Source organism: Brachyhypopomus gauderio, chromosome 7, assembly GCF_052324685.1.
Source record: "Brachyhypopomus gauderio isolate BG-103 chromosome 7, BGAUD_0.2, whole genome shotgun sequence".
NCBI classification, from domain to species: domain Eukaryota; kingdom Metazoa; phylum Chordata; class Actinopteri; order Gymnotiformes; family Hypopomidae; genus Brachyhypopomus; species Brachyhypopomus gauderio.
In genome coordinates this window covers 23,373,552-23,434,990 of record NC_135217.1, presented here as the reverse complement: position 1 = coordinate 23,434,990, position 61,439 = coordinate 23,373,552, and the positions used below count along the sequence as shown (strand labels likewise).

Genomic DNA, 61,439 nt, shown 5'->3' with positions numbered 1-61,439 from the left:
GCTTGTCCACCTTGAAGGGACCCAAGTAGCGAGGTGCAAATTTCTTGGTTCCGCCACGGACCGACAGGTTCTTGGGGGACAACCAAACGCGCTGACCTGGCCGAAATGACAGGGCAGGAAGGCGGTGTTTATCAGCGTTCCGACAGTAGCCGGTAGAGGCCGACATCAAGGCTTTACGGGCCTTACGCCAGGCCACCCAATATCACCGCACCATGGCCCGGGCACCTGGAGCAGCCACCTCCTCCTCCTAATCAGCGAACATAGGAGGGGCATACCCGTAGAGGCATTCGAAGGGAGACATCCCGAGGGCAGAGTGCCACAAGGTGTTATGGGCATATTCTGCCCATAGAAGCTGGTCAGACCAGGAGGAGGGGTTGGAGGAAGCCAGACACCGAAGCGTCTGCTTGAGGTCCTGGTTGGTGCGCTCAGTTTGCCCATTTGTCTGGGGATGAAACCCAGAGGACAAACTAGCCCTGGCCCCCAAGAGCAACTGGTGAATTGGGGTCCCCTGTCGGACACCACGTCGGTTGGGAAGCCATGGTGCTGGAATATGTGATGCAGGAAGAGAGATGCAGTCTCACAGGCCGAGGGGAGCTGAGGTAAGGCCAGAAAACTTGCAGTTTTGGAAAACCAATCGATGATGACCAGAATAGTGGTGTTACCCCGAGAGGGAGGTAACCCGGTTACAAAGGCCACGAAGGCCACGAAGGAATAGAAAGTTGACATAACAAACCAGTAGGTTTGGTATGAGTCACCTTGTTTCCGGTACACGTCTCACAAGCGGTGACGAAACGAGTCACCTCTTGGTCCATCCCGGGCCACCAGAATCTACCCTGAAGGAGTTTCAACGTACGACGTGACCCGGGATGAGCAGCAAAAGGTGAAGTGTGACCCCACTCCATCACCTTCTTACGTAGCCTAGGGTGAACGTAGAGACAATCGGAGGGACCACCACCAGGCCCTGGGTCACTGGTAAGTGCTTGCTTGACCTCAGTTTCTATGGCCCACTGCAGGGGTACCACGATTTTGGAAGCTGGCAGTACGGTGCTGGGCTCAGAGGTGTCAGGTGGTGACTCCCACTGGCGGGACAAAGCATCAGGTTTCGCGTTTTTTGTTCCCGGACAGTAGGAGAGAGTGAAATCAAAATGCCCAAAAAACAAGGACTACCTGGCTTGTTTGGGGTTAAGACGCTTGGCCTGCTGGAGGTAAGCCAGGTTTTTATGGTCAGTCCAGACCAGGAAGGGGTGCTTGGCCCCCTCCAGCCAGTGTCTCCACTCTTGGAGGGCCAATTTGACGGCCAAGAGTTCATTGTCCCCCACATCATAATTGCGTTCAGCGGGAGACTTGCAATGGGAGTAATACACACACGGATGCAGCTTAGGAGGGGACCCAGTTCTCTGGGAGAGAACGGCACCTACCCCGTAGTCAGAGGCATCGACTTCTACTACAAATGGTAGGTCGGGATCCGGCATGCACAACACCGGTTCGGAAGTGAACTGCCTTTTCAAGTTGTCGAACGCTCGCTGGGCTTCAGGAGTCCAGACTGAGGGACCGGAACTGTTTTTGTTGAGCATGATAAGGGGAGCTGCAAGGGTGCTGAAACCCTTAATGAAGCGATGGTAGAAATTAGCGAAACTTAAAAAACGCTGTACCAGGTAGAGCGAGGTAGGTGTAGGCCAATGAGCAACGGCTCGGACCTTAAAGGGGTTCATGGCCAGAGTGTTCTGGGCAATACGATAGCCAAGAAAACCTATGTTCTGGACATGAAATAATTACTTTTCTAGTTTGATGAACAGATGGTTTTCGAGGAGTAGCTGAAGCATCCGCCGGACGTGTTTTTTATGTTCAGTCTCGGATTTACTGTAGATAAGGATATCGTCCAGATAAACAAAGACGTACCTGTCCAGAGCCTCCCTTAGAACTTCGTTAATAAAGCGCTTGAACACGGCCGGGGCGTTCATTAAACCGAAGGGCATGACTAGATACTCATAATGGCCAGAAGGTGTGATAAACGCGGTTTTCCACTTGCCACCCTCTCTTACACTGACTAGATTATAGGCACTCCTCAGATCAAGCTTAGTGAAAATCGTGGCCTGCTGGAGGGCCTTAAAGGCGGTAGCCATTAGGCGGTAGCACCTTGTATTGACTACCGGGGGCTTAATAAGATCACGGTCAGAGATCGTCACCCTCTACCCCTGACCGTGATCTTATTAAGCCCCCGGTAGTCAATACAAGGTCTGTCTCCCATCTTTCTTCCCCACAAAAAAAAAAACCCCGCTCCAGCAGGAGAGGTGGATGGCCGGATGAACCCGGCTGCCAGGGCCTCCCGTATGTATGTTTCCATAGCTCTACGTTCAGGTACGGCCAGAGAGAAAAGACGGCCCCTAGGAGGACTAGTGACTGGAAGTAGCTTAATGGCTATGTCATGAGCCCTACGAGGAGGGAGGAAACCTGCCTTTTTCTTACGGAATACCTCTCTGAGGTCATGGTAAACAGCAGGAACCTGATCAGATCGACAGGGACCAGTGTGTGACCGGTAGTGGTTTCGGGGTCGCCCTTTAAGCATGTGTCTTTGCAGATGGCTCCCCAACTACGGACTGAGCGGGAAAGCCAATCCACCTCTGGGTTGTGGCGTTGGAGCCACGGACGTAATTTTTTGACGACTGCTCCGAGTTCTCACGCTGAAAAAAAATCTAGTTTATTAGTAGTTCACTCTGGTTATCGATCGCTTTAGGCGCAGCATAGAGGAAACACCCCCCCCCGGGATGGCTGTGTATAGTGTGAGTCTGTGTATGTGTGTGGTATTATGTCATGTACGCACGAACGATGCACTATACACAGTTAAATTCCCCTCGATGATCATCGCATGACGATGTGCATGTGCTCCCCACCAATATCGATGCTGAAATTAATGCATCTACTGCCAGAGTGGCGTAGGTGATGATGCCATGTCCGGCCAGCTAGAACCCTGCAGGGCCTTTTGTACACATTCATTGTGTGTATCTGTGTTTGTGTGTGCCAGTGTTCCATTTGATAATATTTCTTGTGCTATTTTTTATTTGTGCCTTTGTCTGCTTGTCAGTGATGTCAGTAATGTGTTACCCTGCGCACGCCAGGGTTGCGTTATCAATAAAGTTTCCCTCCTCTGAATTTTTGGATTAAGCAGTTTCTGCCAATAAAGTGAGTACTGGAAAAATAAATTTTGCTGCTGAATGCAACTACTAAAGTAACTTGTAATCTAATTACTTTTAAAATCACTTAATCAGTAAAGTAACTAAGTTACTTTTAAAAGGAGTAATCAGTAATCGGATTACTTTTTCAAGGTAACTAAGCCATCACTGGTGCTTGTGTCTGTGTATATGTGTATGTTTGTCTGGGTGTGTGTGTGTGTGTGTGTGTGTGTAGGATGCCAATGGAGAAGTGATAGGTGTATGTGCTGATGGGCTAAATTTGTATGAGGGTGTGAGTTTTCTGTGGCCCAGAGTTCTGCATTTTAAAACATTTTAAAACGCTAACATTTCGTGCAGCACATGTTCACACTATCGATAGAATTACACGTTATGTGACAGGTTCCTCCACTGAACAGGTTGGCCCACCAAAGAGCCTGTCGTGAGGTGAATTACTCGGTGATTCTAGTTTTGACAGCCCTACAAGGTTTCAGGAAGCAGTCTGATACGCAGAAGCCAAAAGTCGCTTACTGTAAATTACAATCGTAAAAACCTCGGGTGCGACTGTCAACTACCCTGGAGCTGATGTTAGAGAAACAAAACGAAAACCTCTTTGCAAGTAGTTACAACTAACAACCCGGAAAGTGAAAGCAAAACGCGTGCCTCTGGAAACTATGGCTGTGAACATGTCAGACGAAGACACCGACAAACCGTCTCTTCTGGAGTTAGATTTAACCTGTCCCGTGTGTAAGGAGCTTTTTCGAGACCCCGTGTTGCTTTCGTGTGGTCACAGTTTTTGTCGTGAATGTCTGGAGGCCAGCTGGAAGCATAAATCAAAGAAGGATTGTCCCATATGTCGCAAGTGTTGCGATGGGGAACAACCGATCTCAAATCGGGCTCTGAAGAATGCTTGTGAAGCCTTCCAGAAGGAGAAAGGTTTGCGAATTCCCGGAGGTGCTAACATTCTTTGCGGTCTACATAATCGAGAATTGTCATTGTTCTGCATTAAAGACGAGACACCTATATGTGTTGACTGCGTGTCACTACATAGTGACCATGATCCTTTACCTCTGGACCAGGGAGTCCCGTTCTGTAAGGTAATTGCAAGAGGACGTCCTGTAGCCCACACACAATGTGCTTAGCTACATAGTCTTGTTGCTTAGCCAGCCTGACTTTATTGCTGAGCAGGATTTTGTTGCTAATGGAATTCAGCGCTTAAATTGCCCAAGATTTGTTACTTTTTGTAACATAAAAGTATGTTATTTTTAAAGTATGTTTAAAGTATGTGTAAAGTATGTTTATTTGTTACAAGATTTGTTTCTTACATGACTTTTCTGTGGGAAATACTGTAGTATTTAAGAAGATATTGTATTGTTTTAGAGTGAACTCAATATGAAAATCAAGATTCTATGTGAAAAATTGGAGTCTTTTAGGAGAATGAAGAGACGATATGGTGACACAATCACTTTTATTCAGGTAATTTATGTTCAACCTTTACCCACTCAGGTTTCACAGTCCAGTCATATTATTATGAGTCATGTTGCTTCTAAATTGGGGTTCTAGGCCTGTGTTCTGTACATAAGTAAATGCACAGTCTGTTGTCTCACTACTTCGGTACCTCAGACCCAGTCTGAGGAGGCAGAGAGGCAAATCAAACAGGAGTTTGAGAGACTTCGTCAGATCCTGAACAATGAGGAGGCTGCCAGAATTGTAGCCCTGAAGAAAGAAGAAGAGCAGAAGAAGCAGTTGATGAAAGAGAAAATTGACAACGTAGCTCGCGAAATCATCACTCTCTCTGAGCTGATTCAGTCAGTGAAGAATGAGCTGTGGGCAGAAGACCAGGTTTTCTTGCAGGTTTGGATCTCCCTTCTGTTCATTTACGGCATTTGGCAGACGCCCTTATCCAGAGCGACTTACATTTGTATCTCATTTTTTATACAAGTGAGCAGTTGAGGGTTAAGGGCCTTGCTCAGTCATAGCCTCAGGTCTGGGGATCGAACCCACGACCCTCTGGTCACAAGACCAGCTCCCTAACCACCAGGCCATGACTGCCCTGTTCAAGAAACACTTTAACACATAGGGCCTAGACCTGTGCCGAACGGTGGAGTGAATATCTTTCTGAACACCCTTCTCTCTAAAGCTATCTTAATACTGCGATGCTTTTGGGAAATGGGTTGTGTGTAAATATGCAGTGTATTTTGTTTTGAGTAACTTTTGCTATACAGAAGGATTTGTGGCTCCCTGCTTGATAAATCTGTTTTTTTTTTCTTTTTACAGAAATTCCAGACTCTTAAACGCAGGTAAGCTATGGATATATTCATCCTGATGAAGAAATAACAAATCCTTATTTCCATGGGTATAGAGATCTTTATTCATGCCATCTCAATGTGACCTAGGGCACAGTGGACAGCTGAGGATCCCCAGAAAGTTCCAGGTGCCCTGATTGACATGGCAACTCGTGTTGGAAGTCTGGGGTACAAAGTCTGGGAGAATATGCAATCTCATATCAACTGTTGTAAGTTTCTGTTTTCTGCATCTTGAAGTAGCTTTTAACATACAAGCAAAACTCATGACAGTCATGTGACCCAAACAGAGGATTCCTAATCCATGTTTATGTACTATATGGAAGTTTTCACATTTGTTATTTTTGTTGACATAATTGAGCATTGCAATACGGTTGTGTTTAAAGCTCTTGCATTCTGTAACTTGCATAGTGTCATGGAGGGAATTGGTGTATAATTACAGCCTGGTTAGATGTTCCATTGGACAGTGTTTGAATGCAGCAGGTCCATATTTGATAGTTTGGCGATAGTGTAAGTCAGCGTTTGGCCTACGTTTTACTTCCTAATGCATGCAGAGAACCAATTCATGCTAAAGAGAAGTGAGCCATGAAATGTTAGCTTTGGGTATTAAAATGTTGCATTAATGTAAAAAATATGGCCAGGTTAGGTTAGGACACCAATGCTTAAAACACACATGTAGAAAGTGAAACTTGGCTTGTGATTCATGTGTAAACCTATCAGTCTACGATCCATCTTCTCCACAGTTCCAGTGCTAATGGACCCGAACACTGCTTCTCCCTGGCTGTTAATGTCCCCCGACTACACCAGCGTCAAAGAGAGTCCAGAGAGGCAGTCCTTCCCAGACAACCCCGAACGATTCGACCCCTGCGTCTTCATCCTGGGCTCGCAGGGTTACACGTCTGGCCACCACCGCTGGGATGTGCACGTGGGCGACAATCCCGACTGGATTGTTGGAGTGTGCAGGGAATCGGTCGCCCGCAAGCGCAAGTTCACGGTGACCACGACGGGAGGGGTGTGGAGCATCGGGCTGAGCAAAGGCGTGTATAATGCCCTGTCCATGCCTCGCAAGGAGCTGACCATAGAGAGGAGGCCGGACACCATCAGGGTGAAACTAAACATGGAGAAAGGAGAGGTGTCCTTCTGGGATATGGGTACTGGAAGGCACCTGTACACCTACGCCGACAAGTTCACAGGGAAGATCTTCCCTCTGTTCGGCCCGGGACTGCATAGCACGCCCATGAAAATTCTGCCAGCTGAAATCACCATCCATAAGAAGTGATGTGGTTCCACTGCAGCTGACCCACTACGTTTTGTTTTGTTTTAGATTTAATAATCATCATTCTCACAATCCTGAAAAGTAAAAACTGTAGAATCTTTTAATGATATTTACTATACCACCTTTTCAGCTTTGTTACTCTGCCTCCCCTGTCAGATGAGTTACAGGACATTTTTTATAGAGTTTGGCAGTTGTCTTCTGCATGGTTTGTAATAATTCCCATTTAATGATCTTAGTCATGAATTATTAAGCAGATGAAATGTCAAATTGGTAAGAAGTGGGGTGGAGCAGCTAGAGCATGGCACTAATAACACCAAGGTCAGGGGTCGAATCCCACAGAGCACATGCACCTGTATACTGATAAATAAATACAAGTCATTCTGGATAAGAGTGTGTGCTGAATGTAAAATGTAACTGCAGACTCCAAGACCACAAAGACTCCAGGATGACAGTATGCAGCATTTAGATGGGAAACACCTGCGGACTCATTGTCAGCTTCAAGACTTGACAATAAGACTGCAGGTAAAGAAGAAGTGACAAAGTTAGAGCGATGAAAGGGCTTTCATATAATCAGTCATGATAAAACTGATGTGTGACCGGAGGATCGCAGGTTCGATTCCCAGACCTGAGGCCATGACTGAGGTGCTCCTGAGCAAGGCCCTAACCTTCAATTGCTCACTTGTATAAAAATTAGATAAATGTAAGTTGCTCTGGATAAGGGCATCTGCCAAATGCAGAAAATGTGTAATCTTGTTTTCGTTAGCAAACTGCTAACAACATTTAATGCCTTGTGAGATTATGCATTGATACCTTCATTGTTTATTACAACTTGTTTCGTTATTCCCACCTTTTCAGCTTTGTTCAGTTGTGAACTGGCTCAGATTATCCATGGGGAAGATGGTTTCACTTTGATGTTACTTAAGTAGTAAACTGGTTCAAATTAACTGTGGAAGATTTTTAATCCTTTGAAGTGATCTGGGAAATCGGCATAAAGAGCAAAATGTATAACAGTACAAAAAAAAGAAAGTTTCATATTTTATTTTACATGTTTTACATGTCATCATATTTTCATGTTTTCTTATACATATGAGTCTATGTAATGTGTTAGTGTACAGCTTTATACAGTATGTCCATAATAAATTAAAATTCTGCACATTCATGTTCTTGTTCTTGATGATCTTTTTCACAATTTGTTCAGTTGATATAAAAGCACCAGTTTAAGATTGCAGAGATTACTTTGGAAACTTCAGTTATGTAGGTGTAATTTTGTAATGCAATGCGACTTCTGTATTCTGTAGAGACAATACTGAGGGCAGCCCTCTGTTTTCAGATGATGTGCGTCATTTTTGCACAGCAACAGTATTAACCTGGATTCATAGTGGCATGCACTGTTCAATCTAATTTTTATGTTTGCTCAGACACTACTGGCAGCACGCATGATGGACGAATGCTATAACAATTAAATGATGAATATTTACAATATGTGAACTCATGCTTGTTAAGCATAAATGTAGAAGCATGAATCTACTGAGACGTCTTCTACTCTCTGTGGTAGTTACGTGCGCGTGGTAGTTATATGGCATGTGTTGTAGATGTGTATGTAGTCTGAATTATAGTCGTTATTTCTCCTGAAGATCTCGTGGCCCTTATCTCAAACGTCACGGCAGCGCGAGCGGCCTCTCTGTGGCCTGCGTCACGCGAGTAAAAACAGAACGGCTCACGCGGTCAGGTAAGCGAACTGCTTTTACTGGCACTGATTAGGTGCAAGCAGAGGTGTCAATTCCAGGTTCAGAAAGTGAAAGTCCTCACCAGGATTTTGCTCAAGCTTGCTAGATTTTCTAATTAGTGCAATCCAGGTAAAATTAGTGGAATCAACTAATTTTGATCAATTAGTGGAATCAATTAGTGGAAGCCTGAGCAAAATCCTGGTGAGGACTTTTACTTTATGAACCTGGAATTGACACCTCTTTGTTTTTTAAATCACATGCTTTTGTATTCGTCGATAGAAACCTTGACAATAAAAGACTTGTCTGATTGTTTGGTATTTGTAATGACTGTGTAGTTAAAGACTAAGATTCTGAATATATTTTCTAGTCTGGAATGCTACAGAGTTTGGATTAGGGTTGGACCTGAAGGTTATGCAGGTATGGTTAGGGAAGGACAACGATGCTTGTTAATAATGAATGATTTTTGAATGATTGTTTTTGAATGAATGTTTTCAGTGTTTACTGAGCAGTACTTGTGTATCCACAAACAGTAGAGTTAAAAAAAATACTTCCAAATCCCCAAATGCTTTATTGTACACTTGACACATTTTAAGAGGGGTTTCTGGGGGGATCAGTTAGCATGTATTTCAGCCACGCCTGTTCTTATCTGTCAGCTCATGCTAAACCCTCGACACCTTGCAGAAAAGAGGGTGGAAATTTAATCTGACTTTTTTCTTTAAAACTTATTGTGTGTGTCTTAGTCCCTGGAATGGCAGAATGAATGATAGATTTATTAATTCGCCTTTAGATTTGCAATGATTCGTCATCTATAAGAGTGTGAGCGAATGAAAGTGTGTTGATGTCTTAAGTCTGTGTGTATGTGCGCATTTACCCACGTATGTGTCTGCTGCACCGTTATCTCCTTCAAACAGCCAAAGGCCTATCTTGCAACAGAACACTGGGGACGGGGGCGGGACAATCGATCCCCACTCATATGCATAGAAATAAACACACAGGCTCACATTTATGTCTAAAACCGTCAATTAACAGGAGACGCAAAAAATTGCGGAACGTTTTGCCGAGCTGCACTGTTCGGCTGAGTAAGTGGAGCAGCTGTGGTGGTGGAGGTCAATCTACACACACGGGTCACCAAAAGTGAAGGAGAGAGCAGAGGAAACATGTTCCGCTGTCGGGTCACCCTCCTGGACGATACTTACATCGAGCGCTACCTGGAGGTCAGTCTCGGGTCTTTTCCTTCACTATTACCAACAGCTTCTGTCTTGCAAAAAACAAACAGATTTTTCTTGTTTGCGTTTTCAGAAAGGTGCAGTGGGTCAAGTGCTCTTTGATAAAGTGTGTGAGCATCTCAGCCTGCTGGAGAGGGACTACTTTGGTCTGGCTTTGTGGTGTTCCCCCGACACCAAGGTACATATTTTAATACCGCTACACAGTATGGAATTCAATTACACAACCTGCAAGGGGGCAGCCTCCATTGTATTGGTCTCATATTGGTCTATTCCTACCCATATTTCTGAATGTAACTGCGTGTAAGGCCAAAGCAGGTAGTGGGTGTCCCTGGTTGCAAATGTGGCGAAGTTCTTCACTGTTATTTTGTTTTTCTTTTTCAGGAGTGGTTGGATCTTTCCAAAGAGGTTTACAAGCAAATAACAGGTGTGTAAAAGTATTCCTGTTCTGTTGGGTATGATGTGCATTCTGTTGTTTGTGGGTTCTTGTGCTGTTTAGGGTGTATTATGATGTTTTGGGTGTATTTTGTCACTTTGGGTACATTTGGAGAGCACTGCTGGTTTTAGAGTATATTATGAACTTTGTAGTGCATTGTAGCATTTGAAGAGTATGTTGTGTTTGGGGTGTATATTTTATATTTGTTCTCTTCCGCTTGGACTATTTGTAGGTCATGATGCTACATTCACTTTCAATGTGAAGTTTTACCCACCTGATCCATCCATACTGGCAGAAGATATCACCAGGTAATTGATTTAAATCACACACACACAAATACGCAACCCCTCAGCCTAGCGTGTATGTTTGAACATTGTATCATTTTTCTTTCCTCCAGATATTTATTATGTCTACAGCTCAGGATGGACATCATGACCAGTCGTCTGCCCTGTCCGTCAGACGTGTTGGCTGAGCTGGGCTCGTACACTGTCCAGTCAGAGTTGGGGGAGTACGACGCTGACCTGCATGGGCAGGGCTACCTCAGTAACATCCCCCTCTCACCACATCAGTCCCCGGAGCTGCAGGACGCAGTCATGGAACTGCATCGCTCACACAAGTACAGGATCCTCATATTCTTGCTCACAGGCACACAAGACCATTGTGTGCATATATAATTATTGTGTGTGTGTGTGTGTGTGTGTGTGTACAGCTCAATGACTCCAGCTGAGGCAGATAAGCTTTTCCTGCAGAAGGCCAGTAGCCTGCCCATGTATGGAGTGGACCGGCACCCTGCCAAGGTAACACTCTCCACCACACTTGTGGGTGGAGGGACTTGTGTCCCTGACATTTCAAATCGTCAACATAATGAAATCATTCATTGTGTGTATCTGTGTTTGCGTGTACCAGTGTTCCATTTGATAATATTTCTTATGCTATTTTTTGTGCCTTTGTGTGCTTGTGTCTGTGTATATGTGTGTGTGTGTGTGTGTGTGTGTGTGTGTGTGTGTGTGTGTGTGTGTGTGTGTGTGTGTGTGTGTGTGTGTGTGTAGGATGCCAGTGGAGAAGAAGTGATACTGGGTGTATGTGCTGATGGGCTAAACATGTATGAGGGTGAGACCCAGACTGATAGTTTTCTGTGGCCCAGAGTTCTGCAGATGTCCTACAAACGAAGCAGGTTTCTCCTGAGGATCCTACAGGAGGAGGTAGTCCACCATGTCCTGGTGGCAACAGACACTATAGATACGTCAGCGTAACCTGGTGAACTATAGTGTGTAAAGAGCAGCACTGTAGTGTTACACATTCCTACTCTGTTTGTCTGTATAGTCATATTGGTGTAGTGAAGATACAGTGTAATGGTGGTATAACATAAAGTGAAATCCTGAATATTTATGTTAATGTTACATTGAATCTATACCAGTGAAGTGTAGTTATCAGAGATGAAAGGTTAGCATCCTTTAATGTACTGTCACAGAAAATAATGTGATGTGTAATTCAGAATTCTTGAGTATCATCCATAACTCCTCACCATGTTTCTCACAGGATGATTCTGAAAGTACAATTATCTTCAAACTACCCAACTACCGTGCGTGCAAACGCCTGTGGAAGACTGCTCTGGAGCACCATGCCTTCTTCAGGTATCTTACAAATGTGTGTGTGTGTGTGTGTTCTGGAGTACACTATTTCAGGGCTTCAGACGGTGTTACAGTGTCTCAGAGGTCTGCCACATGTGACATAGCATATTATACCGCCATTGTGATTAAAATAGAGTATATGGTGCTAAATACAGAGAACGAGATAGTAATTACAGAAGCAAAGAATAACTCCTGACTCCAGGGGATGTAGTTCCCCTGATGTAACAATAGAAGAAATCCACCAATCACATCATTAAAAATGTATACTCTCTTGTGAGTAAAATAGTAGTCAGTGTCTCAATGACAGGAACCCTAAAGCTCTATATGTTTTATCAGATGCCTAACTCCGTGAATTAGTGGTCAAGGCTTATCCAATCACGTTGCAGGAACCACCGACAAGACAGATCCTTTCCCTCTCTCCTACACGTGGGCTCTAAGTTCCGTTTCCATGGCAACACTCACACCGAATGTCTGGAAGCCAGCTCAAACATCAAGCGTCCGCCACTACATGTCACTCGTTCCGCCATCAAGAGGAAAGGTGTGTGTGTGTGTGTGTGTGTGTGTGTGTGTGTGTGTGTGTGTGTGTGTGTGTGTGTGTGTGTGTGTGTGTGATTGGAGGTATATGTGTTGCTTGTTTGTAGTGAATGTTTGCATGAGTATGCATGTGTGTGTGCACGCATGTATGTGGGTGTGCATATCCTGGTGCGGTAGCTTTACTGATGATGGGTTTTTTTCCAGCGAAAGAAAGCATGCTTGAGACTTTGAAGCGCCCAAACCGAACAGAGCTTGATGACTGGTTCCAGGTGCTAGACGTTGACCAATCACAGCCCCGCTTTGGCCTAGGTAGAGTCCAGTTGACTATGATCTAATTAAGCTTGCTTGGACTCATATGTGGTCTACATTCTGGTATATTCTACCTAAAAAGAAATGTTCCCAAGAATTTCCTAAATCATCTAATTTGTCATTCTGATAAGGATTAGGGTTAGTTGCAGTGATCACTACTTTATGTCTACAGAAACCTCTGATGCTGACCAACCGTCCATGGTGTATACAAGCATTGGCAGTAAAACATACAGACAAACACACAGTGTCACATCGATGGATGCAAAGAGCCGTGCTTATGAGGAAGGGGAGGAGCCAGAGGAGGAGGCGTGGCCTCAGCAGTTGGGTGGGTGGTCCTCTTCCCCTCTGGTCTCTCTAAGACTTTTGTTTAGCTTCTTCACCTTCTTGGTTATTTTTATTTCAGTAAGAATTCAGTTATAAAACAGGTGCTTTTATATGGTTTATATGTTTATATATTTGCACTAAACTATATTTCTGCATATTTGCTTTTCTATACAGATATGAAGATTTTGAGAAGTGCTGAATCCCAGGGTTTGAAGCAGCCTGTTGATGACTGGTTTGACCTTCTCGATCCTAGAGCCTCAAAATGTGAGTTACCAAGCATGGTTTTGGGGATGAAAATTAGAAGGAGAGTTTGAATCTCTCCACTGTTCCCAGTACAATTTCAGAACAGGACCCAGCTGGGCTGGTCTGAAGGAGTAGTGTATTGGGAGAATGACAGTAATGGTGATGTCTTTGTTTGGTTTCAATCCAGCATCCCTGCAGTCTTCACAACCTTGGAAACAGAGACAGGAGCTGGAGAAGAATTTATGGGAAGAAGGAACTTCAGAGGAGAGTGTAAAAATTGTCAAAATGATGAAAGAGGTTCAGTATAGGAGAGACGGGTCAGAGGGATTAGAGGTTGAAACAAGACTAAAGAGAGCGGATTTTGCTGGAGAAAGTCTAGAGATGTCAACTGGAGAAAAACAGCCAATGGTGAAAATCATGGAGGTCATAGATCAAATGGGTGGAGCAAGGTTGCAGAATGTAGTGATTCATAAACAGAGAACACAGGAAGTACAAGGTTATGATGGACAACCTCAAGACATTTTTACTGAGCGAAAGATAAAGGTGGAAATAATTGAGGGGAAACAAGAACTCTTGGTGGGAGGTCAGGTGGTTTCTGAGGAGACAATTGAAGGATTTGAGAAAAATGTACTGGAAGTGGAAAATACTGAACAAAGACTGCAGGACGTAGAAGATCTGAAAGTCAGACTGCAGGAAGGAGAAATTCTTGTGCAAAAACAGCAGCAAGCTGAACAGGAACAAGGCCAGAGAAGACAGGGAGATGATTGGCACATTCTGATGAATCCCAGGCCTTTGGCTGCAGGTATGTAATGTGATCAGGTCTGTAATGGGTGCCAATACCAAACATGTTTATATATGCAAATGGAACACGGTTGCTAATATTTATTCAAAATGCTTCAGAAGATACATTAAATCCAAAACTCTGTGTATACTTCTACAAGATTTGATTAACCACACATATATTATCAAGGAACTTTTAGGGTTGATCATGTAAAAACAGTGCAGTGTGTAAGAGAGTAACCTACAGTGTAATGAAGTGCTACATTACAGAAGGTGTTTACTACCCAGTTCCTCCTCTGAATTCTGCAGTAGAAACTCCATTCCCATCAATTCTCATTGTACTTGTGACCTGTGCAGGTGCCAAGATGGAGGTGTCGGTCCAGAGAGGTGAGCTACAACGGTGGGTGGAGGAACCTTTGCAAAGCCTGCACGCTCCCCCACCCATCCACACTGAAGACGACTGGCATGTCCTACTGGACCTGCCGCCCAGGACTCCACAGGAGTCGTGGTTTAAACCTTCAGGTACAACTAAGAGAGCCTCCAGTCTTGGCAGATTTGGTTGAATTAAAACAGACAATTGCTGTGCAGTCACATTTCAGCCAAGACGACTCTGTTGGGCTGGTCTGAAGGAGTAGTGTATTGGGAGAATGATGCTCATGGTGATGTCTTTGTTTGGTTTCTCTCAGCATCCCTGCAGCCTTCACAAATGTGGGACCAGAGACAGGAGCTGGAGAAGAATGAATGGGAAGAAGGAACTTCAGAGGAGAGTGTGAAAGTTATCAAAATGATGAAAGAAGTTCGGTATAGGAGAGACGGGCCAGAGGGATCAGAGGTTGAAACAAGACTAAAGAGAGCAGATTTTGCTGGAGAAAGTCTAGAGATGTCAACTGGAGAAAAACAGCCAGTGGTGAAGGTCATGGAGGGAGAGCTAGAAGAACAAAAGGAGTTTGAGTGGAGACAAGACCTCTTGGTGGGAGGTCAGGCGGTTTCTGAGGAAACGATCGAAGGATTACAGAAAAAAATATTGGAGGTGGAGAGTATTGAACAAAGACTGCAGGACTTAGAAGGTCTGAAAGTCAGATTGCATGAAGTGGAAATTCTGGAGCAGAAACTGCAGGAAGCTGAACAGGAGCGAAGCCAGAGAAAACAAACAGATGATTGGCACATTCTGATGAACCCCAAGAGATTAGCTGCAGGTATGTCTACAACAGATACCAATCCCAAACATGTTTATACATGCAAATAGAACACAGTAGCTGATGTTTACGCGAAATGCAGCAAAAGATACAGTACATTAAATGCCAAACTATAAATGTATATGTAAATGTATATGTCCACAAGATATTACTTATACCACAGTTATAATATAAAGCCACCTTCAGGGTAGTACAGTGTGTAAGAGAGTAACCTACAGTGTAATAAATCTTTACGTTATAGCAGGTGTTTACTACCCAGTTCCTCCTCTGAATTCTGCAGTAGAAACTCCATTCCCATCAATTCTCATTGTACTTGTGACCTGTGCAGGTGCCAAGATGGAGGTGTCGGTCCAGAGAGGTGAGCTACAACGGTGGGTGGAGGAACCTTTGCAAAGGCCGCATGCTCCCCCACCCATCCACACTGAAGACGACTGGCATGTCCTACTGGACCTGCCGCCCAGGTCTCCACAGGAGTCGTGGTTTAAACCTTCAGGTACAACTAAGAGAACCTCCAGACGTGGCAGATGTGACAGCTTTGGTTCATTGAAAGCTAAATGTGATGCAGTTGCTCTGTTGGTGGGATTTGTTAGAGCAAGTCAGAACACTGCATTCCTGGAGCGTTCCAAATGGGCCTGCAGGCCCGAGCTGATTCATCTCATTAGGTTGAATTCCAGGTGTTGGTTTGACTCCTTTATGTTTTTTTGCCAACTTTCCATGAGCTCTTCTTGAGATTTCAAATGGTAAAATTACCACCAGAAATACACAAACGCCACACAGACATTTAGTAGAAGAGATATGCATATGCTTTTAAAACACTCCTACAAGTTACGTATGTAAGGGAGTTGTCAGCATAAGAGTATTAACAGTTACCCTATGTGATGAGAGATTGCTACAATTAGCTTGATAGCGTAAGCATGTATAATTACCTTGTTAGCACTGACACCTGGTTGCAACTGGTTTTAAAAGCAGACATACAATGAACTCAATAAACGCAAAGAAATTTCAGAAAGAACTCACAAAGGTTGAAAAACCACAATAAAGTAGTACAACAGACAGTAAGCATGGATGGGAAGTAACTCTCACCCATCTCATACCTGATTTCCTCTATGTATGCAGAAGAAGAACTAACACCTAAAAGACCAGAAGAGCAAAACTCACACATCCAATAAATATACACCTCTCCTCTTGTTTCTTTAGCTGATGTAGGCAGGCCTGTGGTGCCCATGGTAATAGAGGGCAGGAAGTGGGAGGAGGAGAGAAGATGGCAGGAGGAAAGGAGAGAAGACAGTCAAGTGAAGGACATCTTCCAGGTGAAGGAGTCCCTCCCACCAACCACAGCAGGCCAGAGAGAAGCCCAGCCCCAGAGGGAAGTGAAGGATGACTGGTTTGTCCACCTGCATCGATCAGGTAGACACAAAGGCACAGTTCTCCAGCTCAAGATTAGTGCTGATTCTAGACGTCTACATTCTAGAAGTGCTTTCCATGGGGAATCACCACTAACATTGCCGTATCTTCCAAAACTTTATCTGTGTAGAGGAAAACCAGTCTGTTGACACATAAACACGTCAGGTATTTCACCCCTAAGCATCTCGTGCCCAGACATTTAACAGATGGAGGGCAGAGAGGGGCAAAGCCATCTAAACCATTTATTTATGAAGGGAAACAAAGTCATGCAGTATCTGGATTTTTCAGGCTTCCAAAAGCAGCTCGTGAATCATGCACTGATGTGTGAGAACTACTCTTATTACAAAACTCCGATAGTTGCTCCATTCATGAACATTAACACATACCTAATCTATTCATACCTCATGTAAGATTGTATGAACACTGTCAAAAAGCTGCTGTCATCATCATGTAGGTGCAGTTATAGCTCCCCCTGTGGCAGTCATGGTGACCGACGAGGACAGTGTGGCCAAGAAGAGCATGGCGGAGGAAGAGAGGAGACAGAGGCAGGTGGTAGTAGTGGAACAGCCAGAGAGTCAAACGCTTCTCCGCCAGCAGAGGGCAGCAACACCTCAGAGAGAGAGCCACGATGACTGGTTTACCCTTTTACATGCTTCTCCAGTGGAATCAGGTAAAAACACCCACAAGCTCATATTTGTGCTGCTGCCTTGATGGAGGATTTCTGGATATAGCACAGTTTATACTCTAGATTAATTTCTCAGTAACTAAAAGAAAGTCTTCTAGCTCTAATAAGCACCTTTAATAGGCACATGAGTAAAGAAAGAAGAACATTTTGGGTTTTTTTTGCTTCCATTCCCTGCCCAGGGGCTTACGAAGACGCTGGTGGTGTGAGAACTCAGCAACGAGTCACAATAGTGACTAAACAAGTGAGCGTGAAGGCACGGGAAGTCACGATCGACGAGAAGGCCACAATCATCAGAGAGAAGCCATTGAAAGTTGAAGAAGCAGAGAAGAATATTCCAGTCGTGCTGCGAGAGGTGGATGACAGCTGGTTTGTGCTTTTCCACTGGACACCATTTGAGAGGAGGAGTGTTGGCACAGGTAACACTAACAGTTCAATACTGCTGTCAGAGACTGAGGCTCTCTATGGTGGCAGCATAGTTATTGCTCTTGGTAGAAGGCAACGCCATTTCGGGGGGTTGCAGGTTACTCTAATAGGTGCCTCTGTGCTTTCAATGACATTCAAGCAGTCATATCAAACATGGCTGCACTGTTTTGTTGTGTACTGCAGTAAAATTGTCAAGCACGTGGCTCTTGGAGGAGAGCAGAGCAAGGGAGGTGCAGGAGAAGAGGCTCCGGGAGGAGGAGCGGAGGAAGAAGGAGACACGTGCCCTCCAGCAGAGAGCGGAGGAGCCCCCCAGGGAGGTGGCAGACGACTGGTTCGTCCTAATGGAGACTTCTCCCATAGGAGGTAGAAAATTCCCATAGATGAATTAACCCCAGCAATGCTGAATTAACACCTGTTGTTTTGCATCAACATCTGCAGCATTTAACACCTACTGTAACAAATAGAATGTTGAATGTAACACCTACAGTGCTGCATCAACACACCTGCAGTGTTGAATGAACTCCCATTGTGTTAATTCAGGCCATCTAGTTTTTGGATTGCAATCTCACTCTCTCACTCTCTCTCTCTCTCTCTCTCTCTTTCTCTCTTAAATTTTTGTGCTCACTCACTCAAACTCTCTCTCTCTCTCTCTCTCCTTTTCTCTCATTCTCTCTCTCTTGCAACGTTCGCTATGTTCTTCCCCTCATCTGACCTCCATGCATTGGCCAGTGGGAGCAGACAGGAGAGCCACTGAGGAGCAGACCTGGAAGGAGCGAGCAATGGAGAAAGAGAAGAAACGAGTGATGGAGGAGGAGCGTAAGACACGAGTGATGGAGGAACAGAAGAAACGAGTGATGGAGGAGGAGCGTAAGACACGAGTGATGGAGGAACAGCACAAACGAGTGATGGAGGAGGAGCGGAGAAAAAGAGCAGCTCTGTCTACATGGGAGGAGAAAGATGACTGGTTTAAACTACTGTCTGTTTCTCCTCAACAACCAGGTAAACACACCCAACACAATCGAGCCTTTGTTTTTAGTGCTTCTGCAGACAACTAGACTCTCGGAGAAGAGTCGTGAAGCCCAGACCTCAGAGTTGTGGACTGTGCGGTGCTGTCATAAGCAGTGATTGGTTATAATGAAACACTAAAGTCCCCGTCTCTCTTCCCAGCACTCAAGCTTCCCTCGGTTCCTGTCATTTCCCCCGTCCCGGTGGCTGTGCCTAAGCCCCGCCCATTGCCCCCAGCTGACCAACCAATGACATCCACTCCCACTGCCCCCTTCACAAGACCCACCTATCAGGAAGAAAGAACAAAGAGACTGGACATCACACAAGAATCTGAGGTTTGAACCCACACAAAACAAGCACACACAAATACAATATATGAACCCATTCACTCAAACAATTTTAGATGTATATCTTAAATAAATCCTATATGATAACGTGATATATCCTGTATCCTACATGAGTATCATATAGGAGCACCATCATGTAATGTAAGTTGTGAGATGGCAATGTTAGATTTACATTGTTAGTGAGTGAAGATCCTTCTCAAACTATGACCATGTGTGCCAGAGAAATGTCTACTGCAGGTTCCCTCTTAATGTGTCTTTAACGCATGGCTTCCTCTACAGGTGGAAACAGAGTCAGTCCTTATCAGAGAGGTGAGATAGTCATCACTACCTTTATCATCACTTCTTTGATTCTTGCCCATCTTAAAACTGTTCATTGTAGGTCATTAAGTGCATATATCAACCTATATATATATATATATATATATATATATATATATATATATGCACTTAATGAACAGGTTTTGTAGTGAAATGAAATATTTGTTTTCTTGATTTCTGTTTTATTTGTTTTCTTGACTTTGTTCCTCTGCCGCAGAGAAAATCAAAGAGAATCGAGGGTGAAACCATATTTATCCGCCATAGCATCCTCATGCTGGAGGTAGGACCGCTTTCTGCTGAGGATCCTGTCCCACCAAGATCTACCGTTTTTAACTTCAGAGAAGGTGAAGGTGTGCTTATGTCTAGGAATCACCACTTTCTCTCTCTCTATTTCTCCCTCTGTGTTGTAGGACTTTGATGTGACTCCAGAGGTGGTATTGAGGCATCACGCCAGCATCAGGGAGCTGAAGCGTCTCTTCCTGGAGGACGTGCCCGTGTACGGCCCCACCGAGTGGGACAAGCGCCTGTCCACACACAGCCCCGTCAAGATCCCCAAGGTGACCAATGGTGACCTCTTCCTCGGCATGGAATTGGTGAGTCTCTCACGCACCTACCCACACATGTATACCTCCCTTGACGTGTCACTAGATGGTGTAAAAACACAAAGCAACTTTGTTTTGCTGTTTTTCTGATTGATCGCTGTTAAGAATGCATTCACTGACGCATGATGTTATTTTTCAGATGGGAAATGAAATATTGGTCATGTGAAGCAGCACCGCCCCCTTTATTAAGACTCCACCTTCCTCTAATTCCTGAACAGCACGAAATCCTCTTGGTTTAGTGTACCATTTAGTCACTGACACATTGCAATTATGCTGTTTGATTTTTACCACAGGTTCTGTATTAATGGATTTTATATTTGTATTAACTGGAGTTTATATTTCATATTTTTTGATATGCAGTGTGTTTTAAAGCTTACATTTTTCCTGATATATAGTGTAATACTCAGTAGGCCTTAATGATTGTGTTTTGTTTATTATAGCCTTTTTAAATCTATCTTCACAGTTATAAACTAATGTGGATTTGTAACGGAGTGAATGTAAAACTCCTTCATCGCTCTGCCAGTAGTTATGTTGCCATATTTGGTTTGGTTTAGCGAACACCAGTGCTGTCGTCAGCTCAACAATAAAGAGATTTGATCTCCATTTGTGTTGGTGATTCTTCATGTACTACCTCAGCCATGGTCTGAGATTCTGATCTGGGCTCAGCATTGCCGTTCTGGTTTTGATCATGGCCAATGCAGTCTGCCTTATTTAGCTCTCAAATGGTGAATCGTGACCAATATTAGAAGTCCATCTGCCACTAGAGCAAGACTGATTTGAAAATCACCATTACGTTTGGTGCAAGGTCCCCATGAGGCTTACTGGGAGAGGCTAATGCTTATTACTGGATTGATGGTTGCCAGTCAGCACGACCAGACTGCTGTCTAGGATTATCTTTAGTTAATGCAACGCCACTGTGTGATCTCACAGATGGACTAAGTGTCCTGACTTGCATGTTGCAATTGCATTTGTCCATGTATCTGAGGAATAGGACAGGTCTAGGACCAGTAGTAGTAGCAGTATGCAGAACTGAATTCATCAGGATTTAAAGGTGTAAGCTGACCCTATATCAGCCCACTCTCTCTCTTTGATCAGTGTGGAGCATGGTGCATAGCAGGAGATAATGGAGGGTGCTTGGGCTCAGAGGTCACTCCCCTTTTATACGCTGCCTGACATTTCTTTGAAGATTTCTTTTTGAAACCAGACATCCACAAACACATACTCTTTCATAAAAATGTGTACACTTTGACATCCTCAAAAAAAAGTTAGATTTCTACTTCTTATTAAAAACAGAAAAGGTATGAGATAAGACTAAATTGTTAACAAAGGAACTCAGAATTGTGGATGGATACAATACAGTATATAATATTTTCATAATTTTTCAATTATGAAAAGACCAGTGTAAAGCAACCCACTAAACATTTTTCCTGCTCTTGGGGAAAGGGACATTTAACACTTCATCTACTGTAAATGTTGATAGGGACCACAGTCGTGGGTTTAGATCTACACAGAAGCACCTCAGTGCCCTGCAGAGATTTAACCAGAAGCCGACAACCATACCAAACATAACCAAGAATACCTAAAGGTCATTTCTCCATCTACATTTCCTTCACAAATACCTAAAGGTCATTTCTCCATCTATATATGCTTCACAAATACATTTGCCTGTACTGGGTCAGAGACTATGACCTAAAGGGGGGGGGGGGGGGGGGGGGGTGAAGGTCCTGGAATGGAAAATCTGCTTGTGTTCACATACAAGTCCATTCTACAACATGGCTGAAACACAAAAGGGAGGTTAGCTTGTGTTAGCAGTTAGCTCCTCTTCAGGAAAATCTGAGGCCCATTGGATTTTTTTGGTTTGATTTTATTAACCATTTTATTAACCATTCACCATAAAGTGTTCTGGATAAAAAATAATATAGTTCAATACTGTTCTCTGTTCATTCTATTGTTCTACAGACTCTTAACAATAATCTGGCACTGGCGTTTACAAAGTGGAATCAAGAAGACTAAAACAGCTCTGAAATGAACGTGGAACAAACCTCATGTGTGTGGTTATTCCACACCACATTATCCTTTGGCCCATAATACTCTTTGGCTTGTAAGAGTGCACTCATGACTCTTATGTTTTGTCTGTAGTATCGCTATGACAACAGCATATATTCAACAGATCTATGTATTGCTTTTTCTCATCAAATATGAAGTGGAATGCTCTGTTGGTGTTGGCCCCGCCTTTGTTCCACTGTCCCCGCCCACCCAGTTCCTGTACTTGCGCTCTGGAAAGGGTGGAACTTCTGAACAGCTTATGAGGGAGTTGTTCAACTTGATGACTGGAAGGGTTAGGGTTAGGGCATCCCTATCCTCAAGGTGAGATCTCCTGTCCAGGTCAAAGTTCACCTGGATGGAGTTAGAGGAGTCAGAGGAGGGAGAGGAGAGAGTGAGGGCAGGAACAACACCTTCCCACGACGAATGGATGTTGAGTTCACATAATGCCAGAGAGCCATTGCTGAAGGTTACTTGTGGATGTAAGTGTTTTCTTGATTTGGTTTTCCCGCGTCTCTCCGACCGAGTTGGAATGGGGTTTTGTTGACGGTCACGGTTCTCATAGAGGAGTGTGTTGGCACAAATAAAGACAAAAAGGCCCAGTCCCATGATGACAGGACCAACCAGTTTCAGTTTCTCCGCTGGCGTCCGACCAGTGGACACCTGATGTGGTGGCAATTTCCAGGCATGGTGAGGCCAGTACCCACCCACTGCCACGCCTATCCCTACAAGCAGCAAGACACCAGCGAATAGCAGACAAGCGCCAGGAGCGGAACGCAGATTCAGCCCACCAATCACAGGCCCAGGATCTTCCTGAGGGTCTGAGCCCAGAACAGGAATATCTTTCCCCGTCTGCTCCACTGCAGACATTCCACTGTAGAAAAAAAGCACAAATAATCTTACTATTAATTCATTCATTATGCTCCTTCATGCAGTATGTTCCCAAATGTATAAGTATAGCAATATGGATGTCAGTGTGTTCTTTTTTTTCTATGCATATTATAGGTGAACTATATTTCCTCATTAATCATTTTAAACTACCAAGCATAAATTTGTACATTTGTTGTAGATTGAAATGGCTGTGGTTCAGGTTCCTATTTTGCTGTATAGCAACAGTTATCAAAAAATGTAATAGACTCTAATGGACTGTGGTAGACTGTAATCAATTGTATTGGATTCGAATAGACTGTAATAGACTCTAGTATACAGTAATAGACTGTAGTAGACTAATAGACTGTAGCAGACTCTAACAGCTACAATTGACTGTAATAAATGGGTGTTAGAAGGACATCGTGGCTATATATAAATTGTGCTATACTATTTAAAGTTTTATTTTAGAATTTTAAAAATACTAATTTTTACTAATTAATTTTTTTATTATATTAAAAATTATCCGAAGCTGCTGTTTTTACTTACATTAATGTTTAAGAAGCCAATTCATTTGTTTTACAGCGTGCCACTAGCCGACGGGGTTAAACATTTTACCAGTATGGGGCACTATTGGATGTAGCAGCCGAAGGAGAAAACCTTTGTAATAGTTAACTAGCTCCTTAGTAAAATGACGGTGGTTCATACCCTCTCGAGATCTTGAACATAGGTCAGCGGTGAAAGGTAGCCCAGGTCATACTGAATTTATTCAGCACTTGTTTGAAACTCACCGTAAATATAGTAAAACATTTGCAAGATGATGCACAACATATGGAGTTGCGCTAATGGAGGTGTCCCAGATGTTGAATTTAAACCTACAAACATAGTGTAGGCTGCCAGAAGCGATCTTAAACATACACGTGGTCTTGTTCTAGTAGTTTTAACACGTGGAATATGACATTTCTATTTGGATTTGAACGTTATTTCTATTGCAAGAGCCTTGTGGAATATAAGCCGGACAGGAAACATCGGAACACAAAAACGCAGGGAAAACACACACACACACACACACAAACAAACAAGTTACAAGTGCTGTATTATAAAGTGTTGTATTAGAAATATTAAGTCTTTTTCAAAATTACTACATGCCAATTGTGAATGCAATGCTTTAAACTAACGGTGCTATTCATGCACGAACGAAACTGATGATTCTATATCGTTCCACTTTGTTCGACACATTGCAAATCATTTCTCTCGTCGTTTTTAATTTGAGCCATGTCTCTCTCCTGTCTGACACACGCGCGCGCGCGCGCACACACGTTTAATATCCTTATATGGTCATTTCACCTCACCGGCTAACTTTAACACCTGCACCTTTATCTTTCCCCTCGGTCGCGGCACATCTGTTGTCGCTAGAACCTCATTTGGTCCCGTCCAGACGAAAACAAGTAGCATTAGTGATCCACTTTGTAATCTTGTACTTGGTCCAAACCCCACTCTCTTCAATCTCGCTTTAGTTACGCATAAATCGCTCCATCAGTGTTGCTCCGCTGGATGTCTGAGGGGAAGTCGCGCTGTTCATATGATAGAACAGATTTAATCTCGGGCTTAAGTTCACCCGGTGACGTCAGAGCGCATCAGAGAGCTCGAGAGAGCTGGAGTGTAGAGTTAAGGGTCATGGGAAGAGCCGCGCCGCCCTGCTCGCTCCCACGGTAGGTATGCCGACCTATTCTTAGCGTGTCTTGGGACTCGAGCTTAATTTAAGACGTCTCTTTCTGTTCACTGTTTGTTAAAAGACGTTCAACTAATTCGGCTTTGTTTCTGGGTCATGCAATGTTGTCTCGCAAGCTTATTCTATTAAGGACAGCAAGTTTCAAAGCTGTCTCCATAATCAAGACATTAAATGTCCTTAGCTCTGAGGTCACGCTTAAGTGTTGTTATAATACAGACACGTGCGGGAGGCGCTCCAGTGACGCACTGACACCATGGAATCTCACTAGGAAAGGGCAGAGGGTTATATCTTGTTGCTAGCTGACCATGGGCTTGGTTTGCCTTGTTTATCAGTAGCAGATCAAAAATATATAAAGAGAAATCCAATATACATAGGAGAGATCAGATACATGTCTGTGTGATGAGTGTGGTTGAACACTAACATGTAAGGGAATAAGGAGACTGCAGCCCCATATAAGGAAATACTAGACTAAATAATCAAGAGAGCTTTTTCATGCTGTGTGGTCATTGAAAGAAAAACACAATGGTATTAATGGGCTAAAATTCTAGTCACACTACACTATTGTGCAATATGACTTTTAAAGTGACCTGCAAATACTCTGATCAAATGTTTACTTGGTCTGTTTCGTCAATGACTACCATTTTTAAAAAGCACGTCATCCGTCGATCACACAGACGGCGCACAGGCAGGGCCCGGTAAGCTAAAGCAAGCTGGCACCGGGCAAGATGGAACTCGGTTTATTCTATCAGCCCAGACTCTTGGGTGACCTGTTTGCAGTGGAACTTGTCTGCACGTTTTGCTCTGTACACACACACATACACAAATCAGTAGAACATTCTTAACACAGGAAGGAAATCACTGTACATCATTTTACAAATGGTATAGTTTTCACAAAGCGCAATTTTTCATACTAGTACACATCAACGTATACATTCATTGTAAGATTTGCCCGAACTAAGAGATTCCCTGATGCAAAACACACACACACACACACACACACACACACACACACACACACACACACACACACACACACACACACACACACACACACACACACACACACACACACACACACACCTCTCCCTAGTGGCCTTACATTTGTCCATTCTGGGTGTTGCATGTTCATATACAAAGGACTGTTTTTGCATGGTTTTAAAAAATCACTTTGTACATTTCAAGTAAAAATGTTCCACCATTGTGGAATTTGTTCACACTTGCAACTCCAGTTAAGCACACGTTTAATATCCATAAAACCATAAATAAAACTGCTAATCGCTTGATGTTACAGATTTTTAGGAACCTTATGGTTCCTTGCGTTCTGTAGTCTAAACTGTTTATCCGAATCAAATTGCTGGGTAAAATGGGAAATAAATAAAATCAGAATTAAAGGGGCAAAAGTGAAGCTCAGGTAGAACATGTAAATTAGGCTACCGAGGGATGAGTGAGGAAGTCTGTGGAGCGCAGGGCCCTCCAATCATTGTACAACAGGATGAACGCTAGACGCCCACTTTTCAACCACTAGAACCATCAATTTGTTGAATTAACTGTCAATCACAGGGTGACCTCAGTATGTACTTCCCAACAGCATTACTCTGAGGACTGCATATAGCTGGGAAAAGATGCAGGAAAAGTCAGACTAGGTTGTGACTGGTCAGCAGGGGGCAGGGCTAACCCTCATGTGCGCTCTTCAAAGGGGGCCGGGCTGTACCTCATCCAACACTTCAAAAGGGGCGTAGATATTCGTCACACTCTTCAAAAGGAGGCTGGGCTGCATATCATTTGCACTCTTCAAAGGGGGCGGGCCTATTCCTCATCAGCACTCATTAGCAGGGTCAGGGCCACGCCTCATCAGCAAAAGGGGCGGGGCTTCTCAGCAACACTGCTGAAGGAGGCGGTGCTACTCCTCATCTGCGCTCTTCAACATCACAATGCAGTTGTAGATTTTTAGAGCAGGGCCCAACTTGATGCTCAGGATCTTCACGATGTCAGACTGGGTGAGGAGCAGAAAGGACTCGCCGTCAATCTGCTGTACGAGCAACACAGTGAGAACGGGTCAGGTGGTTAGTGCTACAGGCCCACAGCAGGAAGCGGCCGCCATTAAGTCTTTTTCTCAGGCCAAAGTTCATTTGTACCTCATTCCTGAAAACGGCGGCATGTTCACGGCAGCCTGGCAACCTGCGCACGAAACACGCGACCTGGCAGAATAAAGCACAAACGCCAGCGCTCACAATCACTGCCTTCCACATGTGACGGTGAGGGTGTGTGCTGCAGGCGTGCGAGGGTGTGTGTGTGTGCTGCAGGCGTGCGTGTGTGTAGGTGTGCACCTCCTCTGTGCTCCACTTGGCCACAGTCTTAGCGTTGAGGCCGAGGGCTTCAGGTAGCAGCTTGCCATGTTTCTCCCAGCAGTGCTGGATTCGGGGAGGCTCCCAACCACAGAACACAGACTCGTGCAGGAACTGCTGCAGACAGTCTGAAACACACACACACACACACACACACACACACACACACACACACACACACACACACACACACGGCAGGATGTTAAGCTTCCAGCAGTGGGTGTGCGCAGCACTCGAGGGGTGTCATGTAATTTGAGGGTGTCGAGCTAATCTCCAGCAGGGGGCGTGTCTGAGCCAGGCCGGTGAACAGGTTGTTCTCCACACCTTTTCCATTTCCCTCTCGCTTCACCTGCTGGGGCTTCAGGCATTTGGCAGTTGTTACTCTGCAGCATACAGGAAAAGAGCGCAATCAGATGTGCACACCGCAGATTCCCCACCTCCCCAACCTTTCCCTCCCTCCCTCCCTCCCTCCAGGGCAGGGCAGGTGCTGACCTGGCAGCCGGGGAGGGGTCTGGAGCATCGGCCACTGGTTCCTGGGTGGTGGTGGGGGGCGTCGGAGCGGGGGTCTGAGCGAGAGACTCTGTGCGGCGGTGTCGTGGAGGGCCGCTCAGAGTGATGGGCCTCTCGCCGCTCAGCCTGTCTGGCAGCAGGCCCTCCTTATTCAGATTCAGCTCGGAGTACGGACAGCTCACGGCCCTGACAGAGGCGGAGGGAGGGAGAGAGGGTCACACGCTGGTTTTTATGATTTGAACGGTTCCATGATGGTGTAAATACAGTGTGTCATCAGCATTATTGACTAACCATGGTTCATTGTCTCTGAATATGGACTGATCCCAGATTTGGTTAATTGCTACATTTTGAATAATGCTGTGAAATTGTGCTGCCATTTCAGATTTTAAGGACCATCATTTGACACAATAAAACATTCCACCAGATGACCACAAGAGGGTGCCATTTAGCACAAGCACCGTAGTTCCAAAATACCAGCTAGATACCAGCTGCTGATCTGGGTAATCTCTGGGTAATCTCTAGATTCTAGTTATACACTCTAGAGTAATTTTTTGGTGTACATTTTTTTTGTTTATGTGTCTTTGAAACTTTATTATAATCTTGTGTGGTTTGGCTGAAATTCAGAAACCAGTATATTAAAGGATATGGCCACTATAATCCTGGCTTCTCCAGTGTGAGCTGTATGTGTCTCCGTGGCAGTGTGTTGTTACTAACGTGTAGTGTGTTCCATAGCGGGGGCCTTTGATGTGTCCGACACCATTGCATCCAGGGGTAGGACAGCCTTGGCCTGGTAGGGCAGGGGTATCAATGGAATCTACACACAACAGCCTTTAGTTAGTGTTTCACCCACACACACCCATACACACAACAGTCTTTAATTACTACTTAACCAATCAGCCACAACGCTGAAATCACTGACAGGTCACATGAGTGACGTTGATTATCTCATTATTTCTTGAAGTCAAGTTGGAAGCAGGAAAAATGGGCATGTTAAGGATCTTTGTGACTTTGAGAAGGACCAAACTTGTGGGGTGTTCCTGTATGCTGTGGTCGGTATCGACCAAATAAGGATAACGAGTGACGTGTGTCGGGACGGTACAGGCCTTTGGGCCAGTGTCCCAGAACAGCTACCGTAGCACGGCTGCACACGCGAACGCTGGCAGTGATATGGTGGTGTGCTTCCTGCGTGGCTCTTCGAGTGTCCTGGGTCAAGTCCATAAACAAGACGCGGATGCCTGATGGATGCGAGCAAGTTCTAGACACGTGAAAGTTCTGGTCATAAAGGCCCAGTGAACCAATATAAATGTAAAGAGGAGTCCATTTTTATTGTGTCCCAGAAACAAAACTTCACTTCTGCATTCAGTTCTCTTTGGTGGCCTCTCTAAAGCGTTCACCCATAGGTTTGTATGTGTACGTGTGCGTCTGTGTTTACATCTGTATGTGTCTATATGCATACAGGTGTGTCTATATGTATATATGTGTGTCTCTGTGTGTATACACTACTCACAAAAAAGTATATTTCACTTTCAGGTGAAATTTATGGAAAACTTAATGTACACACTACAGTGATATTATATCTAGAAAGCAGGGCATTTAAGTAGAAGCATGCAATGGTGATTGTCATCTCAAACAATTTATTGAAAGAAAGGCCAACAACAGTGGTGTTTACCTCAACAAAGATTTTCAATGTCTCAGTATCTTGTCATGTGCCCTTGAGCATCAATTACAGCTCGACAACGACGTCTCACGCTGTCCACAAGTCGACTTATTGTCTGTTGAGGTATTACATCACACTCTTATTGAAGGGCCCTCAGGTCACTGAAGTTCTGGGCTACAGAGTTATGAGCCTCTACGCAGTGACTCAGCTGATCTCATAGGTTTTCTATGTGATTCAGGTCTGGAGAAAGTGCAGGCCACTCCATTTGAGGAACCCCAGTTTCCAGCAGCCATTCCTTAATGATGTGAGCATCATCGTCCATGAAGATGAAATTAGGTCAGTGTTGTTCATGCAGAGGCACAATGACTGGATTAATGTTATTCAAGTAGTACGGGCTCGTCATTGTACAACCACAAAGTGAGTGGCAGCTCTGTATTTACTAGACACACCTGCCCACAATGCAACACCACCACCACCACCACCATCAAATGCTCGTCTGGTGACAACTGTGGCAGATGCAGTGCGCTCTCTCTCTCCTTGACACCCAGTGGCTGCATACATCTAAGAACATCCGGCTTGTGGCCTCGCAATGGCAAAGTGCTTTTGATCAATTGTTAGGTGTCAACTTGGTCTCATGATGTCAAAATGTGAGCAGCATGATGAAGCAGGAAATGTATTTGAGGATTCATGGATCACACACCTGTTGTGAATTTTGCTGTTAAGCTCCTAGTGAGATAATAAGTACTGACACACTGAAAAGCTAGACATTCAAATGTTGAGGCCACAGTCCACTCACATGTTAAGGGTAGAGTGCAAAGCCAAACGTCCCTAACTTCTTGTGAGTAGTGTATTTCAAAGAACATTCAAATAATCTCAAATCTAAGTTAGTCAATATTTGTTTAATAATAACATGTACTATTTCATTGGTTTGACATCTTCCCTGTTTTTTAAAGTCAAAAATAATAAAAAATAAACAGAGTAGGCATGTCCAAACTTTTGACCGAGTGTATGTATGCATTTATGTGTGTGTGTGTGTGTGTGTGTTACCATTAGGGTGCTGTAGAGGGTGGCCAGTTTTTTGGCACCACCCCACAGGATGCAGGTCACTGCTGTCAGCATCCAGCCAGTAATCATATTCATCACTCCAGCCATCAAAATGGATCTGGGAAACACACACATACACACGTGCACAGTTAATGTCTAAAGCACAGTGGCTTTGACAGTACCACAGTATCTGGCTTTCCCTGAAGTATAAAAAAAATCATCCCTCCTGCAATTAATAAAGTTAATCTTGCATTAAGTTCTTTACACTGGAAACATACAAATGTCTTTGGGTATTGAACTAGTGTAAATGATCTGGGAGTGAGTACTGCAGTCTGAACCTTCACTCTGTGGTCCTCTGTGCCTGCGATGTTGGCCACACGGATGAGCACAGCGTTCCGCTTGTCCACCGCCTCAAGCTTCATCCCTATCTGGAACCCATGGGGGGGTCTCTGAGGATGGGGCACAGTGGTCAGAGCTGCGTTAGCCCTCGGCACCACACCCACACACACACACACACGCATGTTTCAGTTTTGTGTTTGACTCCGCCTCCTCGTCAATCTTCACCTGTTTAAAAGCTCTAGCAGGTGCTGCCTGGCTTCCAGTCTCTTCCAGATATTTCTCCCAGGAGAAACTTTTTGGCTGTTTGTACTCTGAGACACACAAACCCCAAACATCATTGATAAAGTATTCATGTATTTTCTAAAATGATGAAATAAAAACAAAACCGCTCCCACCGGCAGGGGTGGTAAGTGTTAACTCCGCCTCCTCACAGAAGCCAACTGGATGAATATATGGGCTGCTGGCATCACACCTGGTAACAAATACACACACATTTAAGTGTGTGTGTGTGTGTGTAATACCACACACACACTTATGGGTAGCCACCATAGACTGTATTTACAAGTTTGTAAACTAACATTAGTTTGTTGAAATAGCAGTGAAGCAATTCTAACTTTAATTCAGGTTGAACATTGATTAAATAAAAACATTAATCAAGATCATGTTAGTTAGTAAATAATATGAACATTATCCCGTATCCTGATCGGGAAAATAACGTGCAATTAAATATGCACATGCTCCATCTCCTCAATGTCTTAAAACCACACAGTCCATATATCTATATATGTATTTATAAACATGTGCACACTTTTTCATACCAATAATCATACGTATCGTCCCAGTTGTCAAAGTGGATGAGGAGACGGTTGTCCACCACCGCGGTGACTGTTGCTACACATATGAGTGACGGGTTTTTGCGGTCGACGGCCTCCAGTTTCATCCCAGCACGAAATCCTGAAGGGGTGACGGACTGCAAGAGGCCATTATGCCCATCAGACCAATACGAACCGACTACAAACACCCACTAAAACCATCAGTGACTGCACGACTACCAGATCACACATGTCAAGATATTTTACAAGCACCCAGTAAGCATGTTACACTAATGATATACATCAGAACTGACTACAAACATCTACTACAGCTATTATAAACATCAACTACAATTATCTATTATAGCTATTATAAACATCATCGCTGATCACTTCAAGACTTAAGAAAAGGGCACGTCTGATGTTATTACTTACTGTATTAAGACTTTTAAAAAGATGTTTAGGAGCCAGCTGGCCTCTACAGTTCTTAACATAAGTGTTCCAGTTAAATTCTCCATCTCTACAGCCTACAGGCAAACACACACACGCACACAGACACATATCTTAACTTCATGTCCAATAAAATTTTTTTTAAAAATCCAGAATAATCTCAGTACCACAAAGGCATCACAGATTCAAGTATGTGTTACAGCACTGTAATAACCTGGTAAGTTTGCAATGCCACACAAAAACCCCATCTAACTGTTACAGGAAAAACAAACAAATAAATCTTAAGCTGTTTTCTCAATCCATTCTTTTGTACACTGTTGGAAAGTTCTTTTTCTCAATCAGAATTTACCAATTCTTTAAAAAAGGGGCTGGAAAAACCTAGACAGAGCTCTGAGCATCAAGCTCCTCCCCTGACTCAGTTACTCCTCCCCCAACCACACCCCCTCTCCCTCTAGGCGGGGCTTGGTTCTAGCTGCACCTTTGGGCAGTAGGAGTTTGAGGCCCATCTTCTCACACCAGCCTGGAGGCTTTATGTCCCATGAATCTGCATTTACCCAGAAGTCATAGCACTCAGGGTAGCCATCGAAATGTAGTCTCACCCTGTAGCCCTGCACCTGATGGGGAGAAGTCAAAAACCAATCACAATCGTTTCATCATTTCACACCTCATCATTCACAAAATCATCACTAGTATAATCTTAAATTTCAGTTCCAAAATGGTCTTACAGCGACAGTTACACTGCACTCCAGTAAACCTTTAGTCATGAAAGCTCCTCCCACTACACAGCATGGCCCACCCACTCAGTGACCTTAGTCCCCGAGTTACCTCTGCCACTGTAAGGACACAGAAGAGAGCGGAGTGACACGGGTCCAGGCCTTCTAACTTCATTCCAACTTTAAACCCGTTCCTGCTCTGAGGAAAGGACTGGTGCTGTATGCACACACACACACAAGTTCAAATATTCCCACATAACTGCTGCACATATTTGCTTAATTTAAAAGCACACGGCGCTGCAGTATAAATGGCGGTGTAGGCCTCACCTCTTTAAAGAGTTTCAGGGGCACACTGACGGCCTTCACCTCCTCCAAGTAGACCGGCCAGCTCCAAGCTTTCTTCTTCACAGGACTCACTGTTACTGCGGCAACAGTGTCCAGTACATTAGCCCAAACTCTCTAACTTTTTTGTGTGATTTAATGCAAAGATATTAAATGTTATTTAATATTTTTGTTAATTAATTATTAATGTATATTAATAATTAAATTCAATCATGCCATACAAAATCCATCCAGGAGCATCACGAGACAACCCAGGCGTGTACGTGTGCTGGACACTCTGGATAACCCCAGAGTGTGTGTGTGTGTGGGTTTTGTGTGCTGGACAGTCTGGATAACTCAGGTGTGTATGTGCTGGACATTTACCCAATCTGGCGAGTTTAGCTGCTTTTCGGCCTTTTGAAGTTTTAAACCTCTCCTGGAAAGCAAAGAGCAGCTTATTAATACCACACAAAACATGCTGTGAGTATGAGAGTATATGTGTGTGTGTATACTGTGAGTATGAGAGTATATGTGTGTGTGTATACTGTGAGTATGAGAGTATATGTGTGTGTGTTTGTGTGCAATTGTGTCACCTCCTCTTCCTCCACGTTTTCCTCTTCCTCCCCATCAGACTCCATGAACATCTTCTTCTTCTTCCGAACACGTTTGCCTAAACGCTCCCCTTCCCCCGGGTCACCTGGAGTGGACCTGCCATTTACACATACATACACATACATACACACACACACACACACACACACACACACACACACACACACACACACACACACACACACACACACACACACACACACACACAGTATCAGTGATGTAGGACCACAGCGCCAGGCTAACAGGTCTGGTTCACGTGGAGGGGTGGGTATGCCTGGGCGGAGTCAGGCTAACAGGCCTGGTTCACGTGGAGGGGTGGGCGTGTCTGGGCGGAGTCAAGCTAACAGGTCTGGTTCACGTGGAGGGGTGGGCGTGTCTGGGCGGAGTCAGGCTAACAGGCCTGGTTCACGTGGAGGGGTGGGCGTGTCTGGGCGGAGTCAGGCTAACAGGCCTGGTTCACGTGGAGGGGTGGGCGTGTCTGGGCGGAGTCATGCTAACAGGTCTGGTTCACGTGGAGGGGTGGGCGTGTCTGGGCGGAGTCAGGCTAACAGGTCTGGTTCATGTGGAGGGGTGGGCGTGTCTGGGCGGAGTCAGGCTAACAGGCCTGGTTCACGTGGATGGGTGGGCGTGTCTGGGCGGAGTCAGGCTAACAGGCCTGGTTCACGTGGAGGAGTGGGCGTGTCTGGGCGGAGTCAAGCTAACAGGTCTGGTTCACGTGGAGGGGTGGGCGTGTCTGGGCGGAGTCAGGCTAACAGGCCTGGTTCACGTGGAGGGGTGGGCGTGTCTGGGCGGAGTCATGCTAACAGGTCTGGTTCACGTGGAGGGGTGGGCGTGTCTGGGCGGAGTCAAGCTAACAGGTCTGGTTCATGTGGAGGGGTGGGCGTGTCTGGGCGGAGTCAGGCTAACAGGCCTGGTTCACGTGGAGGGGTGGGCGTGTCTGGGCGGAGTCAGGCTAACAGGCCTGGTTCACGTGGAGGGGTGGGCGTGTCTGGGCGGAGTCAGGCTAACAGGCCTGGTTCACGTGGAGGGGTGGGCGTGTCTGGGCGGAGTCAGGCTAACAGGCCTGGTTCACGTGGAGGGGTGGGCGTGTCTGGGCGGAGTCAAGCTAACAGGTCTGGTTCATGTGGAGGGGTGGGCGTGTCTGGGCGGAGTCAGGCTAACAGGCCTGGTTCACGTGGAGGGGTGGGCGTGTCTGGGCGGAGTCAGGCTAACAGGCCTGGTTCACGTGGAGGGGTGGGCGTGTCTGGGCGGAGTCAGGCTAACAGGCCTGGTTCATGTGGAGGGGTGGGCGTGTCTGGGCGGAGTCAGGCTAACAGGCCTGGTTCATGTGGAGGGGTGGGCGTGTCTGGGCGGAGTCAGGCTAACAGGTCTGGTTCATGTGCAGGGGTGGGTGTGTCTGGGCGGAGTCAGGCTAACAGGCCTGGTTCACGTGGAGGGGTGGGCGTGTCTGGGCGGAGTCAGGCTAACAGGCCTGGTTCACGTGGAGGGGTGGGCGTGTCTGGGCGGAGTCAGGCTAACAGGCCTGGTTCACGTGAGGGTTTACCTGCCGCTGCAGGGCTGCACACACACCGGGCTGCAGAACTTGCCCTGCAGGAAGGACTCCTGAGAACCAGAGTGTCCACAGGAGCTGCAGCTAGCCACGTCCACACTAGGCCCTTCCACAGGACCAGGGCTGCCTGCCACACGGAGCTCCAGCCCCGGGATGGCCACCTGCGCCTGGTGTCTGGGGGGATCAGCTACACCACAAAAACAACAGGCAGTGTCATCGTAACCTTTTCTGTCTGGAGAGAACACTCACGGCGCAAACGGAGCTGTGCCACTTCACCGTGCTGAAACAATGGAGTGGAGACTTGTTTTATTATTTTAACTACACACATCTACAGGCAGTCATGGTCTGGTGGTTAGGGAACCGGTCTTGTGACCAGAGGGTTGTGGGTTCGATTCCCAGGCCTGAGGTGCCCTTGAGCAAGGCACCTAACCCCAACTGCTCCCCTGGAAAAATTTCAATTGAGGTGAAAATCACAATTGACAAATATGACACATTTAATCTTAATTTTTAATTAAGATTGCCATGCTAAAGTACTAACCCACGGTGTTCGCATGCTGCTCTCTGCCCGTCTGGGTCTGCGGACCCTGTTCGGAAGGGTTGGTGGGCTCAGGAGAGGAGGTGCTGTTGGGGGGCGTGGTTTCAGCCTCTACGCACAATGGCCCCTCCTCTTTGACTTTAGAGTCCAGGTCCGTTACAATCTCCAGCGTGCCAAATTCCGTCATCCGAAACTTTAAAAAAAGAAGAGAGTGAAAGAGAGACAGATACTTACACCCACCCAATCGCAGCTGTCCTTACAACTCAAAGAGTTATTCGCCAGGGATACTGTTTGCTGAACACTCGATTATCTGGTCCAAGTGTGGAGGAAGCTGGAAGAAACCACAACTACAAACTGGTCAAGAAAGGGTGGAGATACACTTAGGAACCACTGGCCTATGGTCATCCACAACAGAGTGAGTGAACTACAACCACATTACAGCAGAGCTCAGGGGAGGCAGGTCTGCGATATACATCACATGAAGACATAGACCAGCCACGATCTGCTCCTGCTCAGGTCTTTACATCCACATTTAGTGGGCAAAACATTATAACAACCTGTATATGATTATGCGTCATCATTATGTACTCATTCATAGATGCAGCTTACAAAGCAGACCCGTCCATGTTTTAACACATATGGCGTTCACTGTTGCTTCACTGCTGCTTGTTACTTACACATAATGACATTTAAGCAGTTGCTGTCAGACTCAGTGCTGATGTGACAACACTAGAGGGCCTGGATTTCTCAGAGGTCCATGTGCTTCCTGTTTGATCTGCTTCTCTAGGATTCAGTGCACCTACGTGCAGCTTTACTGACATGCAATACAAACCACCTACTCCAGTCAGACGCCTGACCCAGTTTTGTGAATTAAGGCTCAATGAACACTCAAAAAAAACCGCACGATTGTCATTAACCACCAGTTTTTCAGTTTAATACGGTCTGTGATTGAGCTGCTGTACCCTGAGGTCACTGCCAGGCAATGTAGCGATGCCATCCTTCCAATCAAGTGCAGTCATCATGTCAAACTCCACACCAGGGGCGGGGCCATCAATGGGAGGCGTGTCCGTCATTTTTTCCTGAGAGAGAGGTGGAGTCTGAATCTTCACACCTTGTAAACTTGCTTTGCCTTTTAATGATGTGATCAGCAAAAACATACAATTAAGTTCATATGAATAGCTACATCAAACCACATCTGACCAGAGCTGTAAGGACCTCTGTACGAAACGTCCCGTTTCTGTGAAAACTGTGTACTTTACTACAATTTATAATTAATATTGTATGTGTATAAATGTGCTAGATTTCATAAACCTGTAACTATCTCACATGCCTACACCAGAGACCTTTGAGAGAGACTGGAAACATATTGTTCAGTTTAAACATTTCATTCATTGCTCTGAAGCTTAATTTATTCCGACAATATATTGAAATCGTCACACCCGTTCATCTAACAGGAAGTCAGAGAAAAGCAGTTAAAACTATGAGGTTTTGGAAGAGACACTTGACAGCGAAATTTCACATCATACATCACTACCCACGCCACCCTCATTAAATGTCCAACGGGGAGTTGATATGCATGTTCTTATTGACAAGTCTATTTATGTTTTTACTTAAATATGCATGGACTATACACAACTCCGTCTGATCAGCATTCTGCAGTCACAATTAAATCGGCTTACTTCACTGTGCAAAGTGGCACATATTGTAGTAAACGGGTATACCATCAAGTGTATAAAAAAGATAGCGAACTTGTTGGTAATTGCGAGAGAACAGCTGCCTGACACTCGGAATATAGAAGGACTCCGCCAGCGAAACGGCCGCAACTACACTTACGAAATACCTGCGCGTCCTGTCATTCGCTGCAGCGCCGCCAGGGGGAGACTTGTGTTGTTGGTACGGATTGCACCAAGCACTTAAATATGGACAAAATATGGATTTATTATTGCTAAAAATGCAATTTGTCGATAAATACAAACGAGAATAAACTCTCCCTGTTGCACCCGCTGCACTTAGTAGAGCAAAAATGGGGGAAAGCGCGGAAAATAAAAGTTAGACGAACAAGTTCAGCTTTACGTTGTTTTAAAAGAATCTTGTAAAATCTGCGGTTCAGCGATACGCAGTCAAATCTGGGGGTAAAATAGTGTAAATATTACATGTAGTTGTGTTTTCTAATGGAAAACTAGTCATTTGAGCATGTTAACAGTCGTATACTGGCGGTAACGCTGTAATAACGTTCTTAACCCATCGTTTATTTTAAATCAAATCCAATTCAAATTAGCTGCGTACACAGTGACAATGCACCTGTATACGACCCACGGACGCACTAAACTTGTTCAAAATGTTTGAGACGAGATTTCAAGTGTTGAGGGAATTTATTCCAACCATAAATAAAGTGTAATGCACGAGCGCCCATTATTAGCATTCGCCTGACACAAAATGGCGGAGGATAGCAAAGGGCCGCCGACACGTTTAAACTATGTAAATTATTGGACTTATTTTGTCTAATTAATTCGGCAGAGCCTTTAATTAGTATATGAGGGTCAAGTGTATAAGTTGTTCTGTTGCAATTTAATGTTTTCCCCCCAACCAACAAACTCCTTACTTTCCCCTTGTCACGGAATGTCGTTAGCTGCTCGGCTAAGGTGGCTAGCCTGTCTAGTTAAGCCCGACTGTGGTCCAATTCAAATGGACAGCCGGCTAGCAACTGCGACTAGCTGGGGCTAGTAATGTTAGCAGGCGGACCACAATATGCGAAATATACAGTTTCGTGATGTTATTAAAAAGAAGAAAAACATTCATAAAGACAGTTCAAGGGAGTTGCCATTTACCAATAAACAAACACACGCGCTCCGGCGCGCCTGGTCCAGAACAAATCGTGAAACGCTCGCTTTTAATTTCTTCTACATAAACTTGTCACTTCAATTTATCTTTATCGTTTTGAACATCGTTGTAAATAGTTACGATGGCCGCAAACTGTTAAACAAACCTTTCCCTGTGCAGTGATGTCGTTGTTGCTTCCATTAATCATGATATTGCGACGTATTTTTAAGAAAAATGTGCAACTCACCTCGTTTCTGTTTTAACTCTTATTTTGAGCTGGATGGCTTGGCCGCACTGCGCACGCGCGAGGTGTTGTGCCTCTTGCCAACTTCGGAGCTCGATAAACTTCAACACAATCAATAGGCTGGAAGACTAATAACGCACCGTGAAGATGGTGCATTGATAAAATACAAGTTTTTTGTTGCGCTCCACGACCTAGAACTCGTATCCAGTAGTGCCGAGGACAACATCCTATCCAGCCTCAACTTTGTGCTTGTTTCACAAATAATTTTGTTACTGGTCAGAATGGTTTGATATAAACATGCCCCCCAAACCTTGTGCCCCAGATTATCCACCGTACTATGCATGTTAAGTGTTTCATTAAACGTATATCTTATATTGCTTGAGTATATAGAATATTATGCTATGCCAATGACATACTGACCCAAACTGCCTGCTTGTTGTATTTACCTAGCTTGACCTTAAACTAGAAGGTCGTATTTTATTCAGGTCAAAGCGAAAGACTCAAACACTCAAACGGTTTTGGGGAATCCACTGATTTTGGTTTCCTGTCACCATCACGTGTTCGGCAACACAGTCGCAGATCTTCTCATTAAACAACAGACCTTGGGAAAGCAATCAATGGGGCGTCGTTGTTCAGTGATCTCATTGTTGAATTTAGTACGCAATGTCTAATAGACGATTTATGCAAGTAGAGCCAGAAACTTTGAAAATGCAGTTACGTTTCATAGGTCTGACGGCTGCCGTCGGTGCATTGTAAAGGCAGGAAAGAGCTGTACCAATATATGACCACTAGATGGAGCCGTTAGCATACAAATATAGATGGACCGTACAAAGGGCATATGGACTCGATACGATGGCTATTGTAGTTTCCAGCAATGCCAAAGTCGTCGTGATACGCGTAAATCTAGTTAATGAATAAACATATACACATACATTTTTGGCTTAAAAATGTATTAATGACAATAACATTTTCTTTAAACATGTAACGTAAAGTTTTCAACGACAAACGAACATCACATGGTTCTGTGTCATAACAGTACAACTACTTTGTACGGACGTTCATTCAGTCTACATTCAACTCTATAAATTACTATTTCACAGTGAAAAGCACATCTTTTGACAACGAATCACACATATTGAGAGAAGCTATTTCGATGAGCTAACATTTTAAATATTTCTGCCTTAGAGTACCATCCTAGTTCAATTCTTGATTTTAAAAAATCATATATGGCAATCTTACCACTCTTACATTCCTGTGTTTATGTCCAACTCTGCCTACCCTTCCTACTGAAAACGCACAAACAAAAAGGTGAAGCCACACACAGCAATTTAAAGCCTTAACAATCAGACTAACAAGTGTTTTAACTGATCACAGTACTGAGACAGACAACAGTAGTCGTGTGCAAAGGCAGTGGTCCAAACAGCATCCAAACCAACTTTGCTGTTAGAATATTTTGGGGATTTGTAAACACCCTCATCTAACAGAAGCATTCCTTTTCTACCACAAACTTTATGTCATGTAGTGTTCTTTTAATTCAGACAATCCGGTGCATCAGGAGCTTTGTGGTTGTAACATTCAGCACGTGCTGGTCTGCGCAGACTCTGGCGCGATATTCAGACTCTGGGCGTGCTGATATGTGCAGACGGGATATGCTGAAGGGATATTCAGGCTCAGTGTGTGCTAGTCTGCACAGACGCCGGTGGGATTCTCACACGCAGCATGTGCTGATCTATGCAGACACTGAGGGTATGTTCTTGGTCACGCAGCTGAAGTCAGAGAAGGTCATCTCAGCTTCCTCGTATGTACTCAACGAGTCAGGCACAGGAAGATTTGTGAACGCAGGGTTAATGTTTGCCAGGTCATCAGGGCCTGACTAAAAAAAGATTGAAAAACATGTTTACTACTAATATACTATAGTGAGTAAAATTTTAAAAGCTGTATTTTTTTTACAAGTTTTTGGTTAAACTTGTAGAGCATACAGGGGTGTGAGAGAAATACTAACAGGCTTTACATAAATGAAAACATAGCTTGACATTCATCTTGTATACCTTTGTAAGTACATACTGTGTACCAGTGATGCCGGTAACGCGTTACTTAGTAACGCGTTACTGTAGTCGGACTACTTTTTTCAGTAACGAGTAGTCTAACGCAACTACTATTTAAAAACTAGTAGTCAGATTAAAGTTACTTATCTAAAACATCGTGCGTTACTATTTCTGCATTTCGGGGGAACGTAGGTTATTCATTCTTATTTTTTGGCTACACGTTTCTTGCGCGGTTATGTCATTTCTGCGGCGCCAAAGTCAGATGGAAGGAGAGGGTCGCCTTTAGCAGCTGGAAATACAGGCATTATTTTGATTTTATTTCGGTTAAGGATGACAACATTAAGGTGCGTTGTACACTCTGTGCTGGCGACAGAGTGCTGTCTACTTTCAAAAACACAACGTCAAACCTGAAAAAAACCGGGGGGTGGCGGCGAACGTAAATTGTTACCGGGCGGGGTGTAAAATGGACTAAATTCAGTATTATATCACGATCTATCGATCGCCGGTGGTTGGCGCCAGATCGAACTAGTAACTCATTGAATCATAGATATGGATCAGAGGTAAATAAACTAGATTTTTTTTCGGCGTGAGATATCGAAAGTGTGGCGTGTGAGCGTGTGAAGACAGTCAAATGCGTGTGTCTCACGCTCAATGCGTGAGAATTGGCAACCCTGTAAGTGGGCGGAGTTGAACAGAAAGACTGTCTTATTTATTTATTTATTTTAAAAACAACAAAGCCTATTTCAAGAAAAAGTTTACAAATGCCAGTGTCATTTTTGATGTTCCGGTTAAAATACATGTCAATAAAGTGAGTATTGGCAGAACTGGTAGTCATTTTCCTGTTATAGGGGCGGGGGATCAGCCTCTGCTGAAAGTAACTAAAAGTAATCTAACTTAGTTACTTTTAAAAGCAAGTAGTCAGTAACTTAACTGAGCTACTTTTTAAAGAAGTAGTCAGTAGTCAGTAGTCGGATTACTGTTTCAAAGTAACTATGGCAACACTGCTGTGTACACATCTGCAACAAGTTGACATGGGACTCACCAGTGAGGGAACAAATGGGGGCGGGACTTTCTTTGCTTCAAGCTTATCCCACTGGATAGAGGAAAAAAACGAGTGACGCTTCAGCTCTGCCTAAAAATAGAGAAGATGACGGGTTGGTGGTGGTGGTGTTTTTGGTGGTGGTGTTGATGGTGGTGGTGTTGATGGTGGTGGTGTTGATGGTGGTGGTGTTTTCGGTGGTGGTGTTGATGGTGGTGGTGTTTTTGGTGGTGGTGTTGATGGTGGTGGTGTTGATGGTGGTGGTGTTTTGGTGGTGGTGTTTTCGGTGGTGGTGTTGATGGTGGTGGTGTTGATGGTGGTGGTGTTTTTGGTGGTGGTGTTGATGGTGGTGGTGTTTTTGGTGGTGGTGTTGGTGGTGGTGTTTTTGGTGGTGGTGGTGTTTTTGGTGGTGGTGTTGATGGTGGTGGTGTTTTTGGTGGTGGTGTTTTTGGTGGTGGTGTTTTTGGTGGTGTTGATGGTGGTGGTGTTTTTGGTGGTGGTGGTGTTTTTGGTGGTGGTGTTGATGGTGGTGGTGTTTTTGGTGGTGGTGTTGATGGTGGTGGTGTTTTTGGTGGTGGTGTTGATGGTGGTGGTGTTGATGGTGGTGGTGTTTTTGGTGGTGGTGTTGATGGTGGTGGTGTTTTTGGTGATGGTGTTGGTGGTGGTGTTTTTGGTGGTGGTGGTGGTGTTTTTGGTGATGGTGTTTTTGGTGGTGGTGTTGATGGTATTGATGCTGGCAGAGGTGGTTTGTGTGTGCACAAATTTACCACGTCATGTTTAGCGCCTAGCCTCTTAGCCCTGTCTCTGTTCAGCAGCCGTTTGAGAAGGTCTCTTCCTGCCTTGGACACCCCTGGTTTCAGGGCCAGCGGTTGAAATAATATATTACTCAGCATCTCCATGTGGTCCGAACTGTAGAAAGGTGGCTAGAAAGAGAGACAGACATCCCCTTGAGTTTATCCTCAATGTCAAGTACATGTCCCTTGTTGTCTTCCCAGAGTTTGCTTGCTCCATTTAATCTTGGTGGTGGTGTTGGGGATGGTGGGGATAGTGTCTGAGGTGTTTATGATGGTGGTGTTGATAGTGGTAGTGTTGTCAGTGATGGGTAGTGTTTGTGGTTGTAGAACTGCTGGTGCAGGTGGTGTTTGTGGTGGTCTTGGTAGTGGTGATGGTGGGATGTCAGTAGTGTTGGTGGGCGTGGTGTTTGTAATGTTGGTGTTTGTGGTAGGGCTGGTGGTGATGGTGTTGGTGGTTCACCTACCAGGCCGTACAGCATTTCATGGAGCACAGCGCCAAGCCCCCACCAGTCCACCGTCCGGTCGTAGTCCTGCTGCCGGAGGACCTCTGGAGCCAGGTACTGGGGAGTCCCACAGAATGTTCTAGTGGTTGTGGACCCTGCCATGCCCTCCTTACACAAGCCAAAGTCGGTTAGCACGACATGCCCTGCAGCGTCCAGCAGCACGTTCTCTGGCTTCAGGTCTCTGCATACGCGGGAGCAGGACAGAGGAAGACAGAGTGACCCGAGGTGTACAGTGTCAGTTTAGATCATTGCATCTGTGTGCCCACGCTGTGCATGCATCAGAGGTAATCTGCATTTCAGGTCTTTTGCATGTGTTTATTCTTCAAGAGGGACCAAACACTGTTAAGATTTAGGGACATGTTGCTGAAAATTTGCCCTTTTACACAAAATGCATTATTCATTAAATTTGTTTTATTTGGGCTACTTATATTCTTAGGTTAATTTTCATCTAAGCATTGCAGCATTTAGCTAAAGTAATAAATTACAATGTCTATTCAGTAATATATGTGTGTGTGTGTGTGTGTTGTGTGTGTTGTTTGTGTGTGTGTGTGTGTACCTGTAAACAATATGCAAGGAATGTAAGTATCCTAGAGCACTGGCCATCTCTGCAGCATAAAATCTGGCTCTGGGCTCCATGAACACATGCTCCCTCTGTAGATGGTAAAAGAGCTACACACACACACACACACACACACACACACACACACACACACACACACACACACACACACACACACACACACACACACACACACACACACACACACACACACACACACACACACACACACACACACACACACGCGTCATTGTAACATAACCCCTCAAGAAACACAGTCATCCATTCATAAATAGTAAGTGTGCACGAGTGCGTGTGCACGTGCACGCACCTCTCCCCCAGCAGCATAGTCCAGCGCTAGGTAGAGTCTGTCTCTCGTCTGAAAGCTGAAGTGAAGTTTTACCAAGAATGGATGATTGACAGTCTTCAGTAACACATTATGCTCACACTTGACTAGTCCTTCCTGTTAAACACAGCATAGTCTAAGTATATATAGAGGCACCAGTCAGCACCCTATATGCAAAAACACTTACACACTCTTACTGTCTCTCACACGCACACACACACACACGCACACACACACACACTTACCGCTTCTTTCTTCAAGACAATGTGCTTCTGTAAAACTTTGACTGCATAGTATCTTTCATTTTTTCTGTGTCTGGCCAAAAAGACCTGATCAATTGCACAAACCAAGAGAATTAAATTAAAAACAAGAAATGGGTTGAACATTTTAGATACATGCTAGATTAATCTTACAAATGTAACAATACTTAGATATGTTAGACTAGCTTTACAGACCCAGATTAAGCCTGAACCTATTAAACTCAAGATGATTCACCAATGGCACTGGAGTTTAGTCCAAGAATGGACATAATCCAAGTCTCAGACATCAGTTACTTATGTCAATCATACTAAACCCATTCAATAGTTCACACACATTAAATAAAGGAAATGTACCTTCCCAAAACTTCCTGTCCCAATCACCTTCATGTAGTCAAAATCAGCTGCTGAAGCCCTGCACACACATGCATAAATATAAACGTGTGTGTGTGCCTGTCTCTGGGGCTGCTATAGACCTATATATGTCCACCCTATAGATACACAGTATATAGCTTACTTACTGAGAACTTTGCAGCTGTTGTCCTTTATTGCTGAAGCAGAGCTATTGAAAAAAGATCAACAAAGTTATCAGAGACCACCTTAGTGCCTCCATACACACATGAGGGGAGCACACAGGCGTGAAACTGAACTCCTAAATCCAACGTTGGACCTCGTTCCATTTCGATAGACATAAAGCACTTGCTACTTTATAGGAGGCGCAGCTGTGCGTACTTGCATACTTACAGCAGCCGAACCACCGCCCTCTGGTCCAAGATAGCACTCCGAGTCCATACTGGTGGGGGGGGTGTTAATGTGAGAGAGACGAAACATTATCGTTAAGAATCGGAAGAATATTTGTAAATTTGCGCAGGTTCATGTAAAGGTTCAGAAGTTTCCCTTCAGACAATGTTAAAGTTCTCTGCGCAAATAAAGATCTAATTACCGGTATCTCAATTGCGTTCTTCATTTTTCCATAAGCAGGCTGTCGACGCAGCTCAGAGCAGCAACTTTCCTAACTAGGTCACGGTCTCGAAAGAGGACTGACCTCAAACGTCTCTCTAAAACTACCTGTGAGAGTCACTTTGACCGCATATATCCCCGTTTAGTGCGACTAATAATGATCACCACGTTAAAATATAACATTAGATACCGTCCGAGTCACCGTTCTTCGAAATAACAGCTTCACCTTATGCATCGCTGACGGTAATACTCAAAATAATACTCACTGTCGGTAGATCGGGCTCATCTCAGACTTCCGTTGAAGGTTCGCTGAACCGATCTTTTTCTCTTTAATTAAAGCTGAAAAGTAGAAATCAAGAAGTTTCAGGAACGAACATCTGTGGTTTGCTACACAATTTAAACACGAATTTAACCAGAGGATCCGTTACTCCAAACGACGCTTTCAAACGTTATTATAATAATTCCAAAAACGTCCCAGCATCAAATACACTTTATGTTTAGTTTAACTTACCAGCAAAGTATGACACTATTCCTTTCATTTTAGCATAAGTCACAGTAGTTTTAGTCTTCTTTGCCATTCTAATGTAATCCACGAGAAACACAGAGAGAGGGAGAGAGACAGAGAGAACACTAGATGATATAAGTTGTTGGGTCGTTGGTAGTTGCTGCTGTACCGTACAATTCTGGTTCTGTGCTGTCTGAACCTGGCTGGCTATTTTCTGCGAGGCACATGGTGCTTGACGGATTCATGACATCATGTCCATCAGTTACGTACACGACCGTCTCAACTTCCCACCTTCTCCATGTCCCAGATCACCGTCACCCGCTAACCTAAGTGTAGCCTGGCGGCCGTCACCTTGCTCACTCCGTCCGCTACTATTTGGCCGATAGATAATTTTTTTTTAATTTTTACTACGCCACCTGGGGCCCCACCCCCCAGGACCCTAATTTAACAATGGTTGTAATGAACAATAAACAGTTACTTTGAGCACTACCAGTAGCAAATATTTAATAACAGGACTGGATAAAATACATAACAATCATAAAACCACATCACAAAGCTACAGTCTTCACAAAAGGACAAGTGCCGTCCATACAACAACCAGAGCACCGATTAAGGCTCCTCAGGTCTCATCAAACCCGCTGGCTGGCCGCTCTGCCGTCCGACAACACAGGACACCTGACTGGGAGGGGTGCAATAAGGGCAATAAAAGTTAAGGGCTGGCCGGTTAGCTCTACATACACAGCACCCCAACAACAATTTGAATTAGCACAAACAATCACACATCAAACCCGCGTACACCCACAATCCAAAATCAATAAGAAAGTATCTCTTAGCAGAGCATAACACGATATTACCTCCCAGCCACCCACTAACACTGCCGATTACGGCAACAGCCCAGCTCACCAACTCAGAGGCCTATCGCCAGTCGCCGTGCAGCTTACGATCAGCCAGCAAGACCAATGGACTCACAGCAACACTTGTTACCTAACTGTGGTCAGGTAAACAAAAAAACAATAATCATTCACAATACAGTAACGCCACTAAATCATAAAAAACAAAACATAACTAACATCCCACACAAGCAACAAAACACCAAACCAAGAAAAAAAAGAAAAGGAAACAGAACACTAATGTCAAACCCGTTAGGCAAAAACAGCAACGGCAATTAAGTTGGACTCTGGTTCCCCCAGGCTCTCAACCTAATGAGTAAAAAGAAAGATTAAAATATTACCCAATAATCCCCCATAGACAACTTTTCCCTAAATACCTCTCCCACCAAACAAACACTCCTACCAAAACCACCTTGCACATACCTGTACTGGTCCAAAGTTTGGGCACAACAGTAAACTTTTTGCAAGTCACCAGAGCATCAACGCAGGGCACACCAAAATGTTGCACCACATCATCTGACTTGGGTCTGTCTTTATACCTACCCCCCCTAATAATTAGTTGTCATTTTAAAATGGGCTGCAGCTGAGATTAGCTCACTACCGTAATAGATGGAATAAAAGCGCACCCCTGCCCAATGGGACTTAAAAGAAGATGCCGTTTCTCAGCCCACAATAGTCGGCTGGTTACATTCTACCCCGGACATTTTAAATCGGTGTCCCACCGATAGCTCAAAACCTAAAATCCTAACACCATGGCCTAAATATGGCAGGCAGACTACCACCAACCCTAGGGACCCGGTTGTTTTCCACCCCAACTGCCATACCCACTACAGACACCGGCAAATGGTGGGGATTTCTGTGTGTCCCTGCTGTAGTGCGAGTTGTCCTACGCCCCACACGCACTTCAGTGCCAGGCACCACTACAGGGGGAGAGTGAATTACATTAGAGGGCGCAGCACCCCTTAAATTATTAGGAGACCTGGAAGAAACGTCAGGCTCCAGCAGCAACGGTGGTTGTACTTGATCTCTAGTGTCCAAAGGCACTACTGCAACCCACTGTCCCAGGTCCTCTCCCCCACCACTGATATCACCATCCAGTTCGGTCCGTCCTATCTCTGACGGCGGTGGCTGGACGCAAGGTGGGGCCAACTTCAACATGGAACGATGGACCTGACGGGGACGACTATGGTCCTGTACTGGGGCCACTGAATAGACCGCTCCGCCCACTCCTGGGGCCATTAGTACTTCATAGACAGTGGATTCCCAAGCATCTTGAATTTTATTACGGCCTCGTACAGAGTTGTTGCGAAGGTAAACGAGGCTACCCACACTTAATGGCTCCGCTTGCAACTTCTGGTCATGCCCCTCCTTCCGCTGTTGAGCTGCAGTCTGCACCTTAACTCTCACCTTCTCAAATGCCACCCGAAGTCGCCTCTGATGTTCCCTCATCCAACTACACACGGAACCCCCTTCCAGCTCCCGTGATCGTCCTAACAAAAAGTCAATAGGAAGCTGGGGTTCTTGCCCAAACATCAAAAAATGAGGGGACTCCTTGGTGGTCTGGTGAACTGTAGAATTATAATTGAACACCAACTGAGGGAGAAATTCTGTCCAGTGCCTCTTCTGCTCATGAGAAAGAGTACGCAGGAGACCATGCATGGTGCGATTAAATCTCTCGCATTGGCCATTTCCTTGTGGATGGTAAGGAGTAGTACGTGTCTTTTGGACACCATACAAAGCACAGAGCTGGTGGACTAAAGCATTCTCAAAGCTTCGACCCTGGTCAGAATGTATTTGCCTAGGGACACCATACCTGTAAAACCATTCTTTAAGCAGCACATTCGCCACTGTAGAAGCCCGCTGATCACGTGTAGGAATTACCTGTGTAAACTTTGAGAAAACATCAGTTATCACCAACACCTGCTCAAATCCTTCGGCAGATGGTTCCAACAAAGAAAAGTCCATTGCCACTATCTCATTGGGTCTCGACGCCAATAGATGACCCATTGGGGCCCGTATCCGAGTGTGTGGAGGCTTTGCCAATGCACACCTACCACACTGTTGACACCACTCTCTAATGTCCTGACTCATACCTGGCCAATAGCACCTCTGTCGCACCAATTCCAGGGTACGTTCAACACCTTGATGGCCATGATTGTCATGCAACTGTTGTAGTACTTCCTTTTTCAAACCATCTGGCAGAATTAACTGCCAGACCTCCTCCCCTCCTTCTGGTCGAAAAATTTGTCTATACAAAATGCCCTCAGACTGAACAATACGATCCCACTGTTGCAAAAGCCCGTGAACTGCTGTAGGTAACTGCCTTCTCTCCTCTGCACTAGGCCGTCTCTGGTCCTGCCAGAATGGATGGAATGCACTTATAGCAGGATCTGACTGTTGCAAAGCCCTCACCTCTTCACTAGTACGAGATGGTAGTGCTGTGATGGCTAACTGAGCCATAGCAGGATGTGAATCTCCAGCAACGGCACCTTGTAGTGCCAGGGGCAATATAGTCCCCCCTGTATCAACCTCAGTGCCTACAATGGGATCAAGGCACTGCCTGGACAATGAATCCGCATTCTTATTAGTTCGTCCAGGTCGATAACGAACGGTATACTGAAAGGAGGAAAGTTGGGCCACCCACCGTTGTTCTGTGGCCCCCAACTTGGCGGTCTCCAAGTGACTCAGTGGGTTATTGTCAGTCCACACAATGCACCGCTGACCCCACAAATACTCCCGGAATTTCTCCGTCATGGCCCACTTTAGTCCCAAAAACTCCAGCTTCATGGAGCTATATGACTTTTCAGGTGGCCGAAGACTTCGACTCGCATAGGCAATAGGTCTAACCTCCCCCCCCTGGTCTTGAGACAACACAGCTCCCAGGCCTTGGTGGCTAGCATCGACCTCTAGAATGAAAGGGAGAGAAAAGTCAGCAAAAGCAAGGATAGGGGCCTGGATGAGTCTCTCCTTCAGGTGCTTGAAGCTATCCTCACATGATTCCGACCACACCTGAGGCAAAAATGGCCTGGCCTGTTTCCGTTTTTTTGTAGAACCCTGTTCGGCCACTAGGTGATACAGAGGACCTGCCAGTTTAGAAAAGCCTGCCACAAACCGCCTATAGTAGCTGGCAAAGCCCAAAAATGAGCGCAGCTCTGCCACATTGGTGGGACGTGGCCAATGTGCAACTGCAGACACCTTTTCAGGGTCAGTAGACACCCCCCTCTCTGAGATGCGATGACCCAAATACTGAACCTCATGTTTGAAGAAACAGCATTTCTCCAGTTTTGCCTTCAAGCCCTCCTGTTGCAATCGGCTCAATACCAGCTCTAACCGATGTACATGTTCCTCTACACTAGATGAAAAAATAATAATATCATCCAGGTAAAGTAACAAGGACTGGCAGTTCTGATCCCCAAACATGCGTTCCATTAACCTTTGGAATGTACTAGGTGCAATACACAGCCCAAATGGCATTCTATTGAACTCAAATAGTCCAAATGGTGTGCAAAATGCAGTCTTGGGGCGATCGCCCTCTGTTACTGGAATCTGGTTGTACCCGCTAGCCAAATCCATGGTGGAAAACCACTTGGCGCCGGACAAAGCATCTAATGACTCTTCAATACGAGGGAGGGGGAAAGCATCTTTCCTGGTCTTACTGTTTAGGGAACGGTAGTCCACACACATACGGATGCTACCATCCTTCTTCTTTACCACAACAATGGGTGAGGCGTAAGGGCTACTACTTTCCCGGATCACTTGATTGTCAAGTAACTGGTGGATATGAGCCTTCACTGCATCATAGTCACAAGGGGGAATGCGCCGATACCGCTGCCTCACTGGTTTGTCATCAGTTACTGGGATGTCATGGGAAATCAATGCAGTACACCCCAAATCTCCCTCAAATGCTGAGAACACCGTTTCATACCTCATCAGCAACCCCTTAACTCTAGCCTGTTCTGGCTCCGAAAGTGCTGATAATTCCATATGCCGGATCTGCTCATGCACCGGGTCTACCGTAGCCTCCACTATATTAGCAGAGACTGGAAATTGGCCTTCTCCCTCAACAACCCCATTAGGCAAACTTACCACTTGGGCTAGACTCAGCTTTCCCAGTGGGTATCGAGGTCCCAAAAACACAGGCGCATGACTCACATTCACCAGCGGGACATACACCGTACCCCTCACCACCTGAACCAATGCCGGGGAAACCAACAGCCCACTGGGCAATGCCTTAGCCTCACTCAATGGCTCCAACAACACAGTACTGGATGTTGTGCAAAACTGGTCAGAGCATGTAGCAGCCACCATCTTAATTGTACCACTTGGAATCAGCACAGGCCTCTTACCCCGTACTTTAGCAAGCCCAGTACCCACCCTAAGTGGCCTACTCTCCACATGGTGGCAGTACTGGAGTGCCTGCTGCCAGGGTGATGACGCATAACTTACTGGTGGAAGATCAAATAAGGCGGCACCATGTTGGTGAAACAATTCTGCATAGCACTCCCGGACAACATTCATACCCAATACTGCAGGGGCCGTGGGGCCCTTTGGCAGATCCTTCACCACTAACCACCCACGGTTTGGGAGAACCTTCCCTAAAACTTCAACCGTTAGTTCCACATATCCCACATACGGTATACTCAACCCATTTGCAGCACGAAGCTGTAGCCACCGACAAGGCTGAAGCTGGTTCCGGAAGTGCTGTGCAAAGAAGCTTTCAGCTATAGTGGACACCATTGACCCGGTATCCAACAAGCAATTTACAACTACTCCCCCCAATCTAATGGCCACCTTAGGACACTGCCCCACCAGTGATGAAATCGCTTGACTAGAAGGGGCCTCCCCAGAGCCTGTGCCATACCCTCCCAATGTGTGGCTCTGCACATTGGGGGGAGCTAGTTTTCCCCCCCTCGTGACTCCTTGGCCAGAGAAGATGGTCCTGGAACAACGGGATGAGTCTGAACAACCCGTTCATTATCACACTCCCTGGCATAATGGCCTGGCTGTTGACATCTCCTGCACACCACTGTAGGAGAACGATTAGGCCGTGATGTATATGCTGGCCGCTGTAAAGCTGCTAAGCTCCGTGTTAATTGAGCTATCTGTTCTTGTTGTCTTAACAACATTGTTCTCAATTCAGCAAACTCAGACCCTGCTGCATTAACTGGTTGACTTCCCACACTCTGTGGGACCCCTGAACATTGCATTGCACACAGTGAAGGGACAGAGTGACTCCTGCCTCTCCCCTCCGGTGGCCTCCCCTCACGCTCCCACCGAATGGCCTCGGACCGTACTTCCAACATAGATAAGGCTGGTTGTTGACGAACAAGACGCTTTAATTCCCTGCGAAGAGCAGAGTCAATGACATGTTCTATGAACTGGTCACGCAACAAAATTTTAGCATTAGGAACTGCATTAGGAGCACTTTGTACCACTTGGTCCATAAGGGCGCAGAGAGCATGAGAATACTCTTGTAAGGATTCCCCTTCCAACTGCTTCCTTGAGAAGAACTGCTCCTGTAAGGCAATATAAGAAGTAGAACACCCATACAATTCTCTAAGAGTGGATATAATCTTCTGGGGATCCTCCCTCTCTGCTTTAGGCCGGTATTTTATCTCATACTTTGCTTCCCCATCCAAGTGATCGTACATAAAATAGGCCTGCTCTAAAGGCCCCAACTGTCTAATTCGAATACAAGCCTGTAGCTCTTCCACCCACTCATCAATGCTCACCCCAGATAGCCCTCTGAATATAGAACACTTCCTTTCTCTTGGAACATACAACAACCGTTCCACGGGGCATACATTAGAGGCAGCAGGAGTATTAGAACCAGGCACATGATTAGACGGCCCGGCATCCGCTGGTGCTCGCTCTTCAGCTGGTGCCTGCTCCTGAAGATGCTCCTTCTCCGCTTGAAGCTGGCGCACCATGTCCCTCAACTCCTGTAACTCATCCTCCATAACAAAGTCAGTAGGTGGAAAACAAGTTCATATGCAGTAGCTCCACTATTACAGTCCCACTTGCGTCGCAGCGTACTCCAGCCAAATCGTCCTGATGTGCCGTTGCTGTTTTGCCTTATTTAATAAATAAATCACAAATCCACAAAAAAAACAAACCCCCACAGATCCTGCCGACTACGCCAATTTGTAGCCTGGCGGCCGTCACCTTGCTCACTCCGTCCGCTACTATTTGGCCGATAGATAATTTTTTTTTAATTTTTACTACGCCACCTGGGGCCCCACCCCCCAGGACCCTAATTTAACAATGGTTGTAATGAACAATAAACAGTTACTTTGAGCACTACCAGTAGCAAATATTTAATAACAGGACTGGATAAAATACATAACAATCATAAAACCACATCACAAAGCTACAGTCTTCACAAAAGGACAAGTGCCGTCCATACAACAACCAGAGCACCGATTAAGGCTCCTCAGGTCTCATCAAACCCGCTGGCTGGCCGCTCTGCCGTCCGACAACACAGGACACCTGACTGGGAGGGGTGCAATAAGGGCAATAAAAGTTAAGGGCTGGCCGGTTAGCTCTACATACACAGCACCCCAACAACAATTTGAATTAGCACAAACAATCACACATCAAACCCGCGTACACCCACAATCCAAAATCAATAAGAAAGTATCTCTTAGCAGAGCATAACACGATATTACCTCCCAGCCACCCACTAACACTGCCGATTACGGCAACAGCCCAGCTCACCAACTCAGAGGCCTATCGCCAGTCGCCGTGCAGCTTACGATCAGCCAGCAAGACCAATGGACTCACAGCAACACTTGTTACCTAACTGTGGTCAGGTAAACAAAAAAACAATAATCATTCACAATACAGTAACGCCACTAAATCATAAAAAACAAAACATAACTAACATCCCACACAAGCAACAAAACACCAAACCAAGAAAAAAAAGAAAAGGAAACAGAACACTAATGTCAAACCCGTTAGGCAAAAACAGCAACGGCAATTAAGTTGGACTCTGGTTCCCCCAGGCTCTCAACCTAATGAGTAAAAAGAAAGATTAAAATATTACCCAATAATCCCCCATAGACAACTTTTCCCTAAATACCTCTCCCACCAAACAAACACTCCTACCAAAACCACCTTGCACATACCTGTACTGGTCCAAAGTTTGGGCACAACAGTAAACTTTTTGCAAGTCACCAGAGCATCAACGCAGGGCACACCAAAATGTTGCACCACATCATCTGACTTGGGTCTGTCTTTATACCTACCCCCCCTAATAATTAGTTGTCATTTTAAAATGGGCTGCAGCTGAGATTAGCTCACTACCGTAATAGATGGAATAAAAGCGCACCCCTGCCCAATGGGACTTAAAAGAAGATGCCGTTTCTCAGCCCACAATAGTCGGCTGGTTACATAAGCATTCTGGTTTGCTTGAGCCATCAACAAACACAAGAAAGAAATACTAGATTAAGATATTCTCTCTCAGTGTGCAGTCGCCACAGCTGAAAGGAAAAATTAAGAAAGAAATCAAATTAAAAGCAGATAGTCTACGCTTCCGTACATTTACTCGTCAAATAACAGTTTATAACGTAACTGGGTGCGGTGATTTGTATGCATTTACCAGTGGTTTGACAGAAACACTGATGATAAGTTCAAAAGTACTCAGAAAAAAAGTTAAAACAACCTAGTATCTCTACAATAGCGTCTTTTGTAAATACGTAAATATCCTAGTTTTAATTCATTGCAAAACCTAAAGCTATTAAATTGTTAAAATATTTATATATTGTTAATATATCGGGTTTTGTTGCATTAGAATACAGTGAAATACATACTGAGACTGATAATGTTAGTATTATTAGTAGTATGCCTAGATAATATTAATATTGTAGTTAATTATTTAGTAATTAATATTGAGTAGTAGTACTAAAATTGAGTTGTTTGGAAATTAGTACCTATAGTAATTTATATCCAGGCCTCATTTTGTGAGTATATGTTCTACAATGGCCTTGACATGTACACTGTAACTAAACTGAGCTTCTAATCCACTTCAGCCTCTGTTCATCCATTTTCTTACTCCGTGGTGTGTTTGCCACATTCATTGGCTTGTTGGATTGAAGAGAATCTGATTTATTTTTAACCTGAGCAAGATTGTATGTAAATTATAAAATGGACAGACTCCCTGCTTTCGTGTGTCACTAATGTAGACACCTCTGAATGATGTACTTTCTGAACCCACCTGTTGCCAAGACAACAGCACTGAATTTCCTCCTAAAATGAAGGGATGGAAGAACTCATAGCGAGGTGTTGGAGACGGGTCCTCTCTCCCATCTCCTGATCATACATCCCTCTTTGCTCATCCCAACATGTCCGACAGGTGCCAGCCAAGGTCACTGGACCTCTCAATCAGAAAACCTGGCCTTCAAGGCCTTTGCAAAAAAAAATCCACTGTTTTGATATATCCTGCAATCAAAGTTGTGTTTATATAACTTGATAAATGAGAAAGAGCATTTGGCATGATCATCACCTAATATTGTTACCAAAGGTCTGCATTCTCAAAGGCTGAGATGAACTTGAAAAGAACCAAATACTGAATTAATAATTGAGAAGAATGTAGCTTTTATATTACCTTCACTGAATGTTATTATATCTTCCTTGGTATGATCAGGCTGTGTTTCTAGACAGGAACAGATATATCCAAAAAAACATGTAGGTTTTCCACAGGACTGAAGTAACATTTGCAAAACTGGAACAAATTCACCTCCATCTTCTCTAACACTCCTCGCCCTGGTGGGTGAGAGGACCCTACCACATGGGCTAGCTTCTTCAAGGTAACATTATAGGTTTCATAACTAGCATGACTGCCTGTCACCACTTCAGACATGATTATACCCGAAGACCACCTTCTGTTGCATGCATGCAGTTTCTGTAGAGAACATTCTGACCAGCTGAACAGTTAAGCTCTGTGTGGTAACATACTGTGCACACACACATATGCGTGTGAAGATGCGCATACGAAGACATTTTATTATACAATATATGTTAAAAGATCTTTGTGTCAAATGTAAGACTGCATAATGCTGAAAAACAGAAACCAGCTGAGCTAAATCTATAGATACTGGTATGATTAGTAATATATAGACGACAGGGGGAAAGTAGAGGTATGGTGACAGCCTCTATAGAACCCACCTTGAAATCACCCTGTGTAATGCGAGAAGGTGTTATTGTACAGGAAGAGGCTGGGGACGGATCATAAAACACCGCACTATCTTCTCTGTCCTTATAACTGTAACGACCCACTAACACATTAAACATTTAATTTATATTTATGACTCTTTCAAAAAAGAAAAAAATACTACTGACCTCTCTGTTCCATCCCAGAGAGAAAGAGCATGCAATAGAGAGAGAGAGAGAGAGAGAGAGAGAGAGAGAGAGATCTGTAAGGTGACAGGGTGATCTATATTTGACTAGAGGTTAAAGTGCTGGCAGCACTGATTTGTGTCTGAATCAGTAAGATAATACCTAGTTTTACACATGCTCACAAACCACATACACACACACACACACACACACACACACACACACACACACACACACACACACACACGCACACACACATACACACACCTATCGAATTGCACTAATAACTAGGGCATTCATTGGGTTACTGAGCAATCAATCAAAGTCACATAATATCTCAGTGGATCTAGTCACACCCATTTCTTGTAACATACACAGCATGCAGCTGTAGTATGTTGTATGCTTCTTTCAGCATTTTTCTAGGTTATAATAACAAAATAATTTCTCGGAATGCATGAAGATTGTGCATTTATTTTATATACGTTTGTTTGATAACTTGCAGTGTATCGAGATATTCTGCTACTGTAGTTCCTCAAATCACCGGTGGAGGCTCTCACTATCGGGCAATAATTTTCAGGAACTTTGCGGCAACCTCTGAAACGGCATGAAGGCTAAAGGACAGAGATTGACCTTCCATCTACAAGTAAGCCTGTCATTAATACATGCTAAATGAGTTCACAACAATACCCACATTCCTCCTGAGCAATAAGACTCCTTGTGGCATTTTGTTAAAGGGTTAGCTTGCAAAACATCTATGCCGAGGCCTGGCACTTTAATTTTTACGTGGGCTACAGTCACGCCCCTATAAGGATTTAACTCAGGTAAAAAAAGATTGTGAAAACAAAATAGGCCGTTTGAACATAATCACGACACATGTTTCAGCATAGGGAGAAATCACTGGGTTAACTGGGTGATGTCGCAAATAAAGTAATACTGTTATTACTGCCTGCGCTGTGTGCTAGAACACGGGGCGTGTGTTCGTGACTCACAACCAGCGCCCTGACTCAGAAACGCGCACCTGAAAAAATCCATTTGCCATTTGACAGTAACATATCAGGAGGAGCAAACTGTGCGTGGACGTCAGGTAGTCCGTGGGAACACAGACTGTGAGTAGCCCGACACCGCACTCACAGACACGCACACAGGTTAGTTTAGACGTCGGTGATCCGAGAGAGTTAAGTAATCACAAACGTGCGCGCTGCGGGTCAGATGTCAATGGAGCGAGAGCGCGCCGGTCGGTAGCGCGCCGGTCGGTAGCGCGGTGACGAAGGAACCACATTCCCAAACCGACCCGGATAATCAGGGAAAAACATTTTCCGGAAGTTTACCGACACCTGTGGCCGTGCTTGTCGCAACATGGAAAGTTTTCATTTATCGCGGGGGGTCTTAATATCGCAGGAACGAGCGTGAGTCCGTGTTTCCAACTGCAGGTAACTCGTTTGGTACGGTCCAAAAGCCCCTTCAACCGCCCACCGCCGCCTGCGTGATACTTTATAACTTTTAGGTGCTTCAATGAAACGTGTAGGATTTCAAATGGCGTCTTTCGTGTCGAGCTGAAGTTCTAATGTAGTTTTCGTTGAACTCTTTTAATAATGCTAAGAGTAAGTCAGTAGTTGTATATAGAAGTGTGAATAGGAACACTTTTTGTGCGTTGTTCGGGATGTCAAACTGCTATCGTAGTAGTGTGGAGCGCCCTGTAGCCTACTGAACCGGAACGATTTAAAGGCGGGGTTCATTCGTAATAACAATAGTGAATCCAAGAATTGAGATCTCTCAAAACCAAAACGAAACCAGATGATACAAGAGTTGCAGGACGCCAGAGGAAAAGAGAAAAACGAAACGTATTACAGAGATCGTAACCAATTATTTGTACTAATGGTTATTCTACTTTATAATTTACTTTAAAAGTTTTTTTGTTTAATTTTACCATTCTAAACTAATACTGCTAATCCGGGTTTAAATGAGATGTAGTTTGACTTAACTTTCTTTCTTTTTTAACTTTTTTTTGGCTGCCTCCAGTTACTGTTGAATGCGCGTGGTTACCGTGAAGCTTACAGCCCTGAGTTGGGAACTGCTACAAGTGTCATCAGAATTTACGGTGCTGTTTAAGTTTTGAACAATTCAAGATCACAGCTACATGCTCCCTGTCAAAAGTAAAAAAAAGAAGTATAACTCTTAACCAGTTGTTTTGGAAACAGGAGGATGTCGAGTGGCAAGTATGTGCTATTTTCATTTCTGGATTGGTGTTGAGACCTGTCTTTCCAATTAAAAATAGTCCTGGTTTGGGTTTGGCCTTTTGCTCACATTGTGAGGCACTAAACTGTGTACAGATTCACAGAGATGTTTGCTGTTTACCGTTGTTACGTTTGAGCTATGATTGCAGAGGAGTGTGTGAATAGAGAAGGAGTGTGTGAATAGGGAAGGAGTGTGTGATTAGGTGAAGTCTAACAAGAATGTATGTTCGCAGTTTAATGCATTCAGAGATGAGTTATTATCCACAATGGCTCTGCGATTCTCATGACTCACGGGTAAGCCAACAGTGCCAATATCGGCGGTTTCAGAGGATTTTTCCCCACATGTAGTGACAAATAAAACAAGCAAATATGTGTGTCTGTGGAAATATTAGACAGGCTGGCCAAGCTGCTGGATCCAGTCTTGTTCCACAGAAAATATTGTCTCATCTTCATGGGAGCTGTTTCTCTTTTGTCCACAGTGGGCTAGCAAAGCGTTTTGAAGCAGCATCTCTTCCACCACAGCAGGGACGCAGAAGTAGGAAGCTGCCCATGTGTATTACACTTGAGCTACAGTTCAGGAGGATTCCCCATGCTTCCTTAACCAGATCTCTTCAGTTCACTATTTTGGAAAGGTCAATCAGCATAATTACAGGAACAGTGGATAATTGGCATCAGCGTTCCCCGATAGTTAATGGGATAATTGTGAGTGAGGCATGTAGAGAAGGGCTGATCTGTCCGGGCTTACTTGGCCAATTAGAGTTGTAGCACAGGAGATCCCTGTAGTCAAGCCAGCGCTAACGGTACATCCTGCTGCCGTGCTCCTTTGCATACCACACTGCAGTGGGCAATGTTCCTTTTTCCAGTGTAGTCAATGGTACACAGTTCAGTACCTTCAAACAGAGGGACTCGTACGAGACCCATAGACCATCCAGGGGGGTATGTTAAGGCATTCCAGGGCATTATCTAGCATTACTGCCATAGCAGGTGCAAAGAAATGAGAACTTCTTCCTCTTTCCTCTCATTCGCTAAAATGTACCTCACTTCATGTGAAAAAATTATAGGTCCAGTTCTAAACAGGATGTCAGTTAGTAGTTCAGCGGCCTAAGCTGCTAAATGTCCTATTATGCATGTTGCACGTTGGTAAGCAAAATGTCTCCTAAAAAAAAGAAAAAACAGCGGCCTGAAGGGTGCCGGCAACCCTAATAGGATTATCCCAGCTGGAGGTACTTCATCCATTCCACTGAGGAAGCAGGTCTTCATTTTATAGTACAGCCAGTTCTTATGTATTTTTGTTTTGATTTAATCATTCCATCAAAGCCTAACAAGGACGTCTTCAGCAGTCCCTTTATGCCCTGCCTAAGGTCTGTGTCCAGACCTGCTGCTCACTTTCCTCAGAATAGCAGAGTAACTTTTTAAGACATTTCTTGTGTGCCTCAACTTCATTTAAAATCTGAATGGATTTTTAAATTTTGGACCACTCTGCTATTCCAGAACTGAACTAAAAACCAAGACCCCTCTCACTGGGAAAATAATTTTCAAAAATAAACAGGTCTCTCTGAGCAAGAGTGGGAAGGGCTCAGTCAGCCTAAACATTAACTTCCAACGACCTGCTCAGGACATTTGCAAGTATAACAGTAAATGGAAAAAGTCTTTACTTCAGTTCATTTTGCCTTTAAAATATGTGCATACGGCAAGTTTCCCAGAGTTTGTGTGTTTTGTCACAGATACCTTTGAGGAGAATAAATATTATGAAACATGGTTAAAACATGCTGATCAGACTGTACACACCCTCTTGTACAATACAGATTCATTGCAAGAGGACGTATGGTTGAAGGTATATATTGACAATATTGAAATATAGGTTGAATTCATTGTCAACAAAGAGTGTGTGTATATATATATATATATATATATATATATATATATATATATATATATATATATATATATATATATATATATATATATATATATATTAGCTAGCTACGTGCTTTAGATCCTGACAATAATGTAAAGTTGTTCGCTCACTGTGGAACTTTAAGATGATCTGGCATCAACTGGCTCAAATAAGATAAAATCACACAGCATGAGTTGTAATGCCAAATGAAGCTGGAACTGATCCTCACTTCAGTGTCAAACACTAAGCTTAGCCTGCTTGGTATTGTTCAAGGTTTGAGAAACTTTTAACATGCAGAGCAACTTTGTATTTAATTTGTCCTGGACCCAGTTAAATATGAACATCAGCTATGCTCATTCCTTTGAATTGGACACAACTAGGATGCCAATCATACTCCCACCAGTCGCAGTCTGGTCTCAATTACCAATTTATTGATTACTGATCACTAATCACTCTCACTTGTTCCTTGTGCTTTGCATTAACCTCTATATGTACCATAGCCTAACAATTTCTACAGGCTTTGTGAGCCTCTTTTTCTTTCTTTACACTTTCCTTCTAACCTACACTCACACCTTGATCCTAATGTTTCAAAGATGTCACAATGCAAAGATAAATGAGCAGCGAGAAGGTGGAAAGGCAGCGGGAAGTACACCAGCTTCATGCCAGCATGAATCAGCTGATCAACTTTGTCTCTTTTGAGCCCCTCATCTGGCACCGATAGTCCAGCATACCCCTCGTCTGTGGATTTCCAGTCCTGCCACATTGCTATCCCAGTGTACAGTGGTGATCCTGAGGGGTGCGAGGGCTTGAAGTTCTGCACCCTGGAAGCTCCCACTCACTGCAATGAAAGGGTTCTCATAGATGTGTTCGACTTGGGACTGAGTGAAGCCATCCAAGTAGAACTCACTTGATGGGAGAAATCAAGATCCCTGGATAAGATCATGGACCAACCGAACCTCTATAACCATCTCCTGAAGGAGCCTTTCACGATCAGTTCCCTCCATTAACCTTGAGGGATTAAATAGCCTTTTGGTGAATTATCCCATTCCATTGCCCTTAATTCCACCCAGCCTAGAACAGTTTAAAGGCACTAGGTACTTCAGCAAACTAGTTTTGCACAGCACCTACAACCTGATGTTGAGTATATACTAGTGAATTCTTCAGGAGTTCCTGGGTAGATTTGTCATCGCTTATGTGGATAACTTTCTGGTCTACTTGCCTTCCCCACACCATAATGCCTGTGATAAACATCAGGTTGTTCATGGTATCCTGCACAGTAATTTGGAAGTGTGATTTATATCTGCATCAGGTTAGTTTCCTTGGCTACATTATCAGTGATGCATGTGTAGAGATATAGACCAGTAAGCTGGAGGAAGTGATTCGGTGACCCACACTCCAGAGGTGCTGTAACATACAGCACTTCCTGGGGTTGATGGATTTCTATAGGTCATTCTTGTAGGCATTTAGCTCCATGGTCAAGCCCCTTATCAACCTCTAGCAAACCTACAGTGGAGTGTGTTCACAGTACTTCACAGACTGCTTGCAACA

At 44.5% G+C, this 61,439-nt stretch overlaps 5 protein-coding genes and 1 long non-coding RNA gene across 19 annotated transcripts in view; 4 read left to right on the top strand and 2 right to left on the bottom strand.

Moving 5' to 3' along the window:
• Window positions 1-3,588: 3,588 nt before the first annotated feature.
• Window positions 3,589-7,891, top strand: LOC143519371 (E3 ubiquitin-protein ligase TRIM35-like). The gene is made up of 6 exons (XM_077012731.1): window positions 3,589-4,264; window positions 4,548-4,643; window positions 4,791-5,021; window positions 5,445-5,467; window positions 5,564-5,682; window positions 6,214-7,891. The coding sequence occupies exons 1-6, from the start codon at window positions 3,842-3,844 to the stop codon at window positions 6,747-6,749; spliced, it is 1,428 nt and encodes a 475-aa protein (XP_076868846.1). The 5' UTR covers window positions 3,589-3,841; the 3' UTR covers window positions 6,750-7,891.
• A 1,577-nt stretch (window positions 7,892-9,468) lies between these two features.
• Window positions 9,469-20,536, top strand: epb41b (erythrocyte membrane protein band 4.1b). The gene is made up of 26 exons (XM_077012708.1): window positions 9,469-9,687; window positions 9,773-9,877; window positions 10,081-10,123; window positions 10,365-10,440; window positions 10,530-10,748; window positions 10,842-10,929; window positions 11,182-11,334; window positions 11,672-11,766; window positions 12,150-12,301; window positions 12,502-12,606; window positions 12,779-12,931; window positions 13,105-13,194; window positions 13,361-13,975; window positions 14,311-14,475; window positions 14,640-15,149; window positions 15,478-15,642; window positions 16,347-16,556; window positions 17,008-17,223; window positions 17,418-17,654; window positions 17,845-18,024; window positions 18,391-18,660; window positions 18,829-19,001; window positions 19,293-19,322; window positions 19,549-19,611; window positions 19,742-19,924; window positions 20,073-20,536. The coding sequence occupies exons 1-26, from the start codon at window positions 9,631-9,633 to the stop codon at window positions 20,097-20,099; spliced, it is 4,380 nt and encodes a 1,459-aa protein (XP_076868823.1). The 5' UTR covers window positions 9,469-9,630; the 3' UTR covers window positions 20,100-20,536.
• Window positions 20,537-24,437: 3,901 nt separating this feature from the next.
• LOC143519370 (uncharacterized) lies at window positions 24,438-30,205 on the top strand. The gene is made up of 3 exons (XR_013132415.1): window positions 24,438-24,555; window positions 29,326-29,423; window positions 29,531-30,205. It is a non-coding gene; the product is annotated as an uncharacterized LOC143519370 (long non-coding RNA).
• l3mbtl1b (L3MBTL histone methyl-lysine binding protein 1b) lies at window positions 25,298-38,697 on the bottom strand. Of its 3 annotated transcripts, none has more exons than XM_077012718.1 (21): window positions 38,530-38,697; window positions 36,425-36,541; window positions 35,466-35,655; window positions 34,922-35,114; window positions 33,360-33,474; window positions 33,151-33,202; window positions 32,773-32,867; window positions 32,558-32,662; window positions 32,211-32,346; window positions 31,718-31,809; window positions 31,289-31,440; window positions 30,866-30,942; window positions 30,696-30,781; window positions 30,470-30,580; window positions 30,135-30,249; window positions 28,145-28,244; window positions 27,413-27,616; window positions 27,245-27,303; window positions 26,903-27,048; window positions 26,711-26,773; window positions 25,298-26,601 (listed from the first exon to the last, which is right to left on the bottom strand). In XM_077012718.1, exons 2-21 carry the CDS (start codon window positions 36,533-36,535, stop codon window positions 26,476-26,478), a joined length of 2,328 nt encoding a protein of 775 aa, XP_076868833.1. In that variant the 5' UTR covers window positions 36,536-36,541; window positions 38,530-38,697; the 3' UTR covers window positions 25,298-26,475. The 3 variants fall into 3 exon arrangements, with proteins under 3 accessions (XP_076868833.1, XP_076868831.1, XP_076868832.1); XM_077012716.1 differs by having other exon boundaries at window positions 25,298-26,604; window positions 38,530-38,689; XM_077012717.1 differs by having other exon boundaries at window positions 25,298-26,604; window positions 36,425-36,591; window positions 38,530-38,600.
• A 742-nt stretch (window positions 38,698-39,439) lies between these two features.
• Window positions 39,440-53,797, bottom strand: sgk2b (serum/glucocorticoid regulated kinase 2b). Of its 7 annotated transcripts, XM_077012729.1 has the most exons (14): window positions 46,848-52,266; window positions 46,674-46,733; window positions 45,541-45,608; window positions 45,296-45,368; window positions 44,802-44,862; window positions 44,591-44,631; window positions 44,427-44,484; window positions 44,058-44,141; window positions 43,798-43,929; window positions 43,464-43,576; window positions 42,869-43,088; window positions 42,378-42,533; window positions 41,614-41,703; window positions 39,443-40,399 (listed from the first exon to the last, which is right to left on the bottom strand). In XM_077012729.1, the coding sequence occupies exons 3-14, from the start codon at window positions 45,605-45,607 to the stop codon at window positions 40,256-40,258; spliced, it is 1,239 nt and encodes a 412-aa protein (XP_076868844.1). In that variant the 5' UTR covers window position 45,608; window positions 46,674-46,733; window positions 46,848-52,266; the 3' UTR covers window positions 39,443-40,255. The 7 variants fall into 7 exon arrangements, with proteins under 7 accessions (XP_076868841.1, XP_076868839.1, XP_076868840.1 ...); XM_077012726.1 differs by lacking the exon at window positions 46,674-46,733 and having other exon boundaries at window positions 39,440-40,399; window positions 43,464-43,558; window positions 52,157-53,797; XM_077012724.1 differs by lacking the exon at window positions 46,674-46,733 and having other exon boundaries at window positions 39,441-40,399; window positions 52,157-53,794.
• Window positions 53,798-56,150: 2,353 nt separating this feature from the next.
• The window catches only part of ptpn3 (protein tyrosine phosphatase non-receptor type 3), a 34,275-nt gene continuing 28,986 nt past the window's right edge, over window positions 56,151-61,439 (top strand). Inside the window, exons 1-2 of one of the 6 annotated variants that reach the window (XM_077012713.1) lie at window positions 56,151-56,403; window positions 56,807-56,866. Coding sequence is in view for 1 of the 6 variants with exons in the window: in XM_077012709.1 (XP_076868824.1) it covers window positions 57,963-57,976 (14 nt within the window). In the remaining 5 variants the exon portion in view is untranslated. Of the gene's footprint in view, window positions 56,404-56,650; window positions 56,867-56,978; window positions 57,203-57,255; window positions 57,977-61,439 lie in introns of those variants that run through there. The other 5 variants (XM_077012714.1, XM_077012712.1, XM_077012710.1 and 2 more) reach the window with 5 other exon arrangements.

Bases quoted from the DNA above. Each gene is read 5' to 3' on its own strand.
- LOC143519371 (XM_077012731.1), top strand. From the start codon at position 3,842: ATGGCTGTGAACATGTCAGACGAAGACACCGACAAACCGTCTCTTCTG. The intron at 4,265-4,547 runs GTAATTGCAAGA...GTATTGTTTTAG, and splicing joins AGGGAGTCCCGTTCTGTAAG to AGTGAACTCAATATGAAAAT. The intron at 4,644-4,790 runs GTAATTTATGTT...TCGGTACCTCAG, and splicing joins ACACAATCACTTTTATTCAG to ACCCAGTCTGAGGAGGCAGA.
- epb41b (XM_077012708.1), top strand. From the start codon at position 9,631: ATGTTCCGCTGTCGGGTCACCCTCCTGGACGATACTTACATCGAGCGC. The intron at 9,688-9,772 runs GTCAGTCTCGGG...TTGCGTTTTCAG, and splicing joins ACATCGAGCGCTACCTGGAG to AAAGGTGCAGTGGGTCAAGT. The intron at 11,767-12,149 runs GTATCTTACAAA...ATCACGTTGCAG, and splicing joins GAGCACCATGCCTTCTTCAG to GAACCACCGACAAGACAGAT.
- l3mbtl1b (XM_077012716.1), bottom strand. From the start codon at position 36,535: ATGACGGACACGCCTCCCATTGATGGCCCCGCCCCTGGTGTGGAGTTT. The intron at 28,245-30,134 runs GTAACACACACA...TGTTGTGTGTAG, and splicing joins CCCTCTACAGCACCCTAATG to ATTCCATTGATACCCCTGCC. The intron at 26,605-26,710 runs GTACAAATGAAC...TTGCTCGTACAG, and splicing joins CCGCCGTTTTCAGGAATGAG to CAGATTGACGGCGAGTCCTT.
- sgk2b (XM_077012724.1), bottom strand. From the start codon at position 52,281: ATGCCGGGCCGTCTAATCATGTGCCTGGTTCTAATACTCCTGCTGCCT. The intron at 44,142-44,426 runs GTACATTTCCTT...GCAATTGATCAG, and splicing joins GGACAGGAAGTTTTGGGAAG to GTCTTTTTGGCCAGACACAG. The intron at 43,089-43,463 runs GTACACACACAC...CCGCGTATGCAG, and splicing joins TCCTTGCATATTGTTTACAG to AGACCTGAAGCCAGAGAACG.